The sequence below is a fragment of the Acipenser ruthenus genome, chromosome 52 (assembly GCF_902713425.1).
Source record: "Acipenser ruthenus chromosome 52, fAciRut3.2 maternal haplotype, whole genome shotgun sequence".
In the NCBI taxonomy this organism is placed as follows: domain Eukaryota; kingdom Metazoa; phylum Chordata; class Actinopteri; order Acipenseriformes; family Acipenseridae; genus Acipenser; species Acipenser ruthenus.
The window spans coordinates 1,635,371-1,696,318 of NC_081240.1; the positions used below are offsets into that span (position 1 = coordinate 1,635,371).

The following is a 60,948-nucleotide window of genomic DNA, read 5'->3' on the forward strand; positions in this document are numbered from 1 at the left end:
AATAGGAGTCTTATTTCAACCCATGTTAAAGAAAGCAGAGTTAAACATTGATTTCACACCTCATTCATGCATTAAGTTCCTTCCCATCTTTCTGAATCAGTCCTTTATAAATTCTAATATGACAAAGATGCTCATTTTATCCAAGTTTCAAGCCATGCTTGAATACTTGCCCCACTGTTCACACTGGTATACACACGCTGAAGAAAATCTATGTAAAGTGCACAAGAATGTGGCTAGTATTTCATGTTAGATTTTAAAAAGTCACATTTTTCATTAAGAATCTGTAAAACTACAAAGCGGTATGTAATTCAATATGCTAACATAACATTATTCATCAGGTTTCATTCCACTTTATGAAGCTAAATGTGTTAATTCCATAAGGTGATGCAAAACTTTTGGCCATACCTGTATATTCATCCAATGAGAAACATTAATAATCTTACTACTATAGTATTGACAACCAATTAATATTGTGCATCTATTGCAGTGATATTGTATCCTGATTTAGCTAGCTTTTGCTCAATTTATGGCAATTCCCGGGACACCTTCTTGAAAACTGGGACGGTCCAGGGAAAAACAGGGACAGATGACCACCCTGTCAACTAGTAACGGTGGTCCTTAGGCGCCCTGACGGATCACCTGACTGGAATATGTGTCTCCTGCTTGTAACCCTGTGGCCAGCTGGTCCTGCTTCTGAACCCGCCTCACATGGTGCGTCATGGCTGTCGGGGGGTTAAACATGCCTGATGAAATCACAGCGCTTTCATCTGGGCCTGGCAACAAGGACCCTATTCATTCGGGCAGCGCAGCGGCCGCCCCCAGCCCCCAAGCCCCCCCTGCACGCTCCCTAATTGAATGTTCTGAGAAGAACTCATAATAGGAAAGTTACTTTTTTTTCTTTTTCTTGTTTCGATCAAAACAACATCTGTGCGAACATTGTTTACCACTGAGAATCAGCTCTCGTTAACCCTTGGAGGAGTGGTAAGAAGCAACTCAGGCTCTAAAAAAAAGATCTGATTGGCTGTAGCTTTTAATGTGTTGTTTTCACTGCGTCCCTCATCACTGTGTAGCTCAACTGTTATTTATTCATTCACTTTGAAAACCTGTGATGGTAAATATCTCCCCCAATACACCATGTGTCCTTTTTTATCTCCAACCACTGAGCTCCACAAACCCCACTGCCTTCCACACTGCAGCCCAGCGCTTTCTTTATCTAACCACTGAGCTCCTCAAACCCCACTGCCTTCCACACTGCAGCCCAGCGCTTTCTTTATCTAACCACTGAGCTCCTCAAACCCACTGCCTTCCACACTGCAGCCCAGCGCTTTCTTTATCTAACCACTGAGCTCCTCAAACCCACTGCCTTCCACACTGCAGCCCAGCGCTTTCTTTATCTAACCACTGAGCTCCTCAAACCCACTGCCTTCCACACTGCAGCCCAGCGCTTTCTTTATCTAACCATTAGCCCATTTTGCTTAAGTGTCCCTTCCCCGTGACAAGAAGTCACGTTAATACATTAAAGCGATTATTATCCTCAATTAACTAGCTAATATTAACTAATTAGCTCCCACCCCCGCCACTGTCCGTGACTTATAAAGTAGTTTGCCAGGAGGCGGCTGTCTCATGATCGTCACGTCGCTATGCCAACGACATCTGTGGAAACACGCAGAGAACAGGGCCTCAAGCGCTCACCTCTCAGCGGGAAAATTAGTTTGAGGTCATTCGCATATAATGGACTTTCTTTTATAAACTTAAGTGGAGACGCTACTACTAGTATCTAAGTACAGACAGACAGCGTCTTCTTTATTACATTTGACAAGGGGGCCGAACGTCTTTTGTCAGCCGACAACAAAAGGAGATTCTCCTCGCTCCGTTTCCTTTAAAGAGTTAATTGTCAACGCTGTAGACCGGCATTTCAAAGTGACTGCTACACACAGTGGCCGGCACGTACAAAGCAAGGGGTCAACAATTTTATTTACAATTTACAATTTTACGCGTTTGATTAAATCGGTGTCTTGGGATCTGACTTTTGACTTTCGACTTTAAATTTACACTCGCATACACACACACAAATTGAACAGGTTGCGTATGCATACAAAACAACATTACGTTTCTGGATATGCAAAACAATTATATTTACGTTCTCTAGACGCTGACAGCTACCACGCGTTTACCTGTCGACAGTATAAAGTCACTATTAACTCTTCATTAACTCCGCATTAATAAGTGCCATTGGTTTGAGTACGGACTCGTTTGTAAGTTTTTGTAGCATTTTTAACTGGCGTCGATTTTAACTGTACGTGTAACTATAGTGTTATGATAACTTCCTCTAATTTTGATAAACTCAAAAGTCACGTCTTTGTAATGTATCAGATTACATAAATACAGCTTGTTTTCTTTTTTTCAAATAAAAGCGGTCAAGTACCTCTTGCTTTTGCCTATTGCTGTCGGTCAACACGCCTGAACGTTGTCTAATAAAATAGTTCGACTAATTGATTAAATTAGCAATAATTAGCCTACAGTTAAATTAATAACACGTGTCCCTTACCAGTTGCTTCCGTGCTTGCACCATTAATGAAGGATTTAATACCAATTTAGGCTTGCTTCTTAACTTAATTGAAAACTCCATGTCACGTATTTTACTTCCCCTTTAACTGTTTTTGTCCTGTAAATATTGTCTATGACCAGGATCATGCAAATTGCAATGGTTTTAATTTTTTTTTAATGCTTTTATATCTCAAGACTTCTATCTTGGTTAAATAAATACATTTGAAATCTGAACTAGAAATAAAATAAAAAGCACCTGCCATGTACAGCACACACTGTTGGTTTAAACAGGGTGTTCCATGACACAAATCAACATACGCAGACAGAACCCCTGACGTATATTCCATGATATACACGTGCTGCATCTCCCTGTTGAAACTCAATGGGACGCAAAGAGGACTGACAGGTGGGGCTCAGTTGGCAGGTGCTTCCCTATTCGGGGGAAGCTGGGTGACGAGAAACAGGGATGTCAGATTTCGTCCAACTTCCTGAATGTTTGAACTTTAGGATTCAACGCGTTTAAACGTTCTAAAGTTTTATCCGGAATGTTTGTAACCAATGAAAAGCCTTCACGAGAAGCCACCATTTCACTGCTCTTACTTTATTAGCGTGGTGGAGATACAGCTATACAACATCAATGACTGTTGGTGGCCAAAGCAAAACGGGGAGGCAGAAAAGAGACAGAAGGCTTTTGGGGTCCCCTTAAGCCCCCAGCACCAGTAGAATCTTATTCTATTCTGACTGACAACACTTTTCATATCCTCTCAACGTTTTGCCCCAGTTCAAAGCTACTAAAAGCATTTTCTCCACTAGCCAGCAGAGAAAATAAAACAGTAGCCCATCATAGTTTTATTCAAATAAACTGTCGCACAGTGCTAGCGTCTGTTTTAAAATTGCACTGTATACAACATTGAATCGGCATTTAAATTTCAAGACCGCGCCACTTTAAGATATTTTGCACGAAATGTTTTCTGAACAAAGTTGTCGAGTATTGTATAACACGCGTGTTTTTTTGACAATGGTTAAAACATTCAGGAACTTGGAATACAATTCAATGTTTGAACTCTAAACTGTTTCCATGCCTTCGCATTTCTCCATAGATCTGAAGAACCGCGTTGCCCTCAATATTATTTAGCTCAAGTTATTGAGAAGAGAGGATTCTGGGGATATGGGGATATGGGGATATGGGGATATGATATTGGGGGGGGGGGGGGGGGGAGGTTAGTCTGTACATCCGTCTGTCTGTCACCTTTTTGTAAATACCTGTTGAATCACTTATTAAATTGTTATTAAATTACTGACATACCCGCTGACAGCGTTAAGGCGGGTGTTTCTAGTTATCTGCTCGCCTTTGAAGCAGGCGGGATGTGTCGGCAGGTTGTCTGGCTGCTAACCCGTTTGCTCTGGCATCGTCGACTCGAAACCACACAGCTCCAAGCAGGGCTGATTCAGAGATCCAGAAACAAGGGGAGCAGACAAAAGACTTCTTTATCAGCTCTCCCTCCCTCCCTCCCTTCCTCCTTCTCTCGCAGAACAAGTGTCACCGATCCCCCGGAAACCGTTTCTCAAACAAGGATCTCTTTCAGAAGCAGCGAAACAAGTACCGACAAAACAAACCCCACGTTCTGTTAACCCTCTCCCTTCCAACCTCAGGTGGGTGTCAGGTTTAAGATTGGTTAGCTGAAGTTTACTACCGCTAAACGGCTTCATCAGTCATTACAAAAATAAACGAAATTCATTCACTGTGTGTATGTGCTTTGCTGTTGTTTGAGCTGCTTATCTGACTACCTGAATACGGGTTGAAGCTCAGGTTATATGTTCCTTATTCTAATCAATGACACCTGCACTTTCCAGGTCACCCCCAGCGGTGTATTCTGAGTACAAAGCCTGTCAGTCAATAGAGGAAGCAGCTGATTGGTCAACAGGAAAAAATCCCCAGAAGGGGCGGGGACAATTACACCCTCCATGTGGCCAAGGAAGTGCAACATTATCTAAAAAGCATGGTTTGCAAACGGAGAATTCTATAACCTAGTGTATTCTGTTTAAAATGTGTTTCTTTCAAAACTGCACATGTGAGAGCTGTGTGCAGATATGGCTAAGAGTTTTGCATCATCTAGAATTTTAGGATTGAGACATAATTTAACTATATATATATATATATATATATATATATATATATATATATATATATATATATATATATAGTTAAATTTATATATATATATATATATATATATATATATATATATATATATATAAACAAAATTTAGATATTTTATTTAACATCATGTAATCAAAGAAACTACCAAATAATGTCACAAAAAAAAGTCTACTGGGAGCCATAATAGTAATGCAGTAGTATTTCATGTTAGATTTCAATATGTTTTGCCAGTTTTTTTTTGTTATATGGAATGCTACAAAGAGGTGTGGGCAACATGTGTGGAGTAGTGGTTAGGGCTCTGGACTTGACCGGAGGGTCGTGGGTTCAATCCCCGGTGGTGAACACTGCTGTTGTACCCTTGAACAAGGTACTTTACCTAGATTGCTCCAGTAAAAACCCAACTGTATAAATGGGGAATTGTATGTAAAAAATAATGTGTAAAAATAATGTAATTATATGTAAAATAATGTGATATCTTGTAACAATTGTAAGTCGCCCTGGATAAGGGCATCTGCTAAGAAAAAAAAAAAAATAATAATATGTTAGCGTGGCATTATTCAGCAGGTTTCATTCCACTTTATGAAGCAAAATTAGTTCTATAGGGCAATGCAAAATGTTTGGCCATAGCTGTGCAGTGCATTTCCGAAATTATCTCTATTGCATTGAAGGGCATATTGATGTATGAAGTGATTGTGGTGGTACAGTCGCTGTGCTCAGTCCATTCCCCCTGCACAGCACGTGCCTCTGCACAGCGGATGAGAGGAGAATTGTCCCATTCCAGGGTGAATAAAAGGGGTGCTTCTTCTCAGCTCGCTGGCCCTTGTCCCCAAGACAAGGAGGCATTGAGGGGCAGCCTCCCGCGAAACACAGCTGGGAGAGAGGGGGGAACGAAGGGGAGAACACTGGCATTGTCCAGCCACATGCGCGCTGTCACACCGGGAGAGAGAGGGAGCATGAAACTGGGACAAGCAATGCAGCAGGGTTACACAGGCAGGGTGGGGAAAGTTACTTTTCAAATCTGTTGCGAGTTACAAGTTACTTTTATTTATTATTAATTCGTCATTTAGCAGATGCTTTTATCCAAAGTGACTTACAGAGAATAGGGGTGAACTGTGCATCAACAACTGCTGCTGCAGAGTCACTTCCAATAGGAACTTGTTTGTTTTACGTCTCATTCGAAGGACGGAGCACAAGGAGGTGAAGTGACTTGCTCAAGGTCACACACACACACACACACACAGACAGTGAGTCAGTGGTTGCTGCAGAGTTACTTCCAATAGGACCTTGTTTGTTTTATGTCTCATCTGATGGACGGAGGTTACATACAGTGAGTCAGTGGCTGAGCTGGGATTTGAACCGAGGACCTCCTGGTATCAAGCCCTTTTCTTTAACCACTGGACCACCTACTTGAATCAGCTGCTGTAACTTAAAAAAACAAAAGTTACGGTAACAGCTATAAAACTCTTTCGATTTTACAGAGATTTTTCGGTTTCATCAGGCTGCAGGTTGAACTATTCTTTTGAAGATCCAGCTATGGAACTCACTAGTTCCCTCCTCTCTACTTTCAACCAAGATGATATGAATAGCACTTTCATGTGAGGTTTGCACTGTTGAAGGCAAAAGGCAGAAATGAGAGGCTAGTGAATTAGCCCACTGTCTGTCTGTCTGCCTGCCTGCCTGCCTGTCTGTCTGTCTGTCTGTCTGTCTGTATGTCTGTCTGTGCCACCTAGCACCACAGATTGGAACCCAGGCCTCCAGAGTAAGGTGAAAGACAGAAACGAGAGGCTAGTGAATTAGCCCATTGTCTCTGTCTGTCTGTCTGTCTGTCTGTCTGTCTGTGCCGCCTAGCCCCCCAGATTGGAACCCAGGGCTCCAGAGGAAGGTGAAAGGCAGGAACGAGAGGCTGGTGAATTAGCCCAATGTCTGTCTGTCTGTCTGTCTGTCTGTCTGTCTGTCTGTGCCGCCTAGCCCCCCAGATTGGAACCCAGGCCTCCAGAGGAAGGTGAAAGGCAGGAACGAGAGGCTGGTGAATTAGCCCAATGTCTGTCTGTCTGTCTGTCTGTCTGTCTGTCTGTCTGTGCCGCCTAGCCCCCCAGATTGGAACCCAGGGCTCCAGAGGAAGGTGAAAGGCAGGAACGAGAGGCTGGTGAATTAGCCCAATGTCTGTCTGTCTGTCTGTCTGTCTGTCTGTCTGTCTGTCTGTGCCCCCTAGCCCCCCAGATTGGAACCCAGGGCTCCAGAGGAAGGTGAAAGGCAGGAACGAGAGGCTAGTGAATTAGCCTACGCCACTTAGCCCTTCTCTAACGCACAGATATTGTACAGGGCGCACACAATGGTCCATTGACAGTGCCTGGTGCACACAGTAACACCGCCCCCCCTCCCAGCTGCAAACGAGCTCCTCTCAACCTCTGCACCAAACACAGAGGAACACAATGGCAGGGATTCATACAGCCAGAGGGGGGTGGGGGGGACAATATCAGCGTCGCACAGCTGCGCGCATTAATTAAAAAGCCAAAGGGTCAGCGAGGTCGCGGCGTGCCGTCACATCATTAACCATTACCATCTCGAAAAAAACAAAATAGGTTTAACAGGGGGACCGATTCAGTTTGAGGTCTCTTTCCCGCGGGGCACTTTATGGAGGTGCACCTGCACACAGGTGATATCAGAGATTTGCTGATATATCCGATTGCTTGCCTTGTGTTTTGTAACGTGATGTAAGTTATAATCTCCTACCTCAGCTAACTCAATCAATTCAACTTTCAGAAGCCTTGCTGAAACTAGACTGGACCTCAATTGAAAGCCTCTCACGAGAGCCTGTGCAAAGTCAATGGCTGAATGCAAAACCAACACACGGACATACTGGTCTTAATGGGACCTGTAAGAGAGCCTTCGAACAAAACTCCTTTCAACATACAAACGGTTCCCTTATAAAATGTTTGTAAAATTACCACAATAATTTTGCAGTTTCACCATGCTTTTCCCATGGTTATACCATGCATTTATAATATATGTCATGCTTATTAATATGCTTTACCATACCTCTCTGTGCTTTACAATGCTTCCCTATGCTTTACCATACCTCTCTGTGCTTTACAATGCTTGCCTATGCTTTACCAGACCTCTCTGTGCTTTACAATGCTCCCCTATGCTTTACCAGACCTCTCTGTGCTTTATAATGCTTCCCTATGCTTTACCAGACATCTCTGTGCTTTACAATGCTTCCCTGTGCTTTACCAGACCTCTCTGTGCTTTACAATGCTTCCCTATGCTTTACCATACCTCTCTGTGCTTTACAATGCTTCCCTATGCTTTATCATACCTCTCTGTGCTTTACAATGCTTCCCTGTGCTTTACCACACCTCTCTGTGCTTTACAATGCTTCCCTATGCTTCAACAGACCTCTCTGTGTTTACAATGCTTCCCTGTGCTTTACCATACCCCTGTTTTATTATGCTTCCCTGTGCTTTGCAATGCTTCCCTGTGCTTTACCATACCTCTCTGTGGTTTACAATGCTTCCCTATGCTTTACCAGACCTCTCTGTTCTTTACAATGCTTCCCTATGCTTTACCAGACCTCTCTGTTCTTTACAATGCTTCCCTATGCTTTACCAGACCTCTCTGTGCTTTACAATGCTTCCCTATGCTTTACCATACCTCTCTGTGCTTTACAATGCTTCCCTATGCTTTACCATACCTCTCTGTGGTTTACAATGCTTCCCTATGCTTTACCAGACCTCTCTGTTCTTTACAATGCTTCCCTATGCTTTACCAGACCTCTCTGTGCTTTACAATGCTTCCCTATGCTTTACCAGACCTCTCTGTGCTTTACAATGCTTCCCTATGCTTTACCAGACCTCTCTGTGCTTTACAATGCTTCCCTATGCTTTACCATACCTCTCTGTGCTTTACAATGCTTCCCTATGCTTTACCAGACCTCTCTGTGCTTTACAATGCTTCCCTATGCTTTACCACACCTCTCTGTGCTTTACAATGCTTCCCTATGCTTTACCAGACCTCTCTGTTCTTTACAATGCTTCCCTATGCTTTACCAGACCTCTCTGTGCTTTACAATGCTTCCCTATGCTTTACCAGACCTCTCTGTGCTTTACAATGCTTCCCTATGCTTTACCAGACCTCTCTGTGCTTTACAATGCTTCCCTATGCTTTACCATACCTCTCTGTGCTTTACAATGCTTCCCTATGCTTTACCAGACCTCTCTGTGCTTTACAATGCTTCCCTATGCTTTACCACACCTCTCTGTGCTTTACAATGCTTCCCTATGCTTTACCACACCTCTCTGTGCTTTACAATGCTTCCCTATGCTCTATCTTTCACTGTGCTTTATTACACTGTGCTATGCTTTTACTGTGGAATACTTGTATAAGGATAATGACATCCATTCCATGAATCTATTCAATGCCGTTTCATATTCTGTACTATCCCATACACCCTGTCAATATTCGCCACGGTCATCGGCCTTTTTGTAATACTAGATAGCTCTGGTTTTGAATGTAGATACAGCTGTAGTCACAAGTTTACATATCCCAATGGCAAATTATAATTTCTAGAAATTTCTCAAAAACAAATATAGGAAAAATCTTTAGTAACAAAAGTTTAGCTTTTGTGGATGAGTTACAAGAAATAGATGTCTACAATTATTATTATTAATTTTTTTGCAAAACTTCAGAAATGCTAATTCAAAGGTATTCATACTCTGACAAGGAACATGAAATTAATAGCTAGTTGAGGCACCTTTAGCAATAATAACCTTTTTTAAATGATTAGGATATTTGTCAATGAGCATTTGGCGTGATTCTTTAGTGATGTTTGACCATTCTTCAAAACAAAATTGTTCCAGTTCTTTCAAATTCCAAGGACTTCTCTTGTGCACAGCCTTCTTCAACTCATACCGAAGATTCTCAGCAGTGTGGAGTAGTGGTTAGGGCTCATGACCGGAGGGTCGTGGGTTCAATCCCAGGTGGGGGACACTGCTGTTGTACCCTTGAGCAAGGTACTTTACCTAGATTGCTCCAGTAAAAACCCAACTGTATAAATGGGTAATTGTATGTAGAAAATAATGTGGTATCTGTATAATGTGAAATAATATATAATGTGATATCTTGTAACAATTGTAAGTCGCCCTGGATAAGGGCGTCTGCTAAGAAATAAATAATAATAATAATAATTTAGATCAGGACTTTGACTAGGCTATTCCAGAACCTTGATATTATTAGTTTTTAACCATTCTGAAGTAGATTTTGATGTGCTTTGGATCGTTGTTGTGTTGGAACGTCCAGTTGCGCTTTAAACCAAGTTTTGTAGCAGAGGGTTTCAGATGATTGGCCAATATCTTTTGGTATGCTATGGAATCCATTTTACCATGTATTGGAACTAAATTTCCTGTGCATTTAGAGAAAAAACAGCCCCATAGAAGGATATTAGCACCTCCATGCTTAACAGTAGGTATGGTGTTCTTTTCTTTGTACGCCTCACCAGACTTTCCAAACGTAATGACTATCAGCGTGATCAAATAGCTCGATTTTTGTTTCATCACTCCACAAAACCTTTGACCAGAACTCATATCCATCGTTCAAATGCTGTTTTGCAAACTTTAAGAGATTGTCCTTGTGACTTTTTCCTAAGAGTGTTTTTTTCCTTGGCATGTGACCATTGAGACCATCACCATGCAATATTTGACCTATGGTTGAAATGGAAACCCCAGTCTCACTTGCAGCCAATTCACTTTGAATATCTTTGGCAGTCAATCTCGGATCGTCCTCAAAATTCTTCTGCTTATTCTTGGTGAAAGAACCTTCTTCCTTCCAGACCAAGGGAGTGTTGTGACCATACCATGTCTTGTACTCCTTGATAATAGAAACAACAGTTGAAATTGGGATACTCAGATGCTTGGAAATCTTCTTGTATCCTTCTCCAGTTTTATGACAACAAACAATTGTCTGCCTAAGGTCTTCAGATAGCTCTTTACTTTTTCCCATATTGACTTATTGGTAATGATAGCAATCATCCTACGACTAACCCTTTTATACTCACTAAGAATGTTCATCTACAATCCAGCATTTTCTAGACTTTTCTAGAATTAGTTTCTGCATTATCATATTGAAATCTCTTACACCTTGTAGACAATACTATAATAGCCGCAAAGGGTATGAATACTTTTGAATTAGCATTTTGTGAGTTTTGCAAAAAAAATAAATAATTGTAGGAATCTATTTCTTGTAACTTTTTTTCCTCATCCCAAAAGCAAAAATGTTGCTACAAAAGATTTGTTTTACTAATATTCTTTGTTTTAGAGACATTACTAGTAAGTATAATGTCCCTTACATACTTGTAACATTAGAACATTAGATACTTTAATTACCACAGTGGAACAGGCCACATTATTCAGATTGAGACTGTGTTCCGAGTAATGTAATTCTTGAATTCCAAAACGACACTGGACGGAAAGGTCAGGACTAGCCCCCGCCCCCACCGCAGTCTCTCAGAAATTCCCCGGCAGCGACTGCATTCCTCGGAGAGTTTGATCACCGGCCCCCGGACGAAAGGGCGCAAGACGGCCGTCATTCCCCCGACTTTCGCGGCCGCTCATAAATATAAAAGCGCTCTCCCGTCAAATGGATCGCTTGTTCTCCTTCCACCCACTCTCCACTTGCTGTCAAATTATGACCCGAGAAAACAGGAAAAAAATATGAACAAAATGACCCTGTCCTTATAAAAGTTCATCATTGTATTTTTGCAGTTTCCCCCCCGTGCTTCTCCATGGTTATACTGCACTATGCATTTAGCTTGGCTTACCCTGCTTCGTAATATGTCTGGTAAAGCATAGGGAAGCACTGTAAAGCACAGAGAGGTCTGGTAAAGCATAGGGAAGCACTGTAAAGCACAGAAAGGTCTGGTAAAGCATAGGGAAGCATTGCAAAGCACAGAGAGGTGTGGTAAAGCATAGGGAAGCATTGTAAAGCACAGAGAGGTGTGGTAAAGCATAGGGAAGCACTGTAAAGCACAGAAAGGTCTGGTAACGCATAGGGAAGCATTGTAAAGCACAGAGAGGTCTGGTAACGCATAGGGAAGCATTGTAAAGCACAGAGAGGTCTGGTAAAGCATAGGGAAGCATTGTAAAGCACAGAGAGGTCTGGTAAAGCACAGAGAGGCATTGTAAAGCACAGAAAGGTCTGGTAAAGCATAGGGAAGCATTGTAAAGCACAGAGAGGTCTGGTAAAGCATAGGGAAGCATTGTAAAGCACAGAGAGGTCTGGTAAAGCATAGGGAAGCATTGTAAAGCACAGAGAGGTCTAGTAAAGCATAGGGAAGCATTGTAAAGCACAGAGAGGTCTAGTAAAGCATAGGGAAGCATTGTAAAGCACAGAGAGGTATGGTAAAGCACAGAGAGGCATTGTAAAGCACAGAAAGGTCTGGTAAAGCATATTAAAAAAACATGTATAACTATGGGAACAGCATGGATGTACTGTGGTAAACTCTTATAAGAGGGACTTTCATTTGAAATGCTTGTCTTTGAATTTGAATTTACAGGGAAGTCATTTGCACATGTGGCCATTTCCACAAAAGGGTGTGCTGTGTGTTGAAGCAATTCCCAATGTTTTGTCCAGCTCCCCCTGGCCATTATAAGAATTACATCTCCTTGTATCCTTACCTCAGTCCTTATTCTTGTGACGAGGTCCACAGAAGAAGATGGAACGATGAGACTTTAATGTTTAGTGACTCCCTATTCAAAAGAACCAGACACTGCAGAATCCACACACAATACATGCAGACCCACCCACCCACCCACCCACACACACACACACACACACACACACACACACACACACACACACACACAGACACACACACTGAGACACACACAGTCTCAATCTCACACACACACACACTGAGACACACACACACACACACCCACCCACCCCCCCCCCCCCCCACACACACACACACACACACACACACACAGACACACACACTGAGACACACACAGTCTCAATCTCACACACACACACACTGAGACACACACACACACACACACCCACCCACCCCCCCCACACACACACACACTGAGACACACACATACACACACACGCAGACACACACACAGTCTCAGTCTCACACACACACACTGAGACACACACACACACACACACACACACACACCCACACACACACACACACACACACACACACACTGACACACACACACACACACACACACACACACACACAGTCTCAATCTCTCTCTCTCTCACACACACACACACACACAGTCTCAATCTCACACACACACACACACACCTATCCCAGCTAACACTTGCCACACAGTACTGTCCAAGTTACACTTTTAGAACCTCAAACCCTCAGGCTGTCTCTGAATTCACGTACCGTCTTCTGTATTAATACAGTAATAATAATAAAGAATAAATACTGTGAGAGTGATTCAAAACTGACATCCTTAACTTCGATTTAAAAGATTATCAGGTAGGAATCAAATCTTAATTATGGATCTGTTTTCCATTTAGTGGTGTGAAGAAAGTACTAAATAATATACGTGCTATGAGAGACATTTCAGCTCCATCGAGTGCTGAAGGCACCGCCCGAAACGTTTGTCTGCATGATATTTTTTTCCAAGTTGTTCCTTAAAAAAAAAACTATGCAGCAGCCAAGCAAAGAAAAAAAAAGAAACCTTTATGACTTTTTCATTCTGACATTTTGACAAGAAAGGAAAGAAAAACTAAATATACTTGCATTCAGTCCTAGTAGTGAGTATCAGTTTGACTGGCAATTCAGAACACACACACACACACACAGATGCTAGCAGACACACACACACACACTCATCTGTTTAATCCAGGTGCATCTGTAGCAGAGAGGTCTGTCCGAACCCGGAGCCTTGATTTATAAAAGTCCTTCTGCTGTCCGGAGAAAAGCCCAAACTGAAGTGCTGTCTTTTCAAAACCACTTTATGTTTTGTTCTCGTTTTAGTTTTTTTTTTGTTTTGGCTAAGAGAGAGAGAGAGAGAGGAGGGTGGGGTGGTGCTGGAGGGGGTCACATGCTTTCAATTCACCTGGGCCCGAAACAAAGACTCCAAAGACGGAACAGAAGAGAGAAGAAAGAGGAGACAGAAGAAGGCATAGACGGAACTTATCAAACTCCCAATTCATGGCGGCAGAACCATTTTGTCAGAGAGCGGGAGAACACAAGGCTGATTGTTGGTGGAACAGTGCGAGTGTTTGTGTGTGTGTATGTGTGTGTGTTTGCCTTATAATGTTTCTCCTTATCCCCTTGAAATGCGCTCACTGTACATCTGATTGTGAACTGTCTATTGATGTGTGTCGGACCTCGCAAGGATACACAGCGAGAGAGTGAGCAGGACTAGGCCTGGTCAGTATTGCTTCTGCATGCATTGTGATGTGCTGTGATCTATACTGGAGCCACTGAGAGAGACTTCTAGTGGAAACGTTTGCCATTGCAATTGCACTGAAGACACTGCGAAAGCCTTCTAGTGGAAACGTTTGCCATTGAATTTACACTGAAGACGCTGAGAAAGACTTCTAGTGGAAACGTTTGCCATTGAATTGACACTGAAGATGCTTAGAAAGACTTCTAGTGGAAACGTTTGCCATTGAATTTACACTGAAGACGTTGAGAAAGACTTCTAGTGGAAACATTTGCCATTGAATTTACACTGAAGACACTGAGAAAGACTTCTAGTGGAAACCTTTGCCATTGAATTGACACTGAAGATGCTGAGAAAGACTTCTAGTGGAAACGTTTGCCATTGAATTGACACTGAAGATGCTGAGAAAGACTTCTAGTGGAAACGTTTGCCATTGAATTGACACTGAAGACGCTGAGAAAGACTTCTAGTGGAAACGTTTGCCATTGAATTGACACTGAAGACGCTGAGAGAGACTTCTAGTGGAAACGTTTGCCATTGAATTGACACTGAAGACGCTGAGAGAGACTTCTAGCGGAAACGTTTGCCATTGAATTGACACTGAAGACGCTGAGAGAGACTTCTAGTGGAAACGTTTGCCATTGAATTGACACTGAAGACGCTGAGAGAGACTTCTAGTGGAAACGTTTGCCATTGAATTGACATTAAGATCTTAGGAAGGCAAACTCAGCAGCAGGGTCAGGTCTGACCTGTAATATATGAAAGGTATTTGTCACTCAATAGGGTGGCTATTCCCTCTAGCCCAGGACTTAAACAACACCCTACAGCAAAGCTCCCTTCAGATGAGATGCTGAGCTGTGCTCCTGTGCACCCTACAGCAAAGCTCCCTTCAGATGAGACTCTGAGCTGTGCTCTTGTGCTCCCTACAGCAAAGCTCCCTTCAGATGAGACTCTGAGCTGTGCTCTTGTGCTCCCTACAGCAAAGCTTCCTTCAGATGAGATGCTGAGCTGTGCTCCTGTGCTCCCTACAGCAAAGCTCCCTTCAGATGAGATGTTGAGTTGTGCTTCTGTGCACCCTACAGCAAAGCTCCCTTCAGATGAGACTCTGAGCTGTGCTCTTGTGCTCCCTACAGCAAAGCTTCCTTCAGATGAGATGCTGAGCTGTGCTCCTGTGCTCCCTACAGCAAAGCTTCCTTCAGATGAGACTCTGAGCTGTGCTCCCGGACCCGGACTTGAGATCCCAGCAGTTTTAACCCCTACTGTCCTGGTTTAGCTAAATCTCCAATACAGGTCAAATCAGGCTGGATTTCAATGCATTTCTGACCCCTCTGTAATGGTGTATATATAAAACCAGCAGACACACACACACACACACACACATGCACACACACCTCTTAATGGTACCAGTAAGAGAGCCTTCACACTTTACCACTTGCAGTGGTCGAGTCCACATCACCCAGGGATAGAGGTATGTGAATCAAAACTCACATCACCCATAACTCTTGAATTTAGAGATGCTAATGGAACTTCATAAAGTCGTTTAAGGTAACGAGCCCCCTTTACTGGACCTGCTCTATGACATTAAAAGTAATCATCACACTAAACGGGCCTGACTAAAGAAAATGCGATTACAGCCTTGTTTTTTGACCTTACTAAATGAAATTAGCCATGATATATCATTGGAATGGGCCAGCACATTCCCTCCTTCACACTGAACACATTGAGAAAGACTGGCATTGAATGGACTAGGCTTCTTATAGTGTTTCCGTGTATTAAGTACACTTGTGTTATTTTGTGTTACTATAGTTTGAAATGAATGTGTAGCTGTTCCCAGCCCTCCAGATCTATATAAAGCACTATAACTTCAAACACTCAACCAGAAATCAAACTGCAAAACTGAACCAGTGAAAGCAACAATTCTACTTGACTTAAGTTTCTTATAGTTTCACTACAGACACAGACACCAGAGGCAAACACACATACACACACACACACACACACATACACATATACACTGACACAAAGAGACACAAATATACACACACACACACAGACACACACACACACAGACACAAACACAGACAGACACACTCACATACATATACAGACACACACACAGACACAGACAGACAGGTTTAACTAAGGAATAGCAGATCATTACGTCACTAACTAGGTAGTAAATGACATCACAAGCACATTCATAGATTTAAATAGAAATAAGTGAGTGTAGTTTGCACCATGGCATCAAAAGCCTAGAAGTACCTCCACTGTTTGTTTTCAAACACACTTTCCCTTGACAAAGGCAAGTTAAACATAAGAACACATCATATATGTATTCATATGATGTAGCCTAATACTCCTTAAAGAGCTTAACTCAAATATAAAAGTTTAAAATACTGTATTTTCCTCCAATCTAAGATTTTCTTTCACACGTACAACTCTACGAGTTCTGAGCCTTGAAAACACACACCCGTTTCCAGCGGCGGCCAATCACCGACGAGCAGGGCGGGGCGTGTAAATTGCGTTCTGTAGCTTTAAGATGGTTTTTAACTTTTTTTAAAAAAAAATCCGCATAACACAGAGGTCCTTTAAGCCGGGGAGCTACACAGAGGACGCATTCATCGCTGGGTGAAGCGACACTGAGCAAGGGGGGCTGAAACCGGTGAAGAAATCCGAACACAGCGACCAGGAACTCACAAAGTAAGAACTCAAATCCTCTTTGCAACTTTAGCAGGGCTTTATTTATTTTCTGTAACTCTGTATTTATGTTACACAAGTACCGCCGCCACTCCGCGCGTAAAGGCAACGTTACGACTTTAATACGCTGTATTTATTTTTTATTTTTCTTGACTTAAAGGTGTATTAAATTGTAGCGCAATGTATTTATTTGGCCAATAATTTTTTTCAGCGGTAGACATTATATATATATATATATATATATATATATATATATATATATATATATATATATATATATATATATATATATATATATATATATATATATATATATATGAATGTCTACCGGACGCCATAATAGTAGTACAGTAGTATTTCATGTTAGATTTCGAAATGTTGCGTTTTTCAGTTTGTCAGTTTTTCCTTCCAGTAAGTATATGGGAAACTACAGAGTGGTGTCTAATTCGACATGTTAACACAGCATTATCCAGCAGGTTTCATTCGACTTTATGATGCAAAATTAGTTCATTCTAAATAGAGGGTGATGCGAAACTTTTGGCCTCAGCTGTATGTGTGTGTGTATGTGTGTGTGTGTGTGTGTGTGTGTAATATATATATATATATATATATATATATATATATATATATATATATATATATATACACACACACACACACACAAAATCGATCAAGCATCGCTGGATAGTATTCTGGTAGTCGTGCACTCTCTGAGTATTTTATAAAAGTTTGTAGTTTTAATCTGACAAGCGTTTATATAATGATTCTGCTTTGAGCACAGTAATCGCTACAGCATTATTAAACTCCCGATGTTCTTGTATATAATTGTGTCAACGACTTTTTCTGAATTAATACGTGTTAGCCGGATACTATTTGGGCTACATGCCAGAAAGGTGTCATTTTATTAGCTTTAATAAAGGGTTCTACGTGGTACATTTAAAACGCCGTTGGAGACTAAACTGAGTAAACTGACTGGGATAGAAGCAGGAAATGCTAGTTAATAAAACGGGTGCATAGAATCAGAAGAAACACGAATAAACTACTCAGTTTTCCTTTTTAAATTCAAATAAACACGATGTTCCCCGTGTTTCTTTTGTAGCTCGGTTTTGCTGTTGTTTTCCCCTGAAAGTAAAGAAAGGAGTCGTTCAAACGGGATGCCAACTTAAGAACGCCCAAGTCTATATGATTCCTAGTTTATTAAAAAGGTGTAAAGGCTTATAAAGTGATACAGTGGTCCAAACTCAGCTGTGTTTTAGTCTAACAAGTTTTATATTGAAATGTGATATTTAATTTTTATATTTATATTTAATTGCAATTACCGTGGTGCTATTTTTTTTTTTTTTTTTTTTAAGAAGTACAGGAACTTTCAATAAACAACTTGGAGCTGTCACATTAAAATTAATCATTCAAATCACTCGGGCATGTAAAACGAACTCAAATGACTTATTGAACTTATTGCAACATGTGTGTGCGTTGTTTAGTTGACAAGGATGTATGCACTGTTAAATGTGTTATATATATATATATATATATATATATATATATATATATATATATATATATATATATATATATATATATATATATATATATATATATATTATAAAGGAGTATGGAACTACAGACGCATATCAAACTATTAAAATAATAAAAAATAAAAAATGCATGGACCACAAAGTCACAAATATCGATGGGCGTTATCGTCAAACTCAGGCACCAGTACACCCCCTAGCGCTATCAGTCCGGCTATGCTCTGTATGGACTAACCGTTGGGAGGGGCCAGCGATACTGTTCATAAAGCTAATAAGAGGTGAGAGAATGGATTTTAAAGATGGTCAGCGCTCCTTTAAAGGGAGGGACCAGTGATCATGTTAATAAAGCTAATAAGAGGTGAGAGAATGGATTTTAAAGATGGTCAGCACTCCTTTAAAGGGAGGGGCCAGCAATACTGTTAATAAAGCTAATTAGAGGTGAGAGAATGGATTTTAAAGATGGTCAGCGCTCCTTTAAAGGGAGGGGCCAGCGATACTGTTAATAAAGCTAATAAGAGGTGAGAGAATGGATTTTAAAGATGGTCAGCACTCCTTTAAAAGGGGTCAATTGTTAATGTAACCTACCATACATAACCATTAAACTATTACATTTAGCAATAGTAAAATAAACTAAATAAACTCAATGGCAACGTCTTTGTTAATGTCTTCAAGAAACGTTTGTCATGGAATGTATTTCCCTTGTTTTCAAGTTTTTGTTTTTTTCTAGGGATTCTTATGAATGAAAATTATTATTATTTATTTCTTAGCAGACGCCCTTATCCAGGGCGACTTACATTCGTAAGCAAATACATTTTAAGTGTCTCAGTACAAGTAATAATATAGACAATATAGTATAGAAAATATATAAGCGGTGTCTGTGTTTAATCTCACTTCAAGGTAATGAGCGTTATAGCTAGGTTATTGTATGTAAACTTGAAACACACAGACTGAATGAACAGATATAACTGCATTGTTACAAACGTCATTCAGAATTCGAATCGCTTCAGGACTTCCAAGCCAAGTCATTCATTAAACACCAAGGCGATATCCATTGAATGCTTCGTGGGAAGCGATTATCTTGGACACAACGCTATATATATATATATATATATATATATATATATATATATATATATATATATACCGAACATGTGTAGATTCAATTAGACTTGGCATCAGATAGGGTATTCAGCCGCTGTTCCCTCCTCATTAAAAGTTAATTGACTCGGATGTATTGCATCTGCATTTAGAGAGCGGTAATTAAATAACATTGCAGCGGAGAGGTTACCAGGAGAGGAGACGGGCTCCTGCATTGCTGTAATTCTTCAGCTGTGACTTATAATTCAGTTACAGCCCAATACCGTAACAGTACTAAAAATCTTCATCATAATAATTTATACACTTCGTAAAATACAATTATATTACATTTTGAGACGCTCCCTTAAGTGTTATTTACACATTATATGACCCCTATAGGCTATATGGTATGATATACATATACATTAACAATATATCGGTACTACTGTTTTTTTTGTTACCGGAAGGAGGCGTAAATATAGATAGATAGCGATGGATTGATAGGTAGACAGCGTGCATTTCTTTGTAAACCATTTTTAAATTATTATTTTAGAGATGTGCAAAACGCCCAAATAAGTTGTTGTTGTTATTATTAGGATGATTGAGTCTGGAAAAAAGTAAGCTTTTTTTTTAAGTCAATAATATGTGGATAAATACAATTTTCTAGTTTTAAAGTATAGTGTGTATATATATATATATATATATATATATATATATATATATATATATATATATATATATATATATATATATATATATATATATATAACAGTAATCGAGGATTAAACTTGACCCTTTGAAAAAAACGGACAGCACTTCGCACATATTTACTACTGTGCACTTCAAATCAAACTCCAATCAAATATATATTGGAGCCGATGGACTTATTTTATATATCGACTGTGGCCAAAAGTTTTGCATATAGAATGGACAATTATATTTGGTTCATAAAGTCGAATGAAAGCTGCTGGATGATGTTACCTTGTTAACATATTGAATTACACGCCGCTTTGTAGTTTTCTAGATACTGAAGGAAACTGAAAAAAAAAATGTGACATTTCAAAATCTAACATGAAATACTACTGTACTACTATTATGTCTTCCTGTATAGATTTTTTATTGCGATATCATTTTGTAGTTTATTTGGTTACATGATGTTAAATAAGATCTAAGTTATGTTCGTATAGTTAAAAATAAATTAATAAATACATAAATAAATACATTCTCAGTTTACTTATTTATTTAGTTACACCTGTGTGTGTGTGTGTGTGTGTGTGTGTGTGTGTGTGTGTGTGTGTAGCCTAATATATATCTATATATATATATATATATATATATATATATATATATATATATATATATATATATATATATATATATGTATGGGCAGCAGTGTGGAGTAGTGGTTAGGGCTCTGGACTTCTGACCGGAGGGTCGTGGGTTCAATCCCAGGTGGGGGACACTGCTGCTGTACCCTTGAGCAAGGTACTTTACCTAGATTGCTCCAGTAAAAACCCAACTGTATAAATGGGGAATTGTATGTAAAAAAATAATGTGATATCTTGTAACAATTGTAAGTCGCCCTGGATAAGTGCGTCTGCTAAGAAATTAATAATAATAATAATAATAATAATAATAATAATAATAATATATAATATAAAGCGCGTTAATGTAAGAATTGAGTTTCTACACGGAGTCTACGCGTGCTAAGCCTTACAAAAACAAACTATTCATTCCATTCCTGTCGTATGCGAGCGAGCTGGGTTACGTTATAGTATATTGGAGCTCCTGTTTTGCCGGCCGATATATTATTTCAGCCAGTTATACCGCAGTCCCCTCCTGGGAATAAGAGGAAACGGCGTAACAGCTTGAAGCAGCAGCGTGTGCTCTTAAACCAACACTGGCACGGGCAGGAGAGAGAAAATACAGCGCTTCTGTCAGAGAGAGAGAGACGTGTGGAATAAAATTCACAGCACTGCGAGCTTCCAAGAAAAAGAAGCTGAAGTTAAATGTAGCTAAGAGGAGGCACTTTGCGGCTTGGAGCTTGGTTTCAAGAGACTAGGTTTCAGGCCACTGCACGTCACAACAGGGGAGACTTGGAGTATAATACAGCAACCTCAAACTAATGGAAAAAGTGGCCGTGTTCCCTCAACGTAGTGCGGTAATGGTTTAGCTTATAATAGAATATATGTTATAGACAGACCGCCACATATAGGCTACGATATATTTTGTTTATAATTTATATTAAGTTGAATTAGACGTGTATTTATATTTTTTAGACTTCTTGCATAAGCTGTCCTGTTAATATGATAGCGAAGTTTATTTTGTATTTTTTGAATGTCTTGTAGTCGACGCGTTTGTCCAAATGATTTGTTTGTGCTGTGGACTTAAGTCGGAGAGCGCTCGTTATTAAGAAGCAACAGTATGTATTACAAGTAGTAGTAAATAATAATAATAATAATAATAATAATAATAATAATAATAATAATAATAATAATAATAATAATAATAATAATACTGCACTATCGATAGAAAACATTATAAAGTTATTGTTTAAATCCGGTTCAAGCTTTTTTGTGACATTTTACAGTGTGTGTAGCCTCTAGATAGATAGATAGATAGATATAATGGATATTTGAAGAAAAACAAATTTGAAAACGATCTATTTCACTAGCTTTTCTTATGATTTGTTTATATATAATCTTTTTGTTAGCACTTTGAGTCAAATCAATCAAGATTTCTCCACGATTGTTTTGCTATACTAGGCAACAATAAGGGTTATTATCGATGTGATATTATAAAACGGACTTTCTGAAAAAAGTAGGCATATCGGATCAAATAATTAACGGTAAGTGGTTTACATGTGTTTTTTTTTTTTCTTCTTCTTCAAAACCAAAAAAAGAAGCCCAGAGGTATATCGCGAGTGAAAGTGGAAAAAAAAACGTGTTTAACTGCGTTGATGTCTAGATTTTCATTTCTGATGAAAGTTTGGTCTTGAAAAACTTCTACAATATCGACAAACAATATAGACTGTTTAATCGTGGCATAAAACAAATGTAAATTAAAAATAATTTAGTATGTCTCCAAAGGTATTTTAAATATTTAATGCACGAAATGGTTATATATATATATATATACTGTATATATTATTATCATTATTATTTATTTCTTAGCAGACGCCCTTAACCAGGGCGACTTACAATTGTTACAAGATATCACATTATACATGTATATATATATTTTTCCTACCGTACTTGGCTACTGAAACTTCAGACTACTATTCATAAAATGTTATGTCGGCCTACACGTCGTTTTATTAATAAAAACGGTGTTGTATATTCATAAAACTGCTCTGTTGTGGATTAATTGATATTTATTAAATACTAGCAACCGTATTTTTTTTTTTAATTTCTAGGTTTGATTTCAACAACAACAAAACAACTAGAAAAGGAAAACTGCGGTTTGGATTACCAGGGGGGGTGAAAAAGGAGACGGTTTTGAAGTGACGTTTCAAAATCCCTTTCATGGTTTTACAATTACCAGACCTTAGCAAGACCAAACCAACTGAAGAAAATATGAAAATAAATTAATATAAAAATATATATACATAAAAAGCTTTAAGTGTAAAACGTATGGTAAATCTGTGAGCAAATATACGTCAGAGGCCTATGTGAATATAGGCCTGACATTATCAAATAAGAAAAAGGCGCGTTTTCGCTTCATTTGCAGCACAACACATAAGCTACCGAGGGAGGCGGGAGGCAGGCAGACAAGCTAATTCGGCGAAGATGTCGGGTGAGGACCACAGTTTGTCAGAGGTGGAAATGAGCCCCGGGGTCTCGGAAGACGGACATTCCTTGTCTCCGGGTCCCGCCTCAAGCGCAGCCGGCGGGGAGTCGCCTTTACCCGGGCAGCAGGACTCACGCGAGCCGGGGCATGCGGGCGGCGTCGAGGGGATCACCGTGAAATCGGAAGCGGACGATGACCGGTTTCCGATCGGGATTAGAGAAGCTGTCAGCCAGGTGCTGAACGGCTATGACTGGACTCTGGTGCCCATGCCTGTGCGGGTCAGCTCCGGGAACAAAAACAAGCCACACGTGAAGAGGCCGATGAACGCGTTCATGGTTTGGGCTCAGGCAGCGCGGAGGAAACTGGCCGACCAGTACCCGCACCTGCACAACGCGGAGCTCAGCAAGACCCTGGGCAAGCTGTGGAGGTAACATTATTATTATTATTATTATTATTATTATTATTATTATTATTATTATTATTGGTTTATTTGGCAGACACCACTATGTAGCAGCCACCTTCAGAGGAACAGTAGGTGAGACCAGGGTTGTAACATGGTTGTAACACGGTTGTAACACGGGGCGGTTGTAACAAGGGGCGGTTGTAACACGGGATGGTTGTAACACCTTGAATTTCTCCAATCAGAAGCAAGCTAGAGTGCCATCACTGACTCTGCACATGCTCAGTTCAGGTCTCTGTCTATCTGTCTGTCTGTGCCACAGCTCTGAGATTTTATCTACAGAAAACGACTTTTGACCTAGTAAAGTAAATTGTTTCCCCAATTTCCTTTTTGTGATCTATCCCTGTGTTATCCAGTTTATGGATCCAGGCTTTCAGCATTCTCATCCCTGCTCTCTGTACTTATAATTGACACAATTGATTGCTCTTAGTTTTGTTGGTTCTTGCTGGAACATGAGGTTTAGTAATGGCTCCCTGGGTTGGGGTTAGTTGTAACGCGTGTTACACCATTAGATGAACTATATTTGGGCCCATGAATCTTGCACTGAAGGAAACAAAATGTTCATTTATTACAATTGTGACTGAGAGTGACATTCTTGCTTGATAAGGCCTATAATTCTAGGGATGTTAAGTTTTAAAAGTAGGATAGCAAAAAAAAAAAAAAAGCCTTTTAAGTGAACATTTTTATTTTTTCAATAAAGATATTCAGTTTTTGACTTAAATAAAAACAAGCATATTTGCTTCATGTGAAAAAAAATGATCTAAAACATTCAATTCTTGAATTAAATTTAAGGTGTTATTTAATTATTCTTCACAGACTGTTACATCTGACCCCACACCCCGTTACAACTGACCCTGGCCATGGGGTCAATTGTAACATCGGACACCTTAAATTTCAAGCCCTCTTGCTGTATGTATATCAGCTCTTAAAACAGGATCACTATGGGGATTGGTAGAGGACAGATGTAAGTTGTTTGTATCAAAGTCTGGTCAAACTAGCTCAAATCATCTGTGCGTAATAGAAAGAAAGGTAAAACATGTTACAACTGTCCCCAGTCTCCCCTACATGAAAATGATAAACACACATCCAGGTAGATAAGATTACTACAGCAACACTACAATGCCAGTCCCGTAAATTGAGCACAATTTAAATGAATCAAGATCTCTATTGCTGCCATTGACGCACCATTTGAATTGGTGATACGATCAATGTTTCCTATTGGATGACTGTAGGGTTTCTAGAGAGTTTAAACTTACAACAACCCCTCTCCTGTTGAGAAGTCCCATTTATTTTTGTACCTCAGAGGTACTCGGATTTGCTCAGACCTGGGGAAATATACCAAAGAGTCGTTCTTCTATACGCTTTCAGATGACGTCACTATAACCTGTTCAACAGGTTAGCAAACTTTTTATTTGAATGATATTTTAGATGCTGTTTTGAATAGAAGTGTCTGTGTTGTGCTGTTTCAAATGGATTGTACGTTCGGTCTTCTCTTGTGACTGATTGTGAAGGGCAGGGCTGCTTTGTGTCGCGATCATGAGGTGCAACTGAGAAATGTTTTGTCTGGTACAGCAGACCAGCGTTAATGGCCACTGCCCTGTCGTTGTGTGTAGAGTGTTTATTTCGTATTGTGTTGATTTGTCATGCTGTTTGGTTACGTCTGCAGTACACAGCTATGGCCAAAAGTTTAGCATCACCTACACTTCTAGAATTGAGACATAATAAAAAAAAGAACTTATAAGAACATAACTGAGCTATTTTATTTAACATCAAATAAACTACAAAATGTTATTGCAAGAGTCGGGAAGCCATAATAGTAGTACAGCAGTATTTTGTTAGATTTCGAATTGTCACATTTTAACATGCTTGTCAGTTTTTCGTTCAGTATCTGGAAAACTGCAAAGCGCTGGGTGTGTAATTCAATATGTTAACAAGGGAACATTATTCAGCAGCTTTCATTGGACTCTATGAAGCTGAGGGAGTTCATTCTATATAGAGGGGGTGGAATTCAATATGTTAACAAGGGAACATTATTCAGCAGCTTTCATTGGATTCTATGAAGCTGAGTGAGTTCATTCTATATAGAGGGGGTGGAATTCAATATGTTAACAAGGGAACATTATTCAGCAGCTTTCATTGGACTCTATGAAGCTGAGGGAGTTCATTCTATATAGAGGGGGTGGAATTCAATATGTTAACAAGGGAACATTATTCAGCAGCTTTCATTGGACTCTATGAAGCTGAGGGAGTTCATTCTATATAGAGGGTGTGGAATTCAATATGTTAACAAGGGAACATTATTCAGCAGCTTTCATTGGACTCTGTGAAGCTGAGGGAGTTCATTCTATATAGAGGGGGTGGAATTCAATATGTTAACAAGGGAACATTATTCAGCAGCTTTCATTGGACTCTATGAAGCTGAGGGAGTTCATTCTATATAGAGGGGGTGGAATTCAATATGTTAACAAGGGAACATTATTCAGCAGCTTTCATTGGACTCTATGAAGCAAAATGAGTTAATATTATAGGGTGATGCGAAACTTTTGACTGGAGCTACAGACGTCATTGGAATGGCTTCCAACCCCTCTGCCAAAAGGCTTGCTTGTGTTTTGTTTGGAATCGTGTGATCATGACCTTCAGCTCTCACGGCAGCGAGTGCAGTCAGCAGATGAAGAGTCACAGAATCACATGATTTCTTACAACAACAAAAAACTTCAGGATTAAACATGCTTAAACTTTAACATATTGGGAATGTTTGTAACCATTCGGAGAAGCCCATCCGTTGGAGTGATGCTGTTTTGTGATGCACTGCAACATTGCGAGCCAGACTACTAGTGTGTAACTATTTCCTATAGGCAGCATTGAACTCCCATAATAATAGGCAAGCTGAGTCACATGACTCCTATCTGATTTCAGTCAGCAGTCCTCTGGATGCAATGAAAAGAGTATTAGGAACTTCCATTACAAACTACTTCTTTCAGAAGGCTGACGAAGATGACAGCAAACACAAACTAAGTCCACTTACACACACGGGCACATGCAGACACACACACGCACGCACACGGACAGACAGACACGTTGATGAAGTAAAGCATTCTGACAAGATGGAGAAGACACGGTGTGAAAATACTAGAAATGAGGTTAGTGCGTTACTAGAAGTTCAGTATGCAAATGAAATGGGAATTCGTATGAGAATTCTTGTTTCAGAAAATATGTTAGTGGCGTCCCGGGCCCTTCAGAGTTAGGCCCGCCCCGCTGCTGTTGGAATCGGAAGGTTCGGAAAGGTCACGCGGTCACGTGATTCCTCCCGACCGTGATGCAAAACAAGAACACGGCAAAACCTCACAGGCCTGCAACAGATTGATTAAAAACAGACTGAAAACATTGCAATGAAAACTGAGTTCGGGGACAAAATAATGAAATGGTGTTTCCCTATAAAAGTTTACCACAGTGAATTTGGACAGTCATTTTGCAGTTTTACCATAGTTTACCATTTACGTATGCTTTACCAGACCTCTCTGTGCTTTACAATGCTTCCCTATGCTTTACCAGACCTCTCTGTGCTTTACAATGCTTCCCTATGCTTTACCAGACCTCTCTGTGCTTTACAATGCTTCCTTGTGCTTTACCAGACCTCTTTGTGCTTTGCAATGCTTCCCTATGCTTTAGCTTGCACTGTGCTTGATTACACTTTGCTGTGCTTTTCCTAGTCTTTTAGAAGGGCTGTAGGCACATCACACGTGCTTTTGAACACTGGCAGTGCTGACACCCCTGTGTGTTTTAACAGCAGCGGTTCCTCTGCTCAGTGTGTGTTGACCGAGCTGCGCTGCCTCTCTGTCTCTCCACAGGCTGCTGAACGAGAGTGACAAGCGGCCCTTCATCGAGGAGGCGGAGCGACTGCGCATGCAGCACAAGAAGGACCACCCCGAGTACAAATACCAGCCGCGCCGCCGCAAGAACGGCAAATCAGGAGCCGGCTCTGAGGGCGACGCCCACTCCGAGGGCGAGGCCACACCCAGCGGCCAACCGCTCTTCAAGAGCCTGCACCTGGAACACGCCCACTCTGTGGGGGCGGGCTCTCCGCTCTCTGATGGGCTCCACCCCCATCCAGCAGGTGAGCAGCTAGCCCCGCCCACTGCCAGGGGACAGCGGATTTGATTGGCTGCCCCGGGCAAGTGGGTGATTTCATGTTGTCATGGGTAACCTGTTCTAGCATTCAGTCGTGCTGAGTTTAGAAATACTGAAAGGAACGGAATAATGAAAAAAGACTAAACGTTTGTCATGGAATCCATGAAGTTTCTTTCAATGTTTCTTTCACGCTGGTAGATTCTTTCAGAGTTTATTCCGATTTAGATGTGTAATAAGTTGTTCTAGATAATGAATTCTTTAGAAATTCGAGCAAATATTCATTCATTTTGAATTAGCTGAAAATAAAGAGTTTAATTGGCAGACTAGTGCAGTAACAAATTGCCCCAGGAATAAGGTACACCTGCAATTCGCCTTCTGTGCATTACGACATAAGCAGACTTTGTTGGCTGTCCAGTTATTTGACCCTAGGAATATATAAGCAAACTACACAAAATATACTTGTCACTTCTAAAAGGATTTTTGCGTAGCACACAGTGCCCCCCGGCACAGATGGTGAAATGTTGTAACTGCAGTTTGTTTCATTGTATCAGGACGTGTATTGGTGTTTGTTTAATAGGTGACTTTTTTATATAAAATATTGATGGGTAATCTAACCAGCTCTCTTGTCCCCAGGTCAAACCCACAGCCCTCCCACTCCGCCCACCACCCCCAAAACCGAACTCCAGTCCGGCAAATCCTCGGATGGCAAGCGCGGGGAGCGCTCCCTGGGGGTGGGGGGCGAGGGGAGCGGGGCTAGCGGACCAGGCAAACCCCACCTGGATTTTGGGAGCATGGATATCGGGGAGATCAGCCACGAGGTCATGTCAACCATGGAGCCCTTCGACGTCAACGAGTTTGACCAGTACCTGCCTCCCAACGGGCACTCTGCGGGGCAGCCCGGGGGGTCCTCGTACCCGTACGGGATCACCAGTGCCCTGGCAGCGGCGGGGGGTCACTCCGCGGCCTGGCTGTCCAAACACCACCACCACCATCACCACCACCACTCCCCGGCCAGCTCCAATGAACCCGGGAAGGCTCCTGTCAAGAGTGAGTCCGGCTTCCCAGAACAGCCCAGCGGCTCCCAGCTCACCTACACCTCCCTCAGCCTCCCCCACTACGGGACAGCCTTCCCAGCCCTGGCCTCCCGCCCCCAGTTTGAGTACAGCGACCACCAGCCGTCCACCTCCTACTACAGCCACGGTGCCCAGCCCTCCGGCATCTACTCTGCCTTCTCCTACATGGGTCCTTCACAGCGGCCCCTGTACACAGCCATCGCTGACCCTGCCACCGTCCCACAATCCCACAGCCCCACCCACTGGGACCAGCCTGTCTACACCACCCTGTCCCGTCCATGAGGGGGTGTCTGTCTGTCCCTGGGGAGATGGGTGGAGATTCTGGGGCTGATTTTTCCATTTCCCTGCTTCTGAATTTGTAGCACTGAACTTTTTTGGGAAAAAAAAAAATAATAATAATTCAAATCTCAGTAGCCATGTCGGTCCGCCGGTATTAGGGCCCCCCCTCCACTTCCTGTCCAAAAAAGGGACCCTTATTCTCGCGCACCAACATGGAAGCTTTTCAAACACAAGTGAAAGTTCAGCTCCACAATGATGAGGTGAGCAGCAGAAGAGGTATCTATGAAACACTTGTGGGTTTTTCCAAAAGGACAGTTTGTTTGTTAGTCGGTCTGTTTCCACGGTAGATCAAAATATCTGGACGGGGTGAACGGAGCGGTCCGGTGTATCCAGGCTGAGTCGTCTTGACTGCAACGCTGCGGTTTCTGTTCATTTGTAAGGGGTGAATGATTAGGTGAATTACTCGGCGGTTTCATTCTGTCTTTGTTTCCATCTGACCCTGGTTACCGAGTCGAATGCAGGTTTGAAAACGTTCCTGACTGTTTCCATTAGCAGCAAACCGGTTTGAATTTGGACTCTGCCAGCCAGCACTAGTTAGGATTGGGGCTCACTGACAGACACCAAGTCTTTTGAGAATCAAAAAAAACAACCAAACACCTGAGAATCAAATGGACACCAAATAGATATACATAAAGAACTCCTCCCCCTAGGCTTACCATGTTTGATGTCATGATGCAGCAGCCATGCATTAAGAACAAACGTTTACTATTGAGAGACAACGGAACCCTTATAGAAGTGTGCGATAGTTAAAAGAACAGCAAAGTAATAAGCACAGTGAAAGCTAAAGCACAGGGAAGCATTGTAAAGCACAGAGAGGTCTGGTAAAGCATAGGGAAGCATTGTAAAGCACAGAGAGGTCTGGTAAAGCATAGGGAAGCATTGTAAAGCACAGAGAGGTCTGGTAAAGCATAGGGAAGCATTGTAAAGCACAGAGAGGTCTGGTAAAGCATAGGGAAGCATTGTGAAGCACAGAGAGGTCTGGTAAAGCATAGGGAAGCATTGTAAAGCACAGAGAGGTCTGGTAAAGCATAGGGAAGCATTGTAAAGCACAAAGAGGTCTGGTAAAGCATAGGGAAGCATTGTAAAGCACAGAGAGGTCTGGTAAAGCATAGGGAAGCATTGTAAAGCACAGAGAGGTCTGGTAAAGCATAGGGAAGCATTGTAAAGCACAGAGAGGTCTGGTAAAGCATAGGGAAGCATTGTAAAGCACAGAGAGGTCTGGTAAAGCACAGGGAGGTGTGGTAAAACATGGCAAACCAGGGTAAACTAGGTTAAATGCAGAGTATAAACATGGTGAAACTGCAGGAATAACTTTTGTAAGGTTATCCCTGAACAGTGTGAATAAGACTTGTGAAGAAGAGGCTGTGAAGAACAAGCTGAGAAAGTCAGTCATGTTGCCACAGTGGCGTGTGTTCAGGGTTAAAGAAGAAATCCCTGCACTGCGTGTGGAGGAGCCCAGGAAGAATTGCAGTTCAATTGTAACCAATCTCCAGCTGTAGAAACCAGACCCTGCCACTCCCTGGCATGCTGTGTGCTCTCTGCGATACCAGCAGCCCTCAGATTTTCAATGAAAAATATATTTTCTTCTTTCCATTGCTTTTGATATGGAGGGAGGAGACGATGGCATCCTTCCGGCTCCTATGAGACTAGCAAGCAAATGCATGACAGTCTTCCATGTGTCCCCCATGCTTTATATATAAAGACTACAAGAGAGTTTTGTATCCAACCCTATATGAGGTCGCCGTGCATGAAAGAGTTAAAGATATTTCACCCCTGAAGGAGAGCCAGAGAACGATATGAACAACTACACCTGTGACCTACAGCACTTCCTGGGTGCCAGACTTTGCAATTCCAATTATAATTCCAATTCCAGCAGCATTGTTTGCGGAAATTCCAATTCCAATTCTGTTTTGTTCAATTAGAATTCTGCTGCAGTACAATTCTAATGCTTTAGATGGTGAGGCTTTTTAATGGCTACAGTACAACACCATGGGACCACTGATGTGCACTGCAGTACTGACCTGGGTGAAGACTACAGCTACGGCCAAGAGTTTTGCATCTTCCCCCTGAACTTGTTTTGCTTCATAGAGTCCAGTGAAAGCTGCTGAATAATGTTCCCTTGTTAACATATTGAATTGCATACCCTCTATATAGAATTATTATTTGTTTATTTAGCAGACGACTTTATCCAAGGCGACTTACAGAGACTAGGGTGTGTGAACTATGCATCAGCTGCAGAGTCACTTACAACTACGTCTCACCCGAAAGACGGAGCACAAGGAGGTGAAGTGACTTGCTCAGGGTCACACAGTGAGTCAGTGGCTGAGGTGGGATTTGAACCGGGGACCTCCTGGTTACAAACCCTTTCTTTAACCACTGGACCACACAGCCTCACTCAGCTTCATAGAGTCCAATGAAACCTGCTGAATAATGTTCCCTTGTTAATATATTGAATTCCACCCCCTCTATATAGAACAAACTCACTCAGCTTCATAGAACCCAATGAAAGCTGCTGAATAATGTTCCCTTGTTAACATTGAATTCCACGTTCTCTATATAGAATGAACTCACTCAGCTTCATAGAGTCCAATGAAACCTGCTGAATAATGTTCCCTTGTTAACATATTGAATTCCACCCCCTCTATATAGAATGAATTCACTCAGCTTCATAGAGTCCAATGAAAGCTGCTGAATAATGTTCCCTTGTTAACATATTGAATTGCACACCCAGCGCTTTGTAGTTTTCCAGATACTGAACGAAAAACTGACTGGAGAAAATGTGACATTTCGAAATCTAATATAAAATACTACTGGACTGCTATTAGGGCTCCCGGTAAACCTTTTTGTTTACATAATGTTAAATAAAAGATCTAAATTCTGTTCATAGTGCTTTTTTGAATTTCTCAATCCTAAATTTATAGGTTATGCAAAACCTTTGGCCATAGTTGTAAAGTCATATCACAACATTTTCAATAGCTTCCCAGTACTGAATTTTATTAAAATATATACAAATTTTGAATATTGTCTTTTTTTTTATTAACTAAAATGAAGGATTCTTTTTGTTGCTGTTGTATGAAAATAAAAACTAATAATAATGGAGTTGTATTATTCTTTGTTCCACTGTAACTCTAGACCACTTCCCATTCTTGCAATAATATGTTTGAGAAATGTGGTTTCGTTCTTGTAAATATGTTTTTTCGGTGTAAAATATGACCTTTTACCTTCTGCATTGTGTTTCCCGTTGCTTTATATTTTCCACAACCCGCTTGTTCAAACTGAAGAGAAAAAGTGGCCTAGTGGTGAGAGATGAGGGACCTGGAGTGAGGAGACCCAGTTGAACCCCAATCATATCTATTTATAAGCTTTTGATTTTGTGCAAGTTGGGGCCAAATATTGTTTATTGTGCTAATGTTTTAAATTAAATTTGATTCTCTCTCTCTCTCTCTGCCTCTAAAAAGCTACATTTAGGGCACTTTTTAATTTAAATATGATACATTAACTTTCTGTGCCTGGTTTTATAAAGCAACACACGTTTCCGGTCAGTATACCGTTTGTATTTTATTATTATTATTATTATTATTATTATTATTATTATTATTATTATTATTATAATTATTATTATTGCTTCCTTTCAAAATGTCAAAGACCTGCTTTTATTATTTTTATTATTATTAAATTTATATTAAAAAGTTATTTATATTTGCTGAAAAAATGAATTTGTATCCTCTGTTTTAACACCTGTTTCTCACAATCTTGTATCAAAAAAACAATGTGTTTTTTTTGTTGTTGGTTTTTGTGTGATTTGAACTCTGTAAATATTAGCCTTACTGAAAAAGTAGAGTTGTAGCGATCTTTATTAACTCCTCTGACACTAAATAAAATAAATATTCTTTCTTTTTTAAATAGTGTGGTTTCAAAATTATTACAAATCCTCTCCCAAATTATCTTCAATGGCAGACAGACTGACAGCTGCACTGCAATGGTTCTGTATTACACTGAGGGGCAATGGTAGCACAAGTATAGGGCAGCTACAATGGGGTGAGGCTGGTAGAATGGGACCACAGTGTGCTAACTATACCCTCAATGATCTTCAATGGCAGACAGACAGACAGTGGCACTGCAATGGTTCTGTATTACACTGAGGGGGGCAATGAGGGCAGCTACAATGGGGTGAGGCTGGTAGAATGGAAATGTTAAATAAAATCTAAAACTTTTGGCCACAGACAGATCAGAGTATAAGGGTCACTGTTATATTTTAAACCCTAAAAACGAAAGGGTGTTAATTATATTGGCGGAGGTTGAGAGTGAGAGAGGTTGGAGGCGTGGAAAGTAGGTTTTTTCTGCTCAAGAAGTAAGCAGTTAAATTCCTTTAAACTGCGGTGGGTACTCAGCTCTTAATTTGGCTAATCGTATGTGATACGCAGGCGGTAACAAAGAGTGCATTCACCCCCCCCTGCAGGGAACACGACCCGGGGCAGGGCAGCAGCACAGCGACACAAAGAGACGCTTCATTGCTGAGATTTCACTGCTAATCTGATTAGAAGATTCCGCAGAATGAGAAAAAAAGAGAGTTTGGCTCCCTAACATTAACCCTTGTCAATCCCAGTCCCTCCTCAGCTCCGCTAGAGCCACACTGCTTCCCTCCCAGTGCCTCCTCAGCTCCGCTAGAGCCACACTGCTTCCCTCCCAGTCCCTCCCAGTCACTCCTCAGCTCCATAGAGCCACACTGCTCTCGTCCCAGTCCCTCCTCAGCTCCGCTAGAGCCACACTGCTTCCCTCCCAGTGCCTCCTCAGCTCCGCTAGAGCCACACTGCTTCCCTCCCTCCCTCCCAGTCACTCCTCAGCTCCATAGAGCCACACTGCTCTCGTCCCAGTCCCTCCTCAGCTCCACTAGAGCCACACTGATTCCCTCCTTCCCTCCCTCCCAGACCCTCCTAGCTCCACTAGAGCCACACTGCTTCCCTCCCTCCCTCCCAGTCCCTCCCCAGCTCCACTAGAGCCACACTGCTTCCCTCCCTCCCCAGCTCCACTAGAGCCGCACTGCTTCCCTCCCTCCTTCCTATATTAAAATTATGACACTAAAGTAAAAAAAAAAAATACTTTCACCTACTATTACAAATCAACCTAAAAATAACCTGAAGTACGACCCTTTTCTCCCCCCTCTCTCCTGTCTTCAGTTACAGACTCACACACACACAGCCTTCCAGCTGGAACGGGATCGGGCCTTGATACAATCCAGGGCCCGGGGTATCGCTGTCAACCAGACAAAGGCAGTCTTGATGGGGCCTGCTCTCTGATAGTCCTGGGAAGGCCCCCTCGGGCAGGACCCGCGTCTCCACGGCAACCCGTTACTAGGCAGCGTGCCGCGTGCGACACAAAGCCCTGCCTGTCTGAGCGAGGCCTGCCTTACCTGTCGGACTGCCAGCAGGTAGACATGCAGCTGTGTCTGGCACTGGGAACAGGAAGCCGCAGACGCACACCCTCGAAATACTGAGCTACAACTGCACCTTTATCTCAAATCACTGGGACTGAGAGGGAGGGAAGCAGTGTGGCTCTAGTGGAGCTGAGGAGGGACTGGGAAGGAAGCAGTGTGGCTCTAGTGGGGCTGAGGAGGGACTGGGAGGGAAGCAGAGTGGCTCTAGTGGAGATGAGGAGGGACTGGGAGGGAAGCAGTGTGGCTCTAGTGGAGCTGAGGAGGGACTGGGAAGGAAGCAGTGTGGCTCTAGCGGAGCTGAAGATGGACTGGGAGGGAAGCAGTGTGGCTCTAGTGGAGCTGAGGAGGGACTGGGAGGGAAGCAGTGTGGCTCTAGTGGAACTGAGGAAGGACTGGGAGGGAAGAAGTGTGGCTCTAGTGGAGCTGAGGAGGGACTGGGAAGGAAGCAGTGTGGCTCTAGCGGAGCTGAAGATGGACTGGGAGGGAAGCAGTGTGGCTCTAGTGGAGCTGAGGAGGGACTGGGAGGGAAGCAGTGTGGCTCTAGTGGAACTGAGGAAGGACTGGGAGGGAAGAAGTGTGGCTCTAGCGGAGCTGAGGAGGGACTGGTAAAGAAGCAGTGTTGCTCTAGTGGAGATGAGGAGTGACTGGGAGGGAAGCAGTGTGGCTCTAGTGGAGCTGAGGAGGGACTGGGAGGGAAGCAGTGTGGCTCTAGCGGAGATGAGGAGGGACTGGTAAAGAAGCAGTGTTGCTCTAGCAGAGCTCAGGAGGGATTGGGAGGGAGGCTGTGTGTCTCTAGTGGAGCTGAGGAGGGACTGGGATGGATGGAAGGCATACTCTCATTTCCAATGGCATGTTTCTAGGTGGTAGGTGCAGCACAATGACTCAGTTAGCTTCAGGGTGAGTGTAATTGTGCCAGTTTAAGATGACAGTGCTGCTTTCATGGAATAACAAAATCAGTGTAGAAAAATAAAAATAAAAAAAACTCCAGACTATTTTGCTCAGCACCACCAAGCTGTATATATTTATAGAGAGAGCTCAGCTCCTTTCAGTCCAGGGCCAGGGCAGGAAATCAAGCAATTAGCAACACACCACAGGAGTACAATACTCAACTGTGCAGCACCTTCACAACACAGCTCTGTGTGCTGATCAGTGAAGAAAGACACACACACACAGAATACTGGACTGTGCAGCACCTTCACAACACAGCCACTGTAAGCTGGTTAAACGACTGCAATTAAAATTGTCCCCCACTCCACTCTGTATTGATTTATTGATCAGGTAATAAACAGACGGAAGTTTAAAAATACTTGTGCATGAAACTACAGGGATGGGAATAAGACTCCTGTTTCACAGCACTGTGATCCACTCCTGGTTTCACTAGGAGTTTAATAATAATACACACCTGAGCTTGTTACCTATACACACTGGGGCTAATCAAGCTGGTAGTAAAACCTGGAATGGGTGACTCTGCTGTGCAATAGGAGTCTTTCTGCCAGCCCTGTACTAACATTAATATATATTGAACTTACTGCCAAGCAGATTTGAATTCAGGTATTAATTTGGTCTTATGCATGCATGTTGTATGTAAATTAAGGCATTGACTTGTCATACTCAATACAGAGCTCTGCAGAGAATATAATTTCCCCACACGAGAAACACAAACCATTGAAGTAACTTTAACAGAACAAAACTCATTACAAAACAATCTTTATTTATTTATTTTTATAATAATCACACAGACAACTAAAACCCTAAAATATTTATTTCAACAAAACTGAAAAGTTATCCTGTATACATATATATAAAAAAAGTAAGACTAAAATCAAAACGTTTGCCAATTCTCTAACCACAGTGTGTGGGCAATCTTCTCACTCCCAGTCCTGTTGATTTTTATTTCTTCTCCCTGCACATTAGCACCCCCGTGTGGCAGTCAGTTGTAACTGCAGTCTGGAGGCCGCTACATTGGGTATTGCGATTCCCAGAAAGCCAGGTTGGTTCCTGGAGGGAGTTCAGTCTGTAATGATAAGCTCATCACAGCCCCAGTCCTCGTAGCTGCCGTCAGGAAGATAGCGCCGGATAATAATGGGAATTTTCCTGCATCTGGAAAACAGCAAGACAGTTCAACAACTCACAGGGCTGACTTTACAAGAGTTTTCCATTGAGACACCCTGCCCCACAAATCCATTCTATTGCTTAGCATACTGGGCATATCACTAAAGACAGACTGTTCAACAAACACTGATAATCACAAAAAAGGTGAATTCAAATGTGCTTGGCATCAAATCCAATACATATTCATGTTGGAAATAAGACTCCTATTGCACAGCAGTTTCACCCTTGTTGCATCCTAGTTCATATTGTATTTTAGTAGCTGTATTATTTGCACTTACTGTAAACTACACTGTATTTAAATATGAATCTTGCATTGTAACCCTGTACTGCCCTGTAACACCTGTGTGAGTCGCCTGGGATAAAGGCGTCTGCCAAACAAATATATAATAATAAATAAATATTGCTTGAACAGAAAGCAGCATTGTTGCTACAGGAGGGAGCATGATCTGGATGCACGGCGATCCTTAGAAGAGAAATCCTCCTGGTGACGCAGGCTGTACTGAGCAAACATACACACAACTTGTCAGCCACTTGCACAAGCTGTCAGCTACACACACAATTGTACAAGCTGTACATGTGTTTGACAAGGCATATGCATGTTTGATCAACAAAGCCAGTCATAAAAGATACATTGGAATTAAGGGAATGTGAATTGGAAATTGATTTAAAAGGAATGTCTCCTCCCCTGCTCCCCCCAGCCCTGCTCAGCAGCAGAAGGTCCAGGGTAGACACAGCGACTCACTTGAGCTCCTTCATAGCGATCTGCAAGGGATCAGTCTCTCCTTCCAACTCCACCATCACTGGAGCACACATCCTGAGAGAGAGAGAGAGAGAGAGAGAGAGAGAGACACAGAGAGACAAACTGGGTGAGACAGACATCCTGAGGTAGAGAGAGAAAGACAGACTGGATGAGACAGACATGCTGAGACAGGGCAAGAGAAACCTGCAATTGGGCCCCGGTGTGGCACACAGAACCACTCACGCTGTGCTCCAGTAAACTGCACAGGCTCCCGAGTCGTATGCAATGTGGGGATCCGTACCAGAGTGATAGAAACTAGCCCTGCTGCACAGACCTGGGTTTCAGAACACCCTTGGATCAGGTTATATTACAGAAGCAGGAATCTGAGAAATCAGACTACTGTTAATAATTAATATCTGATCCACAATAGCATGCCACCACGTTAGCCCGGTGATTGCCATTAACTTCATAATAAAAAATAAAAAAAAGTAGAAATCACGTTTTCAGAATGTGATGATTGCTCACATACCTGGAGAGGAATAGCCCTCCAGGCCCGTGACTGATTGGACAGCCCTGCATTAATGTATCAGAGGCACACTCCTGCACGGCTGTGCCGGCTATGCGCAAGTTCAAAGTCAGCTTAGTTATAGCAGAAGTCTTCACCTACTACTTTTTACACCATTACGTTAGCAGAGGTTTTATATTTTAGCTTGACAGTTTTAAAGTGGTGCAGCTCACTGCCTTCTTGCATTTAATCATGCGCGAGGTGGTGATGCACACAGACAAACTCAGTGACACACAGACAGCCAGAGGCTTGCGCACTCACGCTATCTGCAGGGCCCTGGTCCCCAGCACTCTGGCTCTCTCGTATTTAGTCATGTACGAGGTGGTGATGCGTTTCTGATTGGCTAGCTGCCCTTCACCGGCCGGTAAGATCTGCACATTCTCCCGGTCCTCCTGAGAGAGAGAGAGAGAGAGGACTGTTAGAAACGCAGCGTTCTGGAACCCACGGCTCTAGAACACAGACATGAGGTGTCAGAGACTCCCATGCCTCCCAACCTGAGCCAGTCCAGGTCTTACTACAGTTAAACCCGCACTGTCTCTCAAACAGCTCTGCAATGGGAGTCTTGTTATTATCAATGATAATAATATTAAAGCAAACAGAATGAATGTAAAGGCTGGATTGGCTCAGACTGCTGGTTTCAATTGTGCAGCTCTGCTCTCCGCACTCACATCCTCAGCATTCTCCAGATCATCCATCCCTTCATCCTCCTCCCCATCATCGAAATCTGCGTCATCGAAACTGAGGGGAGAGAGAGAGAGAGAGAAACCGAATGAGACAGGCATCCTGATTCATAAACAAGTTATATATTTTAAAAAGATCAGTTTATATATAGATGACCCAAGTTTCTTCCATTTGTGATCATGCACATCAAGGATGGGAATCAGACTCCATTCCAGGTTTTACTGCTACCACCATGATCAGCCCCAGTGTGTCTAGCTAACAAGCTCAGGTGTGTCTTATTAATAAACTCCTAGTGAAACCAGGACTGGATCACACTGCTGTGCAGCGGGAGTCAGTGTCAGTGTGCATGGAAGAAAAATAGTGGGGGAATGACCCAGATAAATAATATAATACTGTTAGTTTAACTCAACAATAAAAGTATTAACTGGCTTAAGTCACTGACAGAGGGGCACCACTTAGTCCAAAGGATGGTCTAACTGTGAAAATAGATAAATAAATAAATAAATAAGATACCGACGTAGTAATAACTAATTATGAAACGAAATCTTAAGACTCCCAAACTCACAGCACATTATTTTATGAAATGTCCTTCAAGAGGTGACCAGGACCTCATATTATACTGAGTGGGGTCTATCGATATACTTGTCACGATCAATGCAGGTCGCTATATGATATGAATCGCGATACATGCGATGGTCGTGATTGACTGATGCACAATAACAGCAAATTATAAATTCATGATTGATGGACTGATATTAAAATGACAAATAAAATAAGTTAGCGAGTGTGTATTCACAGCAGCTATAAAAAGCATCGATTCATCATTCAAATACCAACTGGTGAACTAGAATCCGCTATGCTGTGGTCTTGTATCCCGACACAGTCTACTGTAAGTAAATAACGAGCGGAAAGCGTGTACATAATATTTTTAGGTCGATTAAATTATTCTCACTTTGGTTTGTGTGTTAAAAAAAAAAAAAAAACAGAGGCACGCAGCAGCGGATTTGGAGGTTAAATTACATGTTGCTGACGTACAACTTTATTACGTTGATCACGTTTTCTTTCATTTAATGCAGTCATGCCTGCAAAGTTTCGCTGGCCTACGTTTTTAAACTAAATATCAATGTATTAATTACGAAACATGTTGAATACCGAATGGTTTGGTCGCTCAATTTGTAAAATGCGGACCCACGCCGTCAGTCTGCATCGTGCTGCGTTTTCTGTCTTTGTTTAAACACACTTCAAATGTTATGATTTAAAAGCAATGCCTCACTTGTCTTCGTTGTCAGACATCTTATCCGCTCTTTGTCTTGTTTATCTGTTGGATTTAAGGAAGTTGTCTTCTGTTTTTTTTTTGTCACAAATACACGCACAGGTTAAAAAATGGTGGCTCCGCTATCACGTGACTTTCTTGCTTGGGTCCTTCCGTCCCAACTTCACTACTTCCTGGTCAAAGTGCGCTCCCATGGTAACGGCGTTTGTTTGTAATTATAGCGTTCTTCTTGTCCCACAGAAGCCGTCTCCTTTTTGTGCTGTATTTCAAATTCAGTAATTTATTATAAACTCTCCACTGTATTTTATATATTATGCTTTTTTTTTTTTTAACTGTATATCATGTATTTTGCATTTCTCTGTATTTAAAGTATTATGGATTTTCTTGTTACTGCATCTTGTAAAGCGCTTTGTGATGATGGTCCACTATGAAAGGCGCTATATAAAATAAAGATTGATTGATTAATTGAACAATAGGGATCATCCCGCATCATTTATTATTTTACAATCTTTGGAAACTATGGGAAACTGAAATTTACAGACTTGCATAGCTGTGATTTTTTTTTTTTTTTCATGTGAAAAAAACACTGCCGCACAATAGAGACTGAAGGTACATCAGAAATGAAACGCACAACAATTCCCAAGTCCCGCTGATATCACAGCACAGAGCTCTTCAAAATCGTGCGCTGGCATTGCAGACAACAGCGACACCCCGCGGCTCATTTCATACAGCCACAGCCGTGTGAGTTAAACGTGCTCAAATGAAGCGATCGAGGCTTATTAGCGAATTTTAGTTCAGTGAGGCAAATTACTAATGTTGATTAGAAATAAGTAGCCCTACATATCAGCCTTAATAACAATGAATAATAAATTTAGTTGGTAGTCCGAACCCATCAGATTAATATTCCAATGCTAAACCGCTAAACTGCATCAGTTTATGAACTTTTTACAATTATGCTTCATATCTTCTGCGGTGTCGGTGTCGGTGTCGAGCAAAGCAGTGTGCAGCTCGTCAAACTGGATGTGTCTATTTACTGATGTGGAGTCTCTGTATAGCCCTTCTCTCCTTTCGTGGGTGGCGGGTAGTGTATCTAGACAGTTGCTTTGATTGATGTGTTTAGCACTGTCTGTATTTTAATTTTATATCGGTATTTAAATTATATCTGGGTTTCTGGAGTTTGGGGTTTGTACCTGCCTTTAAATCTTTTTTTTTTTTTGCCGACTGTGAAACGAGCAGAAAAATAAACCTTTAAAAAATCGTCGAAAATTAAAAATGTCCCTTTAAAAAAAACTCTGTCCGTTTCTTACCTCCAGATTTCCCTGAACAGAAACTTAAAACATCTAGATCTGAAGGGAATACCTCCGATCTGCCAACACTGGGATGTGTCGAAGTTTATTTCAGACTGTCCGTGATTTACACACTGGTAATTGAGTTGAGGGTTGTGTCCAGTTCATAGCGCTGCGGTTTGCAAGGAGCATCGAAGCTGGCCAATCACATTAAGTCAAATTCATATTCATGACTATAAAGTCAGAACTCAGCCAAACAGCCTATCAGCTCAACTGGTCAGGCGAAAAGCTCAAGCTACAATTATTATTATTACACCCCCCTGAACTACATATTGGTTATGATGCGCTTACAACTCACGCAGCTAACCCGCTGAAGTTCATTTTATTGCTGAATATGATTTTATAATTAATATCACACAAAACGTTATGCATGCAAGCACTCTTGTCTTCTCCATATTTGGAGAATTGCATCACTGTTAAAATTCAGGTCTGATAGTTTAGGATTTAAAAATAAGTATAGTGTCTACAAAATTGAGCAAGGTACTTTACCTAGATTGCTCCAGTAAAAACCCAACTGTATAAATGGGTAATTGTATGTAAAAATAATGTGATATCTTGTAACAATTGTAAATCGCCCTGGATGAGGGCGTCTGCTAAGAAATAAACAATAATAATTCGTATTTTCTATATAGTCTTTAGTCAGTTTGTTGTGACAAGATCCTCCATGTCAGAGATTGAGCTCTCCTGAACAGACATTTTGCAGACAGTGGTCACAGGAAGATTGGCAAGCTACATTTAAAATCAGATACACGTGGTTAAAAAAAGCCAATCAGGGCACTGCATTTCCTGAATGACAGGACTTATATTTCTGTATATAGCATTATATTTTGTTGTCATGTGTACATTGATAATCAGTACTTGTGTTCTATGAAAAAAAAAGTATGTTGTAGGAAATCTGGTAACCCTAAAATGACCCAAATGTATTATATATATATATATATAGCCTAGGGGGGCTAGGTCTTTTAAGCTATGTGTGTATTTTTGCTTTTGCAATTAACTAGACATAGCGAGAGTTGTAGAATAATTTAAAAGTTTAATAGCCAAGTTTAAAAATACAATTTTACTGACGCTAAATAAATTAAACCCCGAAAAAAAAAGCTGTGCGTATCTGCCTGTTTACAATTTACTGCACTGAGAAATCTGCCTTGTCGGGTCTAGTTCTAGATACGTCTGTGAGTTGAACGCACCTCTGGTCTGTTCCCATTGGTTGTTATCTGTGCATTCTCATTGGTTGTTGTCTGTCTGTGCCTATTGGTCCTGATGTGCGGCTGGAGACCAATGGGTGTGTCCAAAGCCAGGTACTCTATTTGCATAAAGGGGCGGGCTAAGCCTAGGAGGCGCTGCAGTGGCGTTTAGGAGGGGTTTCTGACATGCAGCGAAGCGGTCTCTGGGTGGATGCGGAGATAGCGTCCAAATGAATAAAAATAATTAAACCGAATGCTCAATTTCTTGCCTCTGGCAAAATGCTACAGTATACTTGTTGTGTAATAATAATAATGCAACCAATTATTGGCGTAATTAGTCCAGATTAACAGGTGTTCCAGATCTTTAGCCACTGATGATGTAAAGACACCTATGAAACCGACTGGATAGGGGCTATCGAGGACCAGGGTTGGAGACTCATGCTATACAGGAATACATAGAAATACAACTAATGACAGGAAAAGTAATATATATGTTAAATGTACCTGATCACTTTCACTTTGTCCACAGATTCCCCTTCATAATCTTGACAATTACCATCACACAACTACCAGCCGTTGAAATTCGAACTCCTCCCGTTTGAATTGGCAGCTCGCGCTCCTCCGGGTTAGTCAGCTCCGATGTTTATTAATCTGTGGCGGGCAATGCCAAGGATATGTAAACGGTAAAAGCCATCAATAAAACTACACGCTTGCAGGTGGCAATGCAAACAGCGGTAGCCCGGGGCTTCTCCTACCTGTTCTTCTGTCAGCGCCGTCATTTTCTTCCCCTGAGATGTTCCCGTCTGCAGCGTCACGGAGGAGTTTATCAGGGGTTTGAACAGGTGGCATTACTGTGGGTTTGATCTGGAGAGATGAAACCTCAAATACAGTCCCGGAGCGGGACAGCTGCAATGCGCGCACTGCAGCCTAAATCTACACCCCCCAGACTGACGCCCTGCACAACACAGTCTGCATTTGAGTATCAAGCGCAGCCTCGACTCTGGAATTGCAGGGGGACTCTCTGGCTGCTCGTCCCGGTTTGAGTTTCAGCTCCCTGGACAGTAAAAGAACAAGAGTCGGGCTGGGAATCAACGCTGTGATAAAACTGGCAACACAATCATTTCACATTAACATTAAAACATGATGTCTTCTTTAAATCTGTTTCAATTAGTTAATTAAACTACCGCACTGTTGTTCAAAGTTAAATTTGTCAAATCACTCTGAATCTGTAAATCAGGGCAGCAGTGTGGAGTAGTGGTTAGGGCTCTAGACACTTGACCAGGGGGGTCGTGGGTTCAATCCCAGGTGGGGGACACTGCTGCTGTACCCTTGAGCAAGGTACTTTACCTAGATTGCTCCAGTAAAAACCCAACTGTATAAATGGGGAATTGTATGTAAAAAAGAATGTGATATCTGCATAATGTGATATCTTTTAACAATTGTAAGTCGCCCTGGATAAGGGCGTCTGCTAAGAAATAAATAATAATAAATACTCCCACAGGGTAGGTAATGTTTCTATTTGTGTAACTCAGGCAGTAAACGTCCTGAGTATTTATTCACCTTTGGCCACATTACAATAATGTAACAACATGATTATAATATTATACAGTAAATTGTAGAGATATGATGTAGAGCATATGACAGTTGACTAGAACATATTGAGCCATTAAACAAATGACTTTTAGTTGCTTTTATTTCTTAATTATCAAAGCAAAGCTCCTGAGTGGAGTGAACATTTCAATTACTTGGCTGTAGCTACAATATATTTCAGTATTAAAGTTTGTATATAGTATACAAAATTTACACGATACAGATAGATAATATACATCATATTAAAGTTGTCTAGACTCTATAAAGCCCTTAAACACATGATCCAAGTATAAAAGACTCATGCTTTTCTAAAGTCTTGTCTGTTTCAAATCCGATTTGTCTTTGAGTTCAGAGGTGATGCATTTACAGTCAGATGAATTGTGAGCAACTCATGCTTTTCACTGGCTTATTCATCACAGACACAGACAGTAAAAGCTGTACGAGTTCATCATTTGCGGCATGGTACAGTTTTCACATTAGTGTGGTCCATGTTATCATCACTGTGTTTTGTACGGCTCTTTTACTGCCTCTGTTCCTACCTCACCTCCTGTCACTCTTCTTAACGTTTCTCCTATTGCTGCTCCTAGTATAGCTCCTATAAACACACCTGCTGCAGCTCCCATTGGACCTGATACGACTCCAGCTACTGCCCCTACTACTGCTGCCCCTACTGATCCTCCAGTAAACACTACTAATGGCCTTAGATATTGATTTCCAGGTGGCTTTTCCTTGTACTTCTGCCAGCTAAACTTTCCCATCTGCTCCCCCATTTCTCTCTCCTCTCTCCTCTGCTTTTCCTCCAGCTCTCTCCTTTTCTCCATCTCTTTCTTCAGGTCCCTCTCCAGCACTCTGGATTTCTCCCTCTCTCTCCTCAGTTCCAGTTGTAGCTCCAGCTCTCCTGTTCTCTCCTTTAGCAGTTTGCTGTTTTCATAGCCCACCCTGGCCCTTTCTTTCCCCTCCCGGTACATCTCACTGGTGTAGTAGCTGCTGTTGTTTCCCTTCACCATGTTGTCTATCTTGTCCAGGAGCTGTGTGACCTGTGTGCGATCGCTCCTGTCCTCATTGTTGAGAACATGATACCTGTTCATACATTTCTGAACAAGCTGCTGGAGCTCCTTGCTGCCTGTCTGAATATAATCCTCAATGGTCTTGCCTTTCAGTTTGTCACTGTGTGTGAAAAGGAGCATCATGTACCTCCTCACAGCCTCCTCACTGAATATCTCCTGGACTGTCACCACTGCTCTCCTCTCTTCCTCTGTGAATCGACCCACCGGTATCACCAGGAGGAAAGCATGGGGTCCCGGGGCAGACAGAGAAATACATCTAATAATCTGGAGTTTGTCCTGAGAGAGCTCTGGAGTGTCGATCACAGCAACACATCTCCCAGCCACTTGTCCTTTTCTCTTCTCACACTCTCTCGTTACTGCAGAGGAGCTGGCTTCAGATCTGAACTCCTCTCTGCCCAGGATGGTGTTTCCTGCTGCACTCTTCCCAGCCCCAGTCTTCCCAAGCAGCACCATCCTCAGTTCAGGGGGGCTGGGAGGCGCTTGGTTATCTGCAAGGGGAGCCTCTCCTTCACCTCCAGACACTGAAAAACAACAGGGCAAGTCTATTTTCTCCAAAAATATCTGTGACTGTACTTAACCCTGCTAGGTCTCTAAAGCACAATAGATTTCTGTGATTAATCAATACATTAGATACACAAGAGTGAAGACTGCAGAGCACCAGTATCAGGGAATTCTATAAAGGATTGTCCCAAAACAATTGTTTTTCATCAGATATTCGATTGGAAAATTGAATCGAAGGTTATTATTAATATTTGATAATCAATTCTATGTTACTGGCACAGTGTCAGATTTACTGGGACCTGGTGCAAGTCTGAAGTAGACATAAAGTTCCAACCTGTAGTTACATCATATGTAATAAACTATAACATTAATATTATGAGTTAAATTAATATTATGAGTTAAATATATATATAAAAATTCGCTATGCAGTACAGACCTAAATCGAGGCTACATTTATTGTATTTTGCCAGTATTGCATGTTCAGTTAATGCTATGCTAACATATTGAAATACACACCACTTTGTAGTTTTCCATACTTAATGAAAAACCGATATGAAAAAAATGTGACATTACGAAATCCAACATGCCTTATACTGTACTACTATTATGGCTTCCGGTAGACTTTTGTGATATCATTTTGTAGTTTATTTTATGTAGTTTATATGATGTTAAAAGAAACATCTAATTATTATTATTTTTTTAATTATGTCTCAATCCTGTGCCTGCAGGGCTCCATGTTTCTCCTTGAGGAGACCGAACAAGCAGAAGTTCAACGGCAGGAAGGTGGAGCGATTTTGCCAAATCAGATTGTCCAGTTCTGTTTGGTCTGCTGAGTCTCAAGAAATTAAGCTTTTAGTATCGCATCTCCCAGCAGAGCAATCACATGACCTTTTATGGCGGATAGTTCTGCCCCTTTGTTTGTTATTTATTTATGTGATGAGTTATATGTCTGTGAAAACCGATTGTTATTTGTTATTGTTTACTCTTTTTAAAACCTTGTGAGGATGTGTGACTGAACAGCTACTGATTATTTAACTAGCTGACAGTCACACATCCTTATTAAACCCGTGCAGACTGTGGCCGAGGGGTAATGATTAATTAATAGCTAGTTAACCCCTCGGCCAGAATATAAAATCCTGCAGCTGTCTGCGCTCAGGGAAGAGTGTACAGAGGAGAGTACAGGAGAGCGAGCAAGGAGAGAAAGAAACTAAAATATAAACAACTGCTAAGCGTGCTGGTTTTTACACCAGCACGATACTTATTCGTTTATTTGTTTGGCCAACGTGCTCTTTTGTTTGTGGTGTTTGTTTTGTTTAAATCTTTTGTTTTGTTATTATTTAATAAAATAGCTGAGCGCCGTTGCGCTTTAGTTTCACCCGCTACTTCTTGAGTCTGTGTTTCTGGTCTGACGTCATCACTGAACGCCATCCTGTTCACACCTTAACACTGACCTATCGCTCTGTGTCCCGCCTCCAGATAGACAATCTCTCATCTGTGATTTGTGAATGTGTGTTTTGATTGACAGTCCGCCAATACTACCTTGCTATGTTTTTTTTCTAATCCCAGTGGAGTAGACAGCACCTATAATATTTGTTTACTTCTATCATTAAAGTAGGATTCCCCCCCCCCCCCCCCCCAAGGCAAGCCCAGTGCATTTGCATCCCTTTCACTTCCCCTGAACCCGGCCCTGCACTGGAAGAATCGCATCAGTGTTGTACAATGTGCTCCATAGAAAAGCTTCATTAGTACATTACAGTATTAAAACGTTACCTTCTTGTTCTGCAGGCATGTGAATTTCACACAATCTGAATTTCTGTGACTCCAAGTCTTGGAAATGTGCAAAGTATCAAATTTCATCTCCTCAGATTTGTATTGCCAGGTAAGGAAATTCAAATAAATAAGTCAATTAATGTCATTAACTTACAGTTTTTTGTGATTATGCCAGCAGGAAAAGCACTGAGATGAGTCTGAGAAAAAGACTGAACTTTTAACTGAACTTACTGTTATGGGGTTCCTCCATGCTACTCCTCCTGACAGGCAGCTTGGATTCCTCTGGCTCTTTCCCCAGCTCCTTCTCCTTTTTCTTCTCATATTATTGTTTTTTTGAAGGCGCTTGGCTGTTTGCAATGGGAGTCTCTCCTTCACGTTTCTCTAGAGTGGCCCCTGCTCCTCCAGACACTGAAGAACAGGACACATTGTATGTGAGTTTTATATGACACACTGAAAGAGACTCTTATGTATGCAGAATAGTGAATTTTATTGTGTCATTGTCTTCCCACACAACCATCATTCTACTTCAGCCAGATAAGACAAAGCATGTGTGAATATACCTTAAGATTCACAACTGTTCCTGAATATAGTTAACGAATTAGGTTAATAAATTAATACATAAATAAATATATAATAGAAGTTTCTTTGCCCCTCCAATCATTTATTATTCAAGACACAACTTTCCCGGTACTCGTAATAACACAGATATCCAGATTCCATCATAAAGTCTGCAGCTCATCCAACTCCTCTGGAAGCTCTGCAATCAAATCATTTACACAACTGAATCTCTCCTTTGTAATTTCCTGGATTCAGACCAGGATAAATGGCATCTACTCTCACCCTTCAACTAGATCTTCCTAATGGCTGGAGTACTTTTCTCAACAACTTCTGAACCTTTTTCAATCAAGATTGGATTCTAGCTTTTTATTGTTCATACCAAGGACTCTTTCACTATCAAAGCCTACTGATCCAGAATCCAACATTAGTATTACACTCCATTCCAGCTGTTCATCTTCGCCTGCGTGGGATGTTCATCTGCCTCTCCTTGTTTGCCATTTTTACTGTTCTTAAATACTTGAACCTCTCAAGATCTAGTGTTGGAAACAATCTGTTTAGCCACTGCAATTTCTAGGAATCATACTGGCACTGAATGTTTTAGCAAGCCCCCTGTATCTAAACTCGACCACATTCATTCCCCTATTCAGAACTTTCAGATCAGTAATATGTTCAAGAAATGTGCATCACTCTCTTTGCTGGACCATTTTAATTTGTAATTTACGTTTTCCCCAAGGTTGGATATTTTATATCTCGATTTACTTGCTCTTTCATCAACAGCAAAAACATGGATTCATATATTAATATTTCATCAGAAGCTAGAAAAGACTAATTTCATCTAGAAAAGGTTCATTTCAGCACCTCACGACCTGGCTTTAGTTACGGACGCTTAATTTAAGAGATTTGGAGGTTGTTTTTTTAACAATAAATGGTTTTCTAGTGCATGGACACTAGAAATCGAAAGCCTATCATCACACCTAAAATCCACAGCTCTTCTTCAAATGTACCCAACAGTCACAGCAGCACATCTATGGGGTCATCTTTGTTCAAAGAAATCAATACTTTTCTTGTGCAAAAACAAATCTATAGTTCATATTATCAATAAAAGCCATTCTAGTTCACCTGTTATTATGCAATTACTGCGTCGGTTAATATGGATTTCAGTATCAAATAATTTTCTAATCAAAGCACACCACCTACTGAGCATTTATAAAAATACAGCTGTCACTCTGTCTAGTTTACAGATTTCCAGATTTTAGTCTGGTCCCTACAGCTCTGCCAACTCCAGCAGTGACACCCCAGTTCAACCAACTAATTTTCAACTGAACCTAACTATCAGTGGACTACTCAATACAGCACAAGCATGCATGGCTGCAGCACTTGCTACTTCCATCACCCCTCTTATTTTACCGGCTAGACCACCAGGATTAATCCTACTCCATTTAACCAGGACTGGATCATGGCTTTCATAGTTCATGCAAAGGATTATTTACATCTGGCACCAGCTAAAATCAAATCCTATTTTTCAGGAATCCAACACCAATTTCGCTCGATGTCCATCGCTTCTACAATCATACTATCAATCCCAGCCGTCTGTCTCCTCCTGCAAGGAATTTCCAAGCACTCTCCGGTTTCATCTCCTGCTCGCCTGGTTATCTCTATAGACATTCATTCAGAATCGGAGCAGCCACTTCAGCAGCAAGAGCAAAGATTAACCAACATCTAATCAAAAATATGGGACTCCAGACTTCATCAGCAGTCAAAGATTAGATCTGTTCTTCACCATCTGAAATTGCATCTGCCCATCAGTCCATTGCTAGTATGTCTGGAGAGGGGAGGACCTATCCACCTGGGTCACCAAAGGTTTCCCCCTAAAAAAGAAAATAAAAAGAAAGGGGGGGGTTCCTTTCCACTGTGCAGAGGGTCTTCACATAGTCAGTAGGGTACAGTTTACTAACCCCTTTGTCACGTTAAGTGTTTTCTTTCCTTCTCGTGTTAAATGTTTTCTCTCTTTTTCTCCTTTTCTATATGCATTGGTGGTCCTCCTTTTTCTTCTCTTAGGTGTCTTCAGCGGGGAGCCGGGGGTCCATTCTTTGGGGGGTTAGTGATTCCACTTTCTCCAACCCTTTGTTAAGCGTTGCTTCATTTACCTCATAGAGGAGGGTTCTCCTTGAGTCAGAGGGGACCCCTGGCCAAACACCTCCTTTAGCATGCATGATTACTTATCTTCGTTTCTTTCATGTTCTGATGCCTATTTATGTGAGGGCCACCAAGCAGTGGAAACCCTCTTGTATGTTACCTCAGAGATGGTGGCCCCCCTCCTGTTTGTCGGGTCTCCTCAGCGACGGAACCCCCCTACTGTATATGTTGGACCATTGAAAAGCCAGAAACCTCTCTTATGTGTTAATATTACTAATCAATATTTTTCTTTCTGGTTCACAAGCCTCTTCATATGTCTGGTCATCTCAGAGACGGTGACCCCTCTTGATATGTCGGGTCATCTCAGAGACGGTGACCCTCCCTCCTGTTTGTTGGGTCTCCTCAACGACGGAACCCCCCTTCTATACATTGGGCCTTCATCTGTTTCATCTGTTACAAACTCCTCATACTTAAACATAACCTCGGGGGCCTTGCTCATGCCCTGTGAATTATAATTATAAGAATGTAATGCAAAGAAACTGCAAAATCATTTCTAAAGATTTTTTCCAGTAGAAAACCCACAAAAAGACCATTTTAACTAAACTTACTGTTGGGAGTGGATAAATCAATGCTAGCTCTTCTCCTGATAGGCGGCTTGGATTCCTCTGGCTCTTTCTCCGGCTTCTCTTTCTTCATTTGCTTCCTCAACTTCTCCATCAGCTCCTCTTCTCTCCTACTCTGTTCTTCCTCATATTTATGTTTCATCTCCTCTTCTTTCCTACTCTGTTCCTTCTCATATTTCTGTTTCAGCTCCTCTTCTCTCCTACACTGTTCCTCCTCATATTTCTGTTTAATCTCCTCTTCTTTCCTGCTCAGTTCCTCTTTGTGTTTCTCATTCAGCTCCTGTTCCTTTAGTCTATTCCATCTTTCTGCTTGCTGGTACATCTCATTGGTGAAAGCGCACCCTCCATTTCCCTTCACCATGTTGTCTATCTTGTCCAGGAGCTGTGTGACCTGAGTGTGATCGCTCCTGTTATTGTTGAGAACATGATATCTGTTCCCACATTTCTCAACAAGCTGCTGGAACTCCTCACCAGCTTCCTTAATGTACTGCTTAATTGTCCTGCCTCTCAGACAATCCCCGTAGGTGAAAAGGATCATTGTGTTCCTCACAGCTCTCTCACCAAACAGCTCCTGGACTTTATCATAGGATTTGCAATCCTGTTCTACTATTAACTCACGGTGAGTGTCAGGAGTTTTTTTTGGATACACCCGTATCAGCAGGAGGAAAGCGTGGGGTCCCGGTGCAGACAGAGAAACACATCTCTCAATATTGAGTAGTTCTGGGTGAAACAAGTCTGGAGTGTTGACCACAGTGACCCGTCTCCCAGCAACTTCTCCTGTTCTCTTCTCACACTCCCTTGTTTCTGTACAGAGGCTTAGTCCAGATCTACCCTCCTCCCTGCCCAGGATGGTGTTTCCTGCTGCATTCTTCCCAGCCCTGCCTCCCCCAAGCAGCACGATCCTCAGCTCAGGGGGGCTGTGCAGCTCTTGAGAAACAGTTTCTTCAGCCTCTTGTTCTGCAGCCATGATTCTTTGTCCTGTTAAAGAGAAAGAACAGTTTGTTCCCCTTAGAAATGAAAGCTTTCCATGTGAAGCCCTGGATTAGTTTTCTCCTCTTGTTGTCATGCTGTGCTGAAAGAACACTCCCTGTCACACACAGCACTGGCATATTCCTGTATGTGTGGAGTTGCTGTACAGAGACACAACTAGCAAGCTCTTCAGACAAATAGTGCACATTAATCAGGAGAATCAGTGAAGTGCCTGAATTGTTTGTCAGCAGGTTTGTAGCATTAGCAGTTTGATTTCTTGTTTGTTCTTTCATGTGCTGGTGTAACAGTGTCCTAATAATTTGTCCAGAGAAGCTCAGAACACTCAGAACTAGATTTCTTTATACAAATTATTTATTCAGTTTTAAACCACCAAGAAATCTGAGGTTTCACAACTGTATTAACAGGACTTTTCAAATATTCTGAAAATGTTATCTAAGTTTAAGGGCAAACAAATAATATCTACAAATAGCTGTCTTAGTTTATCTCTTTAATAAATTAAAGTTAACTTAAAATGAAATTGTAGATTTGTTTCTATCACATTAAAAACTTTCACAACATTTCCAAAAACAAACTGTGTACAAAAATTCATTATACATCTTGTTTTATTCAAAACCCTGCAGTGCAGTTAAGTGGAGAAGGTGTCTCAATGTGGCACACCGTGCTGGTGCGATCCTCTGTGTGCGGGGCTGTAAACTGGGAAGGGGGCTTTGTGTTGTAGAGTCACATCTGAAAATGGAAAGGTCCATCTGGAAAAGGATAAGGGAAGCAGTGTCGATGGTACTGAAGAGAAGGGGGCACAAGGATTTTAAAAGGGCTCGCAGTATGCAGAAATAAAGAGAGGACAGAGGTGCAGAGGATGGGATTTGAACTGGAGACATGCTGTGCACCTCCTACTCCCTACACACCCTTGTGGAGATTTTCATTATGTAAGAAATGATTAACAGAGTCTCACTGTTTTGCATTACTGTTAATACTGACATTTATTTTTTGTAAATTACATCTAATGCTTACTAAGATTTTAAAATAAATAAATAAAAATGTATGCACTTTTCCCTGGAGAAGGGAGAGGTTTAGGGTCATGCGTTTGTCACAGGTGTGATTAATTGTTTTGATGTTGAGCACTTATTATTATTATTATTATTATTATTATTATTATTATTATTATTATTATTATTATTATTGAGTATTGTCATTTTTAACTGCACGATTGAATTGAACATCTTTTTTTTCGTTACTGGAGGCTGCAACTATAAAGACCGACTGAAGCAGGGACGAGCAGAGCCCATTCGCACTAACAAGGAAGCTGAGAGCTGGATCAGTGGAGCAGTGATCAACGAGACAACAAAGTGAGGCTGAGCGAGCCGGCAGCTCTGCCTCGCTTCTCCCACGCAACTCCACTACTCCGCTCACTCCACTGGCTACCGATCACCGCTCGCATCCAGTTCAAGACTCTTGTACTAGCCTACAGATGCCTTGACCAGACTGCACCCAGCTACCTCCAGACCCTCATCTCTCCCTACACCCCCACTCGACCTCTCCGCTCCGCCTGCACTAGAAGACTGGCTCTACCTCCTCTACGCTCCCCTGCCTCCAGAGCCCGCTCCTTCTCCACCCTCGCTCCGCAGTGGTGGAATGACCTTCCTACAGATGTCAGGACCGCCCAGTCCCTGACCACATTCCGGCGCCTCCTTAAGACTCATCTCTTCAGACAGCACCTGTAGAACTCCTCTGTTTTTCCCCTGGGACACTATCACCCTTCCTTAAATGCGCTTTATTTGCTCTTATCTGCCCCCTATTTTACTGCATTTAATCCTGTACTTCAGAGTACTGCAATCTGCCAAGTGTTTAATCTGTAGTATTTTGTATTTAATCATATCCTGATGTAACTATTACTGTTATCTGCTGTATTATTGAATTGTATTTTGTCATACTTGTACTTGCTTGAACCAAAGTTATTGTATTTCTTACTCTTATTGTATTACTTGTACTGTAACACTTGAAATGTATTTGCTTACGATTGTAAGTCGCCCTGGATAAGGGCGTCTGCTAAGAAATAAATAATAATAATAATAATAATAAGAGACTGAGCCGCAGGTTTTGCTATCTAAGAGGAGAGAGAGATTCGTTTACTCCCCTCTTCAAAGTTAAGTGCTGCTTTTTATTTTGTTTTATGTTTGTTTTTTCTCCTTTTTTATTATTTAATAGTTTTATATTTTTTTCTATCACTTAAAGTACACGTTGGTTTTCGTTCGTTTTTTTGTGTTCTGTTTTTTTTATTATTAGATTGTCTCCTGCTTTTGTCCTGCCCCCTCCTACTTCCTGCACACCCTACTGGTTTGAACTATTTGAACGGATGGACTTTACAGACTGCTGAGCCCTGGAAAGAGACGGCCTATTTGGACTCCCGTTTACATATACTGTCTCGTTTTTTTCAGTATTTTTCCATTTAATGTATTATGTTGATTGATTGTTTTAACTTTTTTAAAACCTGATTTTAACTGTTGGGATAATAAATGTTTTATAATTGATGGCAACTGGTAGACCATATTTTGTGTGGCTGCTCAATTATATTGCTGCTTCCCCGAAATAAAACGAACCTGTTCTTAATTTAGCTATATATATATATATATATATATATATATATATATATATATATATATATATATATATATATATATATATAAAGTACATTAGAGTTATCTCTTCTCTATAACTAAGAGGTTGGTTACTTAATTATAGTTTGTATAGTGCCTGATACCACGGCTCACACGCTTCTGCTGAAAACGAAAGCAAACTTTTAACTGCCCCTCAGAACCGTGTTCTGCTTTTTAAATCGTTTATATCCACATGTTATACCGCCCTCGTATTTTATTAAAAATAATAAAAATACACAACTCACCGGTGTCAGGGTCTAAACCTGCAGTAGCCATCTCTTTAAAACAACCGTAATGTATTGTAAAGAACAATACAAGTGTATTGATTGTTAGAGGCTTTCCATCCTCTTCTGAAGTGAGCTAATTAATATGCACTTGGAATGCAATGAGGAACTTGCCACTGAAGCGGCTTAAAGTAGAAAAGGGAAGAGAAACTGGAAACGGAGTCACGAGAATGGGTTATGTAATAATTGTCGTGAACAAGAAAAAGTGGAACATATGTTCATGAAATGCAACTTACATGATCAGCAAAGAAACAGATTAAATAGAAAGTTAAGGGATATAGAAATTGAAGCAGCGACAGTAAATTATATTTTGAATGTTAAAGGGAGAGAAAGACAACTGGAGAAATGTAGATTAAAATATATAAAAAGCATAGGGAAATGGGACAAGATCTAAAGAAAAAACTATATGTACATATATAACGGTGATGGCGCTCATCATCTCCATTTAGATGGCATTCACCAACAACCCTTAAAAAGAAGAAACGGGAACAGAGAAGGATGCGCTGATTTTGTGCGGGTGCTGTGAGTCAGTGGCTAGACTGTAAGACTACAAAGTGAGAGCTGGCAGCGAGGGTAGAAACGCTTTCTGCCTGAGTGACAGTGAGACCCAGATGGGTGTGAGCAGTGCGGAGTTACTGGATCTCTTCAGCAGTGACGTGAGGTTGCTGGTTGCTGAGCTTGGAGCCAGGCTGTGGGAACTGCATTGAAACGGTCTGTGACACTTTTCTGAATGCGATTCACCTGGGCAAGAGCAAGGGGTCCCTTCCCCTACCTGTTTCAGATTGTTCTCCTCCCCCCTCGTTTGATCTTATCTTATTTATCAGAACTTTATCGCTAGACCGGTGTATTTGAATGTACTGAAATGTTACTGTGTGTTGTATTGGTCTTATTGAATTAATTGTAATCAGTCGTTACGTTTCTTGTAATTTAATGTTTGTGTCTGTGGATGAGTGGCTGTTTAGGAAAGGGATTCGCTTTTAAACTGGGGTGGGTTCATTTAGATAGTCCGTTGTGTGTTTGGGCTTCTCCGGGGTGTTTTGTCATAGACTAATTGTAGTCCCTGTGTAATTTATATTGAGTGATTTTCTTACAGTGATTTGAGATTCTTTGTATTTATTTTGAATTACCCTGTATGATATTCCTTGTTCTAGTTTGAACGCGCACATTTGGGTGGAGGACTCTCTGGTCTGCTGTTAGGGTACCTGGGACTATCCCCCATGCCTTGCCCTGGCTGAGCGCGCGCGCGTGTGTGTGTGTGTGTGTGTGTGTGTGTGTGTGTGTGTGTGTGTGTGTGTGTGTGTGTGTGTGTGTGTGTGTGTTTTAATTGATGAAATAAAATGCTGGGTATTTTGTAACTGCTTTGGGGTGTTTTTTCTTCCACCTCTGGTCGTTGTTCCTGCGCAGCTCAGTTTAGGGAATTATCACCAGACCTTCCTGGTTATCAAAGGTGGAGACAGCAGCTTGCACGCTACCTGGTTCACATACCATTACAAAATCCAGCGAGTCTGCAGTTTGGACCGTTGCACCTGCTCCTGCACTGTAACCAGCGGGGAACATTGGTCTTCTACAGTGTGTGTCCTTCTCCAGTGAAGATGGTGCGACAGGCTTTACAGGAAGACTCTAACAATCATTCAGTGACAGGCAGATCAGCGCACCTTCTTAAAAAGACAGTTGAACACGAACGAGGCTTATATTGATTTAAATGTTTCTGTCACAACATTGGACCAAACTGTCTAAGCATTCCGGTGCATATTTAATTTTTCTGTAGCCAAGAGATAAATAAGCAAGCAATGTTCTTGTGCACTCAGGAACTCTATAAATAATAAATACATATAACATTAATAAAGATACAATTAATACATAATAATACTACTACTACTAATAAATCTGAATATCTTTTTTTATTCCTATTTAAACTTTTAAAAATGCATTTAAACACAAAAGCAGTGGCTGACCTCATAAGAAATCAACGTCATCTTAATTTGCCAAAATACAAAATATAAAACTGATGTATTTTTTTCATTCCTATTCAAACACTTTAAAAATAATATAAATAAAAAATCTATAAAGCCCTCCATAACCATATAATAATAATAATAATAATAATAATAATAATAATAATAATAATAATAATAATAATAATAATAACTTACCTGATCATTTTTATTTTTCCAGATTCCCCTTCATAATCGTGACCATTTTTGTATTCTGTTAACATTTATAGAATACTTTCACACAACCACCCGGTGTAAACTACCGTATATTATTTTAAACTAAATGTATTATTATTATTATTATTATTATTATTATTATTATTATTATTATTATTATTAATCGTTAACTCCAAACTAAAATATTCAGGCAGCGCCGCTTCAGCCGTTGAAATTCGAACTCCTCCAGTTTGAATTGGCAGTTCGCGCTGCTCAGGGTTAGTGCAGCTGTGTTGTTTGTTCATTTTTGGCGGGCAATGCCGAGGATATGTAAACGGTAAAAGCCCTTAATAAAAGTACATACGTACAGGTGTCAATACAAACAGCAGTAGCCGGAGCTTCTCCTATCAGTTCTCTCCTCTTTAGTAGTCAGCGCCGTCATCTTCTTCCCCCGAGTTGTTCCTGTCTGCAGCGTCACGGAGGAGTGTATTGGGGTTTGAACAGGTGGCATTACTGTGGGTTTGATCTGGAGAGATGAAACCTCAAATACAGTGCCAGAGCGGGACAGCTGCAATGCGCGCACTGCAGCCTAAACCTCCCCCAGACTGACGCCCTGAACTGCACAGCCTGCCTTTGAGTATCAAGCGCAGCCTCGTCTCTGGAATTGCAGGGGAACACTCTGGCTGCTCGTCCCGGTTTGAGTTTCAGCACCCCTTACAGTAAAGGGTTAATCGGAGCCAACAGAGCTCAACTAAGTTTGTGTAAAGTGCTGCACGATACAGGACTTGCTTCAGCGATTAAGCCTGTTAGAAAAGGAGCTGGAGGAAATGAGACAGCAACAGGAGCTTGAGGAGCTTGAGGAGCTGACACACCCACAATTCATGGAAGTCTGCACCCCTAGCAGACTGAAAGCCACCAGGGAGATGGAAGAGAGTTGAAACAGCTGGGTTCAGATAGGCAGAAGTAGGGAAAAAAAGAAACTTCATCAAACACAACCACCAGAAATCCAGACATCCAACACATTTGAGCAACTTCAACATTTAGATGACCAAAACAAACATCAAGAGAACGAAATAAACAACATCCAAGACCCTATACACAGTGCTGGCCAGGCAGCCAAAAGAAGGGAGGTCATGATTGTTGTGGACTCCATACTGAGAAACACAGCAAGCTCAGTTCGCAGTTTGGACCCCCTTACGCCTTCCAGGAGCCTCAGTCAAGCACATCACTGAGAATGTGGACAGGCTCCTAGAACGAACATGAGACGACCTGGTAGTAGTCGTCCACATCGGCACAAACAACATTGGAAGAGACAGACCAAGATCCCTGCAAAACAAATTCAGAGAGCTAGGAAGGAAATTAAAAGACAAGACCAAAACTGTGGTATTTTCTGGGATACTGCCGGCACCTTGCAAAGGAGCATATGGACAGCTGGAAATACAAAATCAAAATGCATGGCTGAAATCGTGGTGCACACAGGAAGGCTTCACCTTTCTTGAACATTGGAGCACATTCTACAACAAGGACTATCTATACAGGTGGGACGGACTGCACTTAAACAGAAAGGGAACCAATCTACTCGGAGAAAGGATCCTTCAGAAGCATTTAAACTAGAAAGGAAGGGGGGAGAAAACAAAAAAACAAGGGCAACAACTCAGGTAAGACAATTATTAAATGTATTTATCTTAATGCTAGAAGTCTCAGAAACAAAATGTTAGAACTTGAAGCTACTGCACTAAGAAGTAACTACGATGTGATGAAAACTTGGTTGTCTGAGAGTGATGGAGATGAATATAATATTAGTGGGTACACACTATATAGGAAAGATAGGCAGGACAGAAGAGGCGAAGGGGTAGCGCTATACATAAGAAATAGTCTTGAAGCCCAGGTGTTAAATCAGGACAAAGAAAACAATGCAGAATCAATATGGGTCAGAATAATGGACACAAATTCAAAGGGCATAATAATAGGAGCATGCTATAGACCGCCAAATTCAGACACTGAGCAAAATAATCTGTTATACAATGACATTAGAAATGCATGTAGAAAAGAAGCCATACTAACAGGGGATTTCAACTTCCCCTGTATAAAATGGGAAAACCCGACGGGGGGCACGATGGATGAAATTGAAATGGTGGAAATGACAAATGACTGCTTCCTAACGCAATTTGTCAAGGCACCGACTAGAGGGGAGGCATGCCTTGATTTAGTCTTTTCAAATAATGAAGACAGAATAACTAAAACAGAGGTCAGAGAGCCATTGGCAAACTCAGACCACAACATGGTCTCATTTGAAATATTTTTTAAAACCCCAAAATTAATGACTAAAGCTAAAGTTTACAATTTTAGAAAAGCAAACTATGAAGGTATGAAACAGAGACTAACAGAAGTAGATTGGAGTAAAATAGAGAAAACATCCACAGAAAAAGGATGGCTGTTTTTTAAAAATGTAGTACTTGAGGCGCAAAACAATTACATCCCAAAAGTAGACAAATCTAAATCTAAAACAAAATGGCCAAAATTGTTTAATAGATCAATTAAAAAAAATATTCATGAAAAAAGGCACAGAGCATTTAAAAGGGACCAAAAACAAAGTACACAGAAAGAGTACTTGGAACTGCAAACACAAGTCAAAAAGGAAGTTAGAAAGGCCAAGAGAGAGATAGAAATCAATATTGCTAAGGGGGCTAAAACCAATTCCAAAATGTTTTTCCAATATTATAACCGCAAGAGAACATTCAAAGAGGAGGTTAAATGTCTAAGAGATACAAATGGCAAAATCATAGATGAATAAAAAAACAAATATATTAAATGATTACTTTTCACAAGTTTTTACAAAGGACGATATGGACAACATGCCCCACATGTCAACCTGTTCCTATCCAGTTTTAAATAACTTTAGCATAACAAAGGCAGAAGTGTTAAAGGGACTAGGAGCTCTTAAAATAAACAAATCCCCTGGGCCGGATGAGATCCTCCCAATAGTACTCAAAGAAATGAAAGAAGTTATTTACAAACTGCTAACCAAGATCATGCAACAGTCTCTTGACACAGGGGTTGTACCGACAGACTGGAAAATAGCAAAAATAATACCGATCCACAAAAAGGGAGACAAAACTGAACCAGGTAACTACAGACCAATAAGCCTGACTTCTATTATATATAAACTTACAAAAACTATAATAAGAACCAAAATGGATAATTACCTATATGGTAACAGTATCCTGGGAGACAGTTAGCATGGTTTTAGGAAAGGGAGATTGTGTCTAACTAACCTGCTTGATTTTTTTGAGGATGCAGCATCGACAATGTATAATTGCAAAGCATATGACATGGTTTATTTAGATTTCCAGAAAGCTTTTGACAGAGTCCCGAATAAAAGATTATTTCTCAAACTGAACGCAGTAGGGATTCAAGGAAATGCATGCACATGGATTAGGGAGTGATTAACATGTAGAAAACAGAAACTACTGATTAGAGGAGTGTGGAGTAGTGGTTAGGGCTCTGGACTCTTGACCGGAGGGTTGTGGGTTCAATCCCCAGTGGGGGACACTGCTGTTGTACCCTTGAGCAAGGTACTTTACCTAGATTGCTCCAGTAAAAACCCAACTGTATAAATGGGTAATTGTATGTAAAATAATGTGATATCTGTATAGTGTGAAATAATGTATAATGTGATATCTTGTAATAATTGTAAGTCGTCCTGGATAAGGGCGTCTGCTAAGAAATAAATAAATAAATAAATAAATAAATAGAGGAGAAACCTCAAAATGGAGTGAGGTAACCAGTGGTGTACCACAGGGATCATTATTAGGTCCTCTGCTATTCCTAATCTACATTAATGATTTAGATTCTGGTATAGTAAGCAAACTCGCTAAATTTGTAGACAACACAAAAATAGGAGGAGTGGCAAACACTGTTGCAGCAGCAAAGGTCATTCAAAATGATCTAGACAGCATTCAGAACTGGGCAGACACATGGCAAATGACATTTAATAGAGAAAAGTATAATGTACTGCACACAGGCAATAAAAATGTGCATTATAAATATCATATAAGAGATACTGAAA

General features: G+C 41.1%; 3 protein-coding genes across 7 annotated transcripts; 1 reads left to right on the top strand and 2 right to left on the bottom strand.

The window, feature by feature from the left end:
* The first annotated feature begins 16,685 nt into the window (after positions 1 to 16,685).
* LOC117433139 (transcription factor SOX-10-like) lies at positions 16,686 to 33,125 on the top strand. 5 transcript variants are annotated; one of them, XM_059016222.1, is made up of 4 exons: positions 16,686 to 16,827; positions 23,163 to 23,649; positions 27,531 to 27,796; positions 28,444 to 33,125. In XM_059016222.1, exons 2-4 carry the CDS (start codon positions 23,222 to 23,224, stop codon positions 29,163 to 29,165), a joined length of 1,416 nt encoding a protein of 471 aa, XP_058872205.1. In that variant the 5' UTR covers positions 16,686 to 16,827; positions 23,163 to 23,221; the 3' UTR covers positions 29,166 to 33,125. The 5 variants fall into 5 exon arrangements, with proteins under 5 accessions (XP_058872205.1, XP_058872202.1, XP_058872206.1 ...); XM_059016219.1 differs by having other exon boundaries at positions 16,688 to 16,827; positions 22,849 to 23,649; XM_059016223.1 differs by lacking the exon at positions 16,686 to 16,827 and adding an exon at positions 21,219 to 21,594.
* Positions 33,126 to 36,347: 3,222 nt separating this feature from the next.
* On the bottom strand, positions 36,348 to 40,184 carry LOC117432614 (DNA-directed RNA polymerases I, II, and III subunit RPABC2). Its single transcript, XM_059016237.1, has 5 exons — positions 40,027 to 40,184; positions 38,741 to 38,810; positions 38,334 to 38,464; positions 37,511 to 37,582; positions 36,348 to 36,756 (listed from the first exon to the last, which is right to left on the bottom strand). The coding sequence occupies exons 1-5, from the start codon at positions 40,044 to 40,046 to the stop codon at positions 36,666 to 36,668; spliced, it is 384 nt and encodes a 127-aa protein (XP_058872220.1). The 5' UTR covers positions 40,047 to 40,184; the 3' UTR covers positions 36,348 to 36,665.
* A 7,546-nt stretch (positions 40,185 to 47,730) lies between these two features.
* Positions 47,731 to 54,773, bottom strand: LOC117965697 (GTPase IMAP family member 4-like). The gene is made up of 3 exons (XM_059016228.1): positions 54,691 to 54,773; positions 50,787 to 51,779; positions 47,731 to 47,892 (listed from the first exon to the last, which is right to left on the bottom strand). The coding sequence occupies exons 1-3, from the start codon at positions 54,719 to 54,721 to the stop codon at positions 47,807 to 47,809; spliced, it is 1,110 nt and encodes a 369-aa protein (XP_058872211.1). The 5' UTR covers positions 54,722 to 54,773; the 3' UTR covers positions 47,731 to 47,806.
* Positions 54,774 to 60,948: the final 6,175 nt, after the last annotated feature.

Excerpts from the sequence above, each read along its gene's own strand:
- LOC117965697 (XM_059016228.1), bottom strand. The coding sequence starts at position 54,721 with ATGGCTACTGCAGGTTTAGACCCTGACACCG. Across the intron at positions 51,780-54,690 it reads AGGTTTAGACCCTGACACCG|GACAAAGAATCATGGCTGCA; the intron begins GTGAGTTGTGTA and ends TCTCTTTAACAG. Across the intron at positions 47,893-50,786 it reads TGATTTATCCACTCCCAACA|TGTCTGGAGGAGCAGGGGCC; the intron begins GTAAGTTTAGTT and ends CCTGTTCTTCAG.
- LOC117432614 (XM_059016237.1), bottom strand. The coding sequence starts at position 40,046 with ATGTCTGACAACGAAGACAA. Across the intron at positions 38,465-38,740 it reads ATCTGGAGAATGCTGAGGAT|GAGGACCGGGAGAATGTGCA; the intron begins GTGAGTGCGGAG and ends TCTCTCTCTCAG. Across the intron at positions 36,757-37,510 it reads ATCGCTATGAAGGAGCTCAA|ATGCAGGAAAATTCCCATTA; the intron begins GTGAGTCGCTGT and ends GCTGTTTTCCAG.
- LOC117433139 (XM_059016222.1), top strand. The coding sequence starts at position 23,222 with ATGTCGGGTGAGGACCACAGTTTGTCAGAGGTGGAAATGAGCCCCGGG. Across the intron at positions 23,650-27,530 it reads ACCCTGGGCAAGCTGTGGAG|GCTGCTGAACGAGAGTGACA; the intron begins GTAACATTATTA and ends GTCTCTCCACAG. Across the intron at positions 27,797-28,443 it reads GCTCCACCCCCATCCAGCAG|GTCAAACCCACAGCCCTCCC; the intron begins GTGAGCAGCTAG and ends TCTTGTCCCCAG.